The 72,089-nt window shown below is 31.3% G+C and overlaps 5 protein-coding genes across 12 annotated transcripts in view; 3 read left to right on the forward strand and 2 right to left on the reverse strand.

Annotated features, from left to right (window-relative positions):
• Positions 1 to 3,209, forward strand: part of LOC112720006 (putative serine/threonine-protein kinase-like protein CCR3) — a 4,947-nt gene extending 1,738 nt beyond the window's left edge. Inside the window, exon 2 of the mRNA XM_025770787.3 lies at positions 1,096 to 3,209. Within this exon, the coding sequence (XP_025626572.1) occupies positions 1,096 to 3,123 (2,028 nt within the window). The 3' untranslated portion in view covers positions 3,124 to 3,209. The remainder of the gene's footprint in view (positions 1 to 1,095) is intronic.
• Positions 3,210 to 25,271: 22,062 nt separating this feature from the next.
• Positions 25,272 to 26,916, forward strand: LOC112720861 (uncharacterized). Its single transcript, XM_025771954.1, has 3 exons — positions 25,272 to 25,888; positions 25,983 to 26,516; positions 26,601 to 26,916. Exons 1-3 carry the CDS (start codon positions 25,272 to 25,274, stop codon positions 26,914 to 26,916), a joined length of 1,467 nt encoding a protein of 488 aa, XP_025627739.1.
• Positions 26,917 to 42,258: 15,342 nt separating this feature from the next.
• Positions 42,259 to 46,785, reverse strand: LOC112720007 (uncharacterized). Its single transcript, XM_025770788.2, has 6 exons — positions 46,451 to 46,785; positions 45,557 to 46,140; positions 44,318 to 44,507; positions 44,136 to 44,200; positions 43,529 to 43,739; positions 42,259 to 42,885 (listed from the first exon to the last, which is right to left on the reverse strand). The coding sequence occupies exons 1-6, from the start codon at positions 46,559 to 46,561 to the stop codon at positions 42,634 to 42,636; spliced, it is 1,413 nt and encodes a 470-aa protein (XP_025626573.1). The 5' UTR covers positions 46,562 to 46,785; the 3' UTR covers positions 42,259 to 42,633.
• An 8,589-nt stretch (positions 46,786 to 55,374) lies between these two features.
• Positions 55,375 to 58,308, forward strand: LOC112720008 (peptidyl-prolyl cis-trans isomerase CYP19-4). Its single transcript, XM_025770790.3, has 7 exons — positions 55,375 to 55,562; positions 55,860 to 55,929; positions 56,525 to 56,572; positions 56,664 to 56,687; positions 56,823 to 57,005; positions 57,121 to 57,196; positions 57,869 to 58,308. Exons 1-7 carry the CDS (start codon positions 55,497 to 55,499, stop codon positions 58,005 to 58,007), a joined length of 606 nt encoding a protein of 201 aa, XP_025626575.1. The 5' UTR covers positions 55,375 to 55,496; the 3' UTR covers positions 58,008 to 58,308.
• A 4,301-nt stretch (positions 58,309 to 62,609) lies between these two features.
• LOC112720009 (SMR domain-containing protein At5g58720) lies at positions 62,610 to 69,889 on the reverse strand. 8 transcript variants are annotated; one of them, XR_003161988.3, is made up of 11 exons: positions 69,086 to 69,889; positions 68,618 to 68,643; positions 67,825 to 67,935; positions 67,610 to 67,695; positions 66,614 to 66,843; positions 66,283 to 66,359; positions 66,111 to 66,167; positions 64,009 to 64,076; positions 63,799 to 63,915; positions 63,620 to 63,690; positions 62,610 to 63,081 (listed from the first exon to the last, which is right to left on the reverse strand). XR_003161988.3 is itself a non-coding variant. In XM_025770793.3 (11 exons), exons 1-11 carry the CDS (start codon positions 69,651 to 69,653, stop codon positions 62,953 to 62,955), a joined length of 1,530 nt encoding a protein of 509 aa, XP_025626578.1. In that variant the 5' UTR covers positions 69,654 to 69,889; the 3' UTR covers positions 62,610 to 62,952. The 8 variants fall into 8 exon arrangements, 4 of the variants coding, with proteins under 4 accessions (XP_025626578.1, XP_025626576.1, XP_025626577.1 ...); XR_011867196.1 differs by having other exon boundaries at positions 63,578 to 63,690; XR_011867197.1 differs by having other exon boundaries at positions 63,520 to 63,690.
• Positions 69,890 to 72,089: the final 2,200 nt, after the last annotated feature.

Below are 72,089 nucleotides of genomic sequence, written 5' to 3' on the forward strand. Positions count from 1 at the left end.
GTGTAGATTTTTTTAGATAAAGTTTTGTCTAATAATAATAATAATATAAATATTTTGGTTTATTTAAAAATAATCCAATTTTTTATTTGATTAATTTAGAGATAATTTAATATATTTTTACTACTTATTAGTATATTGTTATTCATTTATTTTTAGACACTTTACATGTGTTAACTTTAGTGTAAGATAAGAAAATTGACAAGATGTCATATGAAGCGCGGACACTTTGCTGATTTATCGTGTCCGCGTGTCGGACACATTTCGGACACGACATTCATCGACACTCGTCCGACACCGTGTCTTAATAAAAAATAAAAAATTCTTTTTCGGACACGCTTAGACACACCTAAATACCATCACGTGTTCACGTGTCCAATCTTATTTTTAACATATATTCTTAAAATAAATTTAGATATAGTATATATTATTATTTATTAAAAAAAATATTTTAAATACTTGATATAATTAAAATAAGACATTAAAAATAATTAAAAATTTTAATTTATATTTTAATGTCAATAAAATATCAAAATATCATTATAATTTATTTAAAAAATACTTTATATTTTATATATATGCGTGTCCCGTGTCATTTAAGATTTTAAAATTCGCGTGTCGGCGTATCCGTGTCGTGTCGTGTCCCGTGTCCGTGTCAGTGTCATAGATGATAATCTAAAATACAATTACCTGATATAAAAAATGCACCAAAAACTAAGCTCTTAAAAATTATGTTGTATTATTATCCACTTAAAGGATTAAATAGAAAATAAGATATAATAATAATAATAATAATAATAATAATAATAATAATAATAATAATATTTTAATATTGTACTAATAATACATATATAATAATTCTTTCTTTCATCAATATTGAATCATTTAAATTAAAATATAATATGGGTAAAAATATTTTTAACTAAGTATTATATATATATATATATATATATATATATATATATATATGTTAAACAAACACTTAACAAGGTTACTAATAGAAAGGGACATTATCAATACTCTTTTTTTTTTTATCCAAATGTTCTGTTGTATGCTTATGATGAATTATTCCTAACTAACAAGAATTATTCTGGTCAGGTTTGTGCTAGAGAGTCTCAGTCTGGTGTGGTAAGGTGTTGGAGAGGAGGCCGCATTGAAAATGGATTCAAGTTTTATTCACCTGGTAAGGACCTTAGGTTCAAAAGCATCACTTCAGGGTCTGGTTTCTCTTGTGGGGTGTTAATGGATAATGGAAAGGTTCATTGTTGGGGTAACAATATTAGTAGTAAAATTCAAGCACAATTTGATAACATTTCTATGTCAAAGGTGGTTGCTGGAGTGTCACATGTTTGTGGCTTAACAATCTATGATGAGTACTTAATTTGCAAAGGGAACAATGATTCCGGCCAATTGGGTCTTAATTTAAATTCAAGTTCTTATTATTCAGAGTTTTCAGAACTTGCATTGGGAGAAGATTTCACTTGTGGTATTAGAAGAAAAAATGGATTTGTCCTATGTTGGGGTGGTGCTGAAGATACCAAAAAGTTTGATTTGTTTAATAATGTTTCTTTTGAGTCAATTGTAGCTGGTTTGGATTTTGTTTGTGGGGTAACAACTATAAATTTGTCTTTGATTTGTTGGGGTCCTGGTTGGTCTAATAATAATGGTACTAATTATGAGATTCCATTGGGAATTGTTCTTCCTAGTCCATGTGTTAGAGGTGGTTGTGATTCTTCTTGTGCTTCATATCCAAATTCTGACTATTTGTGTCATGGTTCTGGAACTATTTGCTATTCATGTCAGGATAGTCAAATTCCACTAGTCGTGCCATTGATTTTACCACCACCACTATCATCGTCAACACAAGTTTCTAATGTTCATCACAAAAACATGAGGGTGATTTTGGTCATTTTGATTGTTGGATCAATTGGTGCTTTCTCTGGTTTATGCACTATTCTTTATTTCCTTTGGATTGGAGCTAAAAGACTATTCTTGAAGAAGAGAGATGTTGGTAATTCAGAACAACCTCAAAGAAGTGATGATTCTGATGATGATGCCTATATTGAATTGGCTCCAATGTCAGCGAATCGCGCATCGAATGCAGCATTAGGATCACTGAGGAGACATAGGAGTGTTGGTAGTTCATCATCATCAAAGCATAATTTGGATAAGATTGAGAATTTTTCATTACATGAATTAGTCATAGCCACTAACAATTTTTCAAATGATAACAAGATAGGTTCTGGAAGCTTTGGCTCTGTATACAAAGGGAAGCTAGCCGATGATCGCAAAGTTGCCATCAAAAGAGGAGATATTGTTTCTAGCACAAAGAAGAAATTCCAAGAGAAGGAGATTGCATTTGATTCAGAGTTGTCATTGTTATCGCGGCTTCATCACAAGCATCTTGTGAGACTAATAGGTTTCTGCGAGGAGAATGAAGAGAGGCTCTTGGTTTATGAGTACATGAGCAATGGATCAATCCATGAACATTTACATAACAAGAATAATGTTGAGAAAAATAGTAGCATTTTGAATTCTTGGAAGATGAGGATCAAAATTGCATTGGATGCTGCCAGGGGAATTGAGTACATTCACAACTACGCTGTTCCACCAATTATCCATAGAGATATCAAATCGTCAAATATACTATTGGACTCAAATTGGAATGCTAAGGTTTCTGATTTCGGATTGTCCCTTATTTGGCCGGAGATAGAACAAGATTCGACTTCTATAAAGGCGGTTGGCACAGTTGGTTACATAGATCCGGAATACTATGAATTGAATGTGTTAACAACAAAAAGTGATGTGTATGGTTTAGGAGTGGTTATGTTGGAGCTTCTAACAGGAAAAAGAGTTGTTTTCAAATTAGGTGATGAGAGTAGTCTTGTGGGAATCGTAGAATATGCAAGGCCAAGAATAGCAAAAGGGGAATTATGGAGTATTTTGGATTATAGAATTGAAAAACCTAATGTTAATGAGGTTGAGGCTCTTAAGATTATGACTTTCATTACTATGCATTGTGTGAATTTGGAGGGAAAAGAAAGGCCAGAAATGGCTGAAGTTGTTGCCAACTTAGAAAGGGCATTGGCTTTTTTGGAGGGTAGTTCTAGTACCAGCCTATATTGATTGATGAATTTTTTTTTTATTTTTTTCCCATTTCTTTTGCTTTTTTTTTTTTTTCATTTGCAAATTTATCCTTTTTATTATGATTAGTGATTGAGAGTCCTAATTTATCTTTTAAATTATTTTTTTAATAGTCACCAAAAAAATATTATCTTTTTAATACTTAAATAAGTAAAAATTTAAATAAATATATTACTTTTAAAAAATTAATAAGATAAAAAATTCAAAATTTTTTATTTAAAAGCTAGGATGATAATTATGAGAATAAGTTAGGACTCCTAATAATTTAAATTGCCGAATACAAGTATTTAAATGATCGTTTTGCTACACATCCAAGTCTTTTTGACAGCCAGTCGAATTAAATTGGCACAAACCCAACAAAAACCAACTTCATTACCCAGTGCGTGCGAACAGGCTCTCACTCTTCAACGCACATGATGTTTCAATACACGCTCTTTGAGACGACAAACCGTTTCAAAATTCTCATTTCAACATTAAACTTCAAACGACTCTCTCTGCTAGGTTGAATCATCAACAACAACAACACTGAACGAAAAAATCTCTCTGCGAAGCTCTCTGTCCTAGGTTGAATCATCAACAACAACACCAAACAAAAAATCTCTCTGCGAAGTTTTTTGTGCTAGGTTTCACACATAACGAAAGACGAAAAAGAAAGCTCTCTATAGATTTCTAAAAGACGAAAACACGAAGCATTATTGAAGGTAACTTGATTCTAAATCGTGCATTTTTGCTTTTATGTAGTTGTAGTATTTCTTATGTGGTTTAAGCCATGTTGATGAGGGTTCTGGTATCATCATTTGCAAATTCGGTGTTATTTTGATTTATATTTAGTGTGATTCATGTCATAGGCTTAGATTTAGAGTCTCTACATAGTTGTATTGTTTCTTATGTGATTTAAGTCTTGTTGATAAGTTTTCTGGTGTGTGATCATTTGCAAATTTCAGATTTTTATTATGAGTTAGATTCAATGTCATTCATGTCATAGACTTGGATTTGAAGTCTCTGTGTAGTTGTATTGTTTCTTATATGATTTAACTCATGCTGATGAGTTTTTTGGTGTGATCATTTGCAAATTTCAGGTTTTATTATGACTTGGATTCAGTGTTATTCATGTCATAGGCTTGGCTTTAGAATCTCTATGTAGTTGTAGTGTTTCTTATGTGATTTAGATTCAGTATGATTCAACATATTTTATTGAGTTATTTAAACTTTGTTTATTAGCTACGACTGCGGCTTATATGTCATGAAATGACTGAAACTCATTGATCCTGCAAAAATCAAAGATGGGGAAATACACTTGGAAAAATTCGAAAAAAAAAGTATGTATATTTAAATATAGTTAATTCTCTAACTCTAAATTAAAACAGATTAATAATTTTCTTTCAATTGCAAGATAAAGTCGATCATTTCAGAAAAGAATATACTTCATGGGTTCTCTTTGACGAAACAAATAAATTGAAGTATAAAGTCATTGAAGAATTTGAAGGCATAAGACTATCCAAGCCATCTGCTGCAATTACAAGTCTTTGCTATAAATTTTCTTCAGGGGATATAGAATAGGATGAATATTATACTTCTATTTTTGAATTTTATGGATACTATTTGTTTGTAAATATATTGAAAAATACTTTTCTTTTTGAATTTTATGAGTATTATTTTTTTGTAAATATATTGGAAAATAGCAATTCATGGATATTAGGAATTTCTATACTAATTGGATGTGTTTTAATAAAATACGATGGATAATAAGTTGTTTAATATGATGTAACACCAAAATTATACAATCACAACACCAAAATTTATTCTAATAAAAACAAAAAATTGTTGATATTAAACCCAAAACTATTACCACAAAACAATTGTAGATAACTAAAATTCAATATTCAACAAATACAATAACAGCTAAAATTCAGTAGTCATTAACACAATATAACACAGAAAGCAAACATCAATTTCATTATACTAAACAAATAATACCGAATGTCATTCAAATTAAAATGGAAAATTCTATCTTATTGTATTGAATTTCCAAATTGATAATTCATAATTTGACAAATTGCTCATCAACATTAAACTGCAATAATACAAAAATCTGATCAATAGACCACTATTATTAACTCAAAACAAAAGCAACACCATTATTCATATTTGAAAACACCAAAATCTAATATACAAAACATCAAATTAGTAACACTGATCTTCACAAACCAATTCATAACAAAAACGAACTTATCATAACTCATATTTCAATCAAATTCAAATCCTTAATCATCAACACTGATTTTCATCAACATTGATTTTCTTAATCAAATCCATAACTACATTATTCTCTCAATCAAATTTCGTCGACTACATTCGATTGAAAAAAAAATCATCCAACTCACCCTGATCCAACGTAATCGAACTTGCATCATCAAACTTGCCATTGTTCAACGCACTCAAATTTGTATCATACATTGTTTTCTCTCAATGTTTGATTTTAGAAACAAAACAACGATAGAAAACGATAACGCAGACAAGAACAAAAAGTCCGAAAACGCAGAGAAGAAGAGCGAAAAAGACGCAATGAAATCACGAAGAAAATGTTAAAAAAGAAGTTAGTTAGGATTACTGGGGCGTGGATGTTAATTAGGTTAAAATAACTTGGTTGGATTTAGTTAGGTAAATCGTTTAGTTGTAGAGTTTTTTTTTTTTTTTTGTTAAATGATTTATAAGATAATCAACTTGGGTTTGATCGAATGATTAGTTCACTCGTCCAATTGTCTACTTAATCAAATGTTAAGGATTTGAATCTCACCTTATGTATATAGAAACTCGTTGAATAATGACAAATTTTTAAATAAAGTTTTAATTCATGACAGAGAAACACAAATATAAGATATCATTTGAATGTATAGTTGTGACTCCTATAACTCTCACCAATGCAAATATAATATATCAATATCTAACATTTTATTATATTGAAGTTTCTAAACTATATTTATTGCCCAAACAAGTGAAACAAAAGAAAGAAAAATATTTTTTAAAAAGAGTAAAGTATCGTTTTTATTCTCAATGTTTGGGATAAGTCTCAAAGTTGTCTCTAACTTTTGAATCGTCCTATTTAAGTCCCTAACGTTTCAAAATTGACTCAATATTGTCCTGCCGTTAGAAATATGTTAACAGAATTGACGGCGGGACAAAATTGAGACGATTTTGAAACGTTAGGGACTTAAATAGGATGAAAACGTTTGAGACAAAAACAATACATAGAAATAAATTTTAGTTTTATCCTTCACTAATATCAATCTTTTATATTACGGTACATAATTATTCAATTATTTTTTAATCACATTACTTTGATTCTAAATAAATTTATTATTTTTTATAATTTTATTCTTAAAGATTTTTACTCATCATGAAATATTTGTAAAATGACTAGAATCAACATTACTTTATTGTGTATATATCATTTTTTTCCCACAAGTTTATATACTAGTCATTCTACAAATATTTTATGATGAGTAAAAATTGTTAAGAGTAAAATTATAAAAAATAAATTTATTTAGAATAAAATTAATGTAATTAAGTATAATTTACTTAGATGTGATTAAAAAATAATTGAATAATTATGTACTGTAAAAAATTGATATTATTGAAGGATAAAATTAAAATTTATTTCAATGTATCATTTTTATCCTCAACATGTTTGTCCTATTTAAGTCCCTAACATTTCAAAATCGTCTCAATTTTATCCCGCCGTCAATTCCGTTAATAGATTCCTAATGGCAAGATAACATTGAGTCAATTTTGAAACGTTAGGAACTTAAATAAGACGATTCAGACGTTAGAGACAACTTTAAAACTTACCACAAACGTTAGAAATAAAAACCATACTTTACTCTTTAAAAAAAAATTAGTTCTAGATTTCAGCGTGATTTTTTTTTTCTTTAACACTCAAATTCTCATTTACTTAGTGTCAAATTAAATTGAATGGCAAGTGATAAACATTTACTTAGACATATCAATAGCACAAACAAGAAAAACGAAAGAAATATCATAGCTTTGCAAAAGAAAATTCCAAAGTACTATGGTCAAACATTGAAGATACTCCTCAATTAGGAGATTAAGCAATAAATGTTTTTGGTAGAAGACTACAATTTTTTATACGTCATTACACGGGGGATAGATGTTAAGACCTCAAATCACGAGACACAGTACAAGTTGACCAACTTGTTAAATTACCTAATTTTGTTCCAGTATCATGTAGATAGAAATAGAATATAGATTCACCATCTAGTTAAGAATAAACAAACAGAAATAATAAATAATACAATTTTCTACATGTATTTTGAAAAACGTATTATTGTCATCCAAGACAATTTAAAAATATTAAAATAAGAGTATTTTTGTGTACTATATTAAATAAGAATCTTATCAAAATTAATAATGATAATAATAATATCGGGCCTGCTACACATACAAGCTTACAAGCTTACAAGTTGGCCCAGCCCAAATACAAGTCACGCGCATCAAGAGAGATTACATGGAGCGTCACCTTCACGCGCTCAACACTCAAACGGTTACGTATGGTAAACTCTTCTACTTCTTCCACTTCTTCCACTTCTCAAAACGCTCCGAAAACAAGAAAACCCTTCCATTTTCGAGCGAAAATCAAAGTTCAAAATATACAAGTCATTGTTCGAAACCTCCGTCAAAACACGATCAAACTCTCCATCAAGAATCTGAAGAGAAAACAAAGCAACAATACTCAACGTAAGTTCATTAAGATTCCTGTATATTTTCCATATTACAAACTACGTTTTGCTTTCCTTCTACGTCGTTGTTCTAGGGTTTACTGTTACTCTTGCTTCTTTGTTACACTGTTCTTCTACGTTGTTGTTCTAAGTTATCCTGTTATTCTTGTTGTTCTAGATCTTCTAGTAACTGATTTTTGGGGGTTTATTCCGTAGATTGGGGGGTGTATACTGCTTGAACTTGTAATGTGGCTTGATATTGAAGCATGTTTGAGTGATATCTGACTGATATATATGGATACTATATCTGAATCATATCTATGGGAGTATCTCACTGTTATCAATGGGTGTATCTGATTCTTACATATCGGTGTATATTACTGTTATCAATGGGTGTATCTGATTCTTACATATGGGTGTATCTGATTCTTATATATGGGTGTATCTTACTGATATCTTTGGGTGTATTTTTTGTTTCAGAGAAAATGGCAGCAAGAAACTAAACAAAAGACCTTAAGTGTGCCATACATCTCCTAAGTGATAAGTTCAGAAACATGAGTGAGGAGAAGAAGGCGATTGTGAGGGATCTCGGATTCGGTGGGTTGATGCACATCCCACCACTGAGGGTGGATCACTAACTGTTAAGGGAGCTGGCAAACAACTTCAAACTTGGGGAGAACAGACTGAAAACAGAATATGGTTCTTTCCAAATAACACCAAAAACAATAGGTCATGCGCTTGGCATCAATGCAACAGGTAACTAGCTTAAAATTATAGGTGTATATTAAGTTGATGATTGGGTGTATTTAGGTTGATGCTTGGATGTATTTGAACCGACTTGGATACTTTGTTGTTTTCCTTTTTGTAGGAGATCTATTTCCTGAGAAAGTTGAGTATAAGAAACTTTCTGATGATGACAAAATAATTTTTAGAAGATTCCAGGGTAAGACCCTCAAAAGTCTTACCGATGAGATGATGGAAATCGGCGTTGGCAACGAAGAGGAACGCCTGATGTTCAAGAGGATATTCATCCTCTATATACAGATGGCGTTCCTTTTGCCAACGACGATAAACAAAATATCGCCTGTGCACTTGGCCCCAATTTTTAAGATGGACGGCATATCGGAGAGAAACTGGGGGGGGCATGTTTTGACCTTCATGGTCAAGGGCATCACAGACTACAAGGAGAAAAAGAAGAAGGCAATTGATGGCTGCCTCTTCGCCCTGATGATAATTTACTTTCATCTTTCAAAAAACAAAGGCAAGAAGAGGGCTGAAAGACCACCAAAGCCCTGGATTGCCAACTGGACTAAGGAGCAGTTGGTGGAAAGAATGACTGCAGAAAGAGAGGAAATTTTGGTAAGTAAACATAATATGTTGCTTGTATTTTATTTACCTGAATACTGCTAGCTAAAATATCTAATGTTTCAGGGGATTGTGAAGATGGCGGAGACAAGAGCAAGAGAAAAAATGAAAAAAAAAAAAAGAAAAAAAAAGAAAAAAAACAAGAAATAAAAAAAAAAAACAAAAAAAGGAAGGCGAGTTCAACATCGTCTTCGGAGAAAGAAACAACTACTGACAGTGACACTTCTACCTCTGAGTCTGAGACTCAAGAAGACTCAGAGGATTCAGGAAGAAAACACCGCAGCAAAAAGGGGAAAAAGTAAGTACCATACTTGGGTGTAATTTCTTTTTCGAGTTAGGTGTATTTTGTTGATCACGTTGGGTGTATGTAGTTTATTAAGATGGGTGTGTTTCGTTTGCTGCGTTGGGTGTATATTGTATATTCAGTTGGGTGTATCTTTTGCGTGTATTTTTTAGTATGTTCTAAATAATGATTGTTTGCCTTCCAGAATCGACTCCAGAAAAAGAAAGAAGAGTCAAGAGGAGTCAGATTCTGATTCAGAATCTGAATCTGAATCAAGTGATGAGTAATGTCCTGAAATTATTACTCCTTTCTTTTGGCTTCATTATAAAGATTTCGTGTATTAACTGAAGTGTCTCTTATTAACTTATAGGAGCGAAGAATCATCACCGGTGGAGAAGGAAAAGAAAAAGAAAAAGACAAAAACATCACCAAAAAAGTAAGCACTTCTTTGGATAATATTCTGTGATAAAATTAATTTTTTATTTCTGATTGGTACTCTTTTTTTTTCCACCCAGAACACAACCAAAAAAGAAAATAGTTGTTGTGGAGGATTCACCTCCTGAAGAAGATCAATACTTTGATGGGTACAGTACCTCGTAAGCTATATTACCGTCTATCATCGTAATTATTTTTGTTAACATCTTCTTTTATGAATGTAGTGAGAGATATGAAATATCAAGTGACGAACTGGATGAATGGCTAAGGCAAAACGTTGATAAATCTGCTGCAGAGGGGTATGTCTTGGTGGGGTGTCTACTTCAGATTTTGGTGTGTTTTGTATGCTAATAATTGTTTCTTGTTTCGCAGGGAGAACCAAGCTGACCTGCGATCGACAGAAGGTCGCTATGTGTCCTCTGAAATGTAAGAAGCTTTATTTAATAAAATCTTGTTATCATGATTTGGGTGTATTTTGTGGAACCATTTCGGTGTATTGTGTTCATCAAGTTGGGTGTATGTTGTTTATTAAGTTGGGATATTTCGTTTGTTGTGTTGGGTGTATATTGTCCATTCGGTTGGTTGTATCTTGTGCATTCATTTGAGTGTATTTTATACCTGTATCTTATTTTGTCTGAATAACATCAAATCTGTTTTAGAATACCGGCTGTGAACTTGGGAAGTGATGATCCTTCCTCTCAAGGACGCACAGAACAGAGTAGTGTAAACCAGCCATCACAGAGCATGTAATTTCTCTTTCAAATAACCGTTACTTTTGTTCTTCTATTACCCTTCTACTTCTAATTATGTATATATTTTTTTTAGAAAAAAAAAGCCCTTTATTATTTTATTCAAGAAAAAAAAGGCAGGAAAAAAAAGCAAAAACTGCAAGTATGTAAGTTCTCAAAAAACAAAGCCTGTCTTCTTTTTGAATTATTCGGGTGTATTTTTTGACTTTCTTTGGGTATATTTTAGGTTGAGTCCGGCTGATTCGAATGTGATGGTTGTGAGGGAACAGACACCGTCGGATGCGCTTGTAATGTGAGTTTTCCAAGAATATTTAAACCTTATAACCTTATTATTTTCAAAAGTGTTGTTAACCTTTCTTTTTTCTTCTTGTTTAGAGTCCCGATTCAGGTTTTTGTGCCAGCATCCCAAACAACCACTGAGACAGATTTTGAACCAACCCCTATGCTACAGATTGAAGGGACTACAGAAACGTAAGAAATAGTATTGGGTGTATATTTGTTTAGAGTTTGGGTGTATATTTGCTAACATTTTGGGTGTATATTGTTCCTGATTAATTTCTTTTGACGCCATGATTAATTTTGTGTAACTGTGCAGCACTCCTGAAACCCCCAAACAACTTCAAGAAACCACACCCACGCTTCCCCCAGCTCCAACTAAAATGTAAGTTCATCAGACTAAAATCAATCTTTGCTTATCATCCGTATATTCTTATTCTTATTCTTATACATGATGACGCAGTCATCCAGCCGCAGAAGACGCTGCTGTCCTGTTGATGATGGCACGAACAGCAACCTATGTTCCTAAAACAGATCTAGGGGTGCCTTCATTCAGCCTTGGATTGACTGATTCAAGCCAGGAGGGGGCGTCAACGCAGGAGACAGAAAGGGCAAAATCTCCAGAAGCTGCAAATTTGATAGAACAATTGGACGATTTGGCCCAAAAATAGCAAGCAGTGCGGCGAAGAGAAAAAACAAAAGTCCACAATTTCAGAGGGAGACTGGGGGAGAAAGTTCTCGTAAGTTTGAAACTCCTGGGGCAACAAATCAGATTACGGATGATATGAAACAAAAGTGCTACATCTGGGGGACGAGACTGAAGGAAGACGCAGATGGCAATACTAACGAGTATGAGGATGCACCTTGTATCCCTCCAGGCAAAAAGTGATGTAGAATCTCAGGTAATATTAGAATAACATTAATGTTTTTACACCAAAGTCAACTGCAATGTTTATTAATGTAAAATTGATTTCGGCATATATTTCTAGATTGTATCTGCCATCTGCCTCATCCTCAACCAGAAAAATGAAAAGAGGTTTCAAGAACAAATATACTGTCTCCCCCCCGATATTGTGGTAAGTGTTACTTCTTCGATGTTTGGGTGTATTTTCTGTATTGAATTGGGTGAATTTTTTACGTTCGATTGGGTGTAAGTTGTGTATTTTCAGTATTTCATTTCTTGTTTCGCAATTCTTGCAGAGCATGGCACTTTCGGATCACCCAGATGGGGAATTCATATCACTGAAAATGAATAAGGAATTCAGGGTGGAAGACTACCCGAGTTTTATTCCCTTCATAGATAGAAAAAAATTAACTTCGCATCCATATGTAAGTTTTCGTTTGCTAAATTTGTTAGTACGCTTATTTACTTATATGCCAAATAAAATAACGCACTGTTGAAATGTGGTAATCCTTCAGATTTTTGCACCTGTTTGCCACTCGGGGCATTGGTGGTTATGGCTGATAAATACAACGAAGCGGAAATGTCATATACTTGACCCGCTACACAAAAAGCTCCAAGCGATGAGAGAAAGCAGATTAATAAATTCACTGTAAGTTGCCTCTGTCTTCTTTACTTTAATAGATAGGTCTATTTCGTTAGTTGTGTTGGGTGTATGTTGTCCATTCAATCGGGTGTATTACTGATTTGTTTTGGTATTTAAGAGATATGTATTTTCAAGATTGAGAGCATATGCCGGCGGGGAACCTCTTCAGAAAGACGAGAAGGAGAAGGAAATTAAAGCATCATATGTTAAAATATCAGGCCAAAAAACAAGGTATAAATTTGTGACTCTGAACATTAAACTTTCGTAAATGAGATTTGTAATTTATTTTCTTCGTTTTCAGCTATGACTGCGCTATCTACGTTATGAAGTGGCTTGAGTTAATTGAGCCGGAAAACATTAAAAAGGGGAAGTATGAATGGGATAATTGGCCACAGGTAACTGTCTTTAGAACTATATAACTCTGTATTACTTTACTGAATTAATATTGCTGTTTAAACAGAATATACTTTTTAATTGTAGGAGGAGGTGGACCACTATAGAGTGGAGTATGCTTCACGGATACTATTCAGTGAGATGAATAAGGAGAGAGATCGGGCAATTAGAGAGAGTAATGCTATAAGGCTGTCAAAGCCATCCTTTGTATTATTGAGTCCGTTTTGTCAGATAAATTCTGCTGATATAGAAACTGCGTAATCCAACTGCTGGGTAGTTTGTAAATTGAACAAATGCTGTAAATATTTGTCATTTATCAACAACTTCTATTCCATGTATATTTTTTCCATAGTTAAACTATCTGTGCTGTTAAACTGTCTGTGCTATATTCAAAAGCTGTATCACAGGTGGTAAAATATAAAGGAAAAAATCAAGGCATATATAAACGCAAATTATAATCTGTTACACCCAACGCAGGTCTAATAATACACCCAAGATTGCATAAAATATACACCCAAACTATTTGTGCTGTATTCAAAATGTATGAATTACAAGTACTAAAATATGAAGAAAAACATCAAATCAAATATACAACCATAACCTGCGAATTTTTACAGCTTTTGTTCTATAAGTATCTATATATGTATCTATATGTAAATTGTCAATGAACAAAAATACACCCAAAAGAACAATACTTTTACACCCATATTCTCTAAAACTATACACCCAAAGAGTTATCCCCTGCTGCTGGTACCCTGAATTGATAATTCATAACGTGTCCTTGATATTGGCTGGAATTTGAATGCACCGCTGATGCAGCATCAAACAGGTTTATCTGAATATAACACTCACATATTAGCTAAACTATTAACGAGAAAAATAAACTCAATCGCCACAAATTTAAAGAACATTACTTTTACCTCGCTTAAAACTTTCGTCTTCTTCTTCTTTGTGGCATTTGCAATCTGTTTGTCCAGCTTTGAACTAGCCTATTTTTTGGACGTCCTCTTGTTCGAATCCTTGGCGGGCTTTGAAGCTCGTTAACGGATTCCAAGTTGGCGTCTTCGTGGGATAAAGAAGATGTCCCCTTCCTTTTGGCTTTTAATGATTCTATCTCGGCCATGACGTTATCGTACGCACGGTGCAGAATTGCAGTCAGCTCCTCCGATTCTGATGCAAATTCGCAAATATTTTGCGAACGAAAAACTAATTGGTCGAACCTCTTGCTTCTTGGCTCCATTAGTGGCTCGTCGTGGCTGATCTTGATGTGTGTGTGTCGCCTCTTTACCTTCTTGCTCCATCGTTCCAGTATATATCTAGGTGACACTTGGCTTACTTGTTCGAAGCTTAACACGCTTAGTGCGTGACGGCACAGTATCCCTCTCGACTCGAATAATAAGCATTGGCATTTTACCTCGGCTGCAACTGAGTCGTAAGTAACCACGAACTTGTTGAATATTGAGCTGGAAACTTGTTCTCCAACTTCGTATACTGAATAGCCTAGAGCGGAATTCTTTAATCTGGTGATGCAATTCTCCTTTCCTCTGAATTGCGCTTGGACTTCCCTAAACTTTGCATGAGTGTACGCATCTTGAAACTGAGCTTCAATGGAGGATTTGGTTGCACACGGTATGACCGTATGAAAATCTGCAGCATCTGATTCTCTCTCTGCTTGCTCCCTGCTTCCGAGGCAATTATCGTATTGTTTGACGAACTGAATAAGCGAGCTGTTCCGGGTGATATACTTGTTAAAAAATGAATGCATGCTCTCGCTCCTTTGTGTGCTTCTCATCCCTGCCCAGAAGTGGTGATCCAGATAGATAGAAACCCATATGTGACGGTCTTCGTACAGATCTGCATAATACACCCAAACACAGACTGTAAATACACCCGAGAGAACATGCAATATACACCTCTGTTGCAGATTTTAAAAAGACATTACCTGAAAGCCACTTGTTGTCCGCAAGACCAAAATTCAGCAGAAAATCATTCCAATTCCTATCGAATGAGTCTTTGCTATGAGAGTTCCAAACAACTTGGCTCATTTCTTGTTCAATATCGGCATGTCCCTTGTACCCGTTTAATTTTCTTGGAATCTTCTTCATGATGTGCCAAATACACCAACGGTAAATTGTCGTTGGCATACAGGCCTCTAAAGCCCTTTTCATTGATGCGCACTGATCGGTGAGAAACCCTTTCGGAGCGTTTCCTCCCATGCAACGAAGCCAGCATTGAAATAATTTCAATTTCTTCGTTCTTCATCAAAGAGCATCCGAGAAGTGTTGACTGACCGTGGTGATTCACCCCGACAAAAGAACCACAGACCAAATTATACCTGAAACAAATTACCATAGTCCAGAATGCAAAATCATTAGGTACACCCCAACAAATGCTTCGTATACACCCAATGGAACAGCCAATATACACCTCTGCTGCGGATTCGTAAAAATACATTAATTTAGCATCATAAACAGGGGCAGTTTGTTACCTGTTTGTATTGTAGGTGGTGTCGAATGAAATGACGTCTCCGAAATACTCAAAGGCGGCTCTGCTTCTTGCATCGGCCCAAAAAGCCAGCTTAATCGATTGATCCTCTTCGAGTTGGAGCTCAAAAAAGAAATTCTGATTCTTCTCTTTCATTCTTAACAAATATTTTCCGAATTCCTTTGCATCTTCTTGTTCGGAAACATTCCGCACTTCCCTGGTAATATAATTCCTCACATCCTTTTCGATAAAATTTAACTCACGGTGACCCTCGGCAGCCGCAACAAATGATTGGTATGTTTTGCTTGGTCTGATACCGGCCTCCTCGTTATTCTCTATTGTACGACGAATGTACATGCTTAGTTCCCTGTGCTGTTTGAGCATCTCTACTTTGCTTGGACAGCAGAGGTGTGAATGATCGAGCACAACCTTTGAAATGATCCAAGCACCGACATCCTTCAATGTGTGTATATAAATTCTTGCAGGACAGTTTAAACCGGCTGTCGGATTGGTCTTCTCGGTCGGAGATATTTTAGATTTTCATTTTCCCTCTCTGCTACATGTAATCAGTTGATTCTTAATCTCGTTTCCCTTCCTATTTGTGCACCGAACTCTTGTAGAGAAACCTGCAGCCTTGGCGTAGTTCCTGTAAAATTTTCCAGCATCTTCAAGGGTGGTAAAGGTCATTCCAACCTTCGGAACAAGCTCGTCATCAACAACCGAGAGAGGCTGCACAATACACCGTGTCAGAAACTGTGAATACACCCATAGATATGATTTAAATACACCCAATCATGCCTAATATGATACACCTGAACCGCAACAACTCAACTACACAATGACCTTTAAAGCCATAAACTGTAAATACACAGGCTGCAGAATACACCATGTCAAAAACTAAAAACACACCCAATCATGTCTGATATAATACACCTGAACAACAACAACTCAATTGAAATAACAAAACCAATAGTGTAGATACACCCACACTTCTAGCAAAAATACACCCAAAAAAAGACCTGATCTACACCCGAGCGTCTACTATAAATTCCAGGTAATTAATCACAACTAATACATTGAATCGACAGATTCATGTTAACGTGTTAGTTTCACAGTCAATGTTCAGCAATTTTTCAACTACACAATGCTATACAAATTACTGAAAGAAAATTCATTATGTAAATCAAACCTCAGGAACTTCGTTAGATTCAAATTCATAATCCACTTCGCCTGGATTCAGCTGACAATCTGAGGTTGAATGATCCATTATCTTCAAAACGAGTTCAAACTTTGATTTCAGAAAACAACAAATCAAAATAGAAAACGAAGCTCGAGTTGCAGAGAGAGAAAAAAGTAACGTAAACGAAAAACATACCAGTGAAAAAAGGAGAGGAAAAGAACGATGGAGAAGAACGAGGGAAGACGCGCGAGAAGAAGAACAACCAAATCTCAAAATAACGAAAACGAAGAAGGAAACAAATATTTTAAATTTGGTAGTTAGATATACGCGGGATCTTATATAGCGCGTGTAATCAACGTATGTGGAGCAGCGCGTATTTTAGTTTTATTGTTTAATGAACTTGTAAAGCATACAAGCAATAATATTTAAAAAAAAAAAACATTTCTATTTATTTTGTCATTTTCTTTTCAAACTGCATAAAACACGGGCATTTGGATTTTATGTTGCAATCTGAAGATTCTTTATGAAATTGTTAATTAATTAATTAGAGAATGCTTGGTTCACAATATTTTCTTAATTTATCTCCCAGCGTCATGTGCATGGAGTAATCATATGCTGCCAAAAACTTGATATATTAAAAAAATGAAAACCAGCTGCCTTCATGCTCAACACGCAACACTTGATGATCTGTCTCCTACATATATCTGTTTCATGAATCTCTCCCGTTGAAATTAATTTTTTGAGAATTTGTGTTTATTTAAATCCTGCTAGACAATTGGAACTCGAATCAAAATTTGTATGATGAAACTAGATTTTTCCCTTTTCCCCAAAATTAAAAGAAAGTCAGTTTTCAAAATTAAGATTAATTTGGTTCTTTTAAGATAGCGAAATCAAGTTAATCTTTAGAAATTAATAATATCAATCTGCAAGCGAAAAAGATCGATATTAATATATAGGAAAAAATATAGGATATCAATATATTATCTGTCAATTTATTATCAATAATAATTAATTATTATATTTTAAACATATATATAAAGAGACACGTTTAGCTATCTAGGAGATACATTTATAAAGATACTTCTATTAGATACAGTCATAAAAAAGATATTTTTATTAGAGACATCTACAAAAATACTTCCATTAAACATAATTATAAAAAAAATAGAGTTGGCAGAAATTAGTAAAACTCTTAGTGGTAACAGAAGTTAGTAAAACTCTTAGTGGTAACGTAGCGAAATTAATATACATATTTTGTCCTAACCAACTAAGATTGGCATAGTATATAGCTCACTAATGTGTTTAAGTATAGAGAATTCAAATTTTATTTTATAAATGTAATAATTTATTAATCAATAATAAATTTTTAAATAAAATTTGAACCTACGATGGATTATTTTTTTATCTGTCAAACTAAAAAATACTTTAACAAACTAAAAATGTCTATATTTGCCCAATGATAAGAAAATGACATTGCTTGAAACTCTTAACTCTAAATTATTGGCATTAGTTTAATAATTCGATAGTAAAAAACTTGTTAATCACTTAATCTTTCATTTTTATTATTAGAATGATCTCCACCCACTCCTTTCACATCTTATACACTTGATTTAACAACTTTGATCATATTTCTTTCTTTATCACCAATATCATTCATTGCACTACCCCTATCGCATTAAACCGCGACCACCTCGCTTACTTTATCACGCTAAACATTTTTTGTCCTGTTCAAACATTATGGATTTACATGTTACATATCCGATTAAAAGCATATAATAGTAATATTAATGAGTCAACGAAGGTTATCCTATTGTAAAACATTCACGTATTATTATAGCATATATACATACTTACCGTTATTTTATAATAAATTCTATCATTAGTACTATTAAATGAATGCACAATTATAATTAACATTTTTTACGTAATTATAATATTATTTATATTTTTATTATTCTTATTATATAACTATTTTTGTATAAATTAAATTTATATCTTTAATAGTAATTTATAAAGATTACTATAATTAGTGAATATTACACGTATAAAAAATTTTGAATGATTGTAGACTCAAATATATATATAAAGAAATAATCGTAATAAAAAATAAATATATTTTAAAAAAAGAAAATTATTAATTATAAAAAAATAATTACAATAAAAAGATAATTAATATATGTAACTTAAATATATTTATCTACAATTAATATGATATGTATAAATAAATATTAAATAATAAAATATTTAAAATTGTTTAAATAAAATAAACATATTCTGAGAATAAAAAACTATTAATTATACAATTAATATATGTATATATAAATAAGAAAATTAGTATAATTTATAAAGATTATTACACGTACAGTGATACTAATAAAACAAAAGAATCAATGATTGGAGGCTAAAAAAATCATAATTAAAAAATAATTAATCTATATAACTTAAATATATTTACATACAATCAATATTAAGTAAAGAAATATTTAAAATTATTTAAACAAAATAAATATATCCTACGAACAAGAAACTATTAATGAAATAATTAATATATACATATATATAAATAAATAAACTATTAATTAAAAAAATTATATATTTTTTATTTTAAAAATCAAATGCACATAATTATATTTATTTTGAAATAGATAATCAAATTAATTTAGTATTAATTGAATACTTTTAATCTTAATTTAGAATAGATTAATCTCTCTCTATATATATATATATTCCTTAATGTTTATGTGATTGTAAATTTTTATATCCAAAACATATATATTTTTTTTTTTATAATTGTCATGGCTACTAGATTATGCTCTAACCTTGAGTTTAATATAAACTCCATGAAAGATTTCGGTCAGTATAGTGCCTCTTGTATACATGCACTATGCGATACTTGATATGATTAGCCAAGTATCCAAATGCATAGAGTGAGACAACATGGCAGCAATGCCTCCTTGCCTCATCAGAAACAAAGATCCTTTGACGTGTTAGAGGATTCCAGATCAGAAGGCTAGAGTTCATGCCACCTTGTGAAAATCTGATGCACACATTACCGTGATCAGACCCGACCAGGCAATAAAAGCCAAAGTTGTTGATAGCTATTGGTATGTTGAAATCTAGCTATAGACCGCTCTCAACATCAGCTCTTATAAACCACCTTGAGTTATCATCCACAGGAGGATGACCGACGCCAATCAACGCACTCTTGTTCTTGTTTTTGTTGTACATGAAGTTTTGCCTGCACTACAACAAAAACGCCATTTAGCGGCAGTTCCTGTAGCCGTTTAGCGGCGATTTTGAACCGCTGCAAAACATTTCGCGGCGGTTCCTGGGAACGCCGGAAGATAAGGCGCGGCAAAACGGATTGCGGCGGTTTTAGTCAACCGCCGCAGTATGTGAAGGAAAATTGCTAAAAACGAATTTGCGGCGGTTACAAACCGCCGCTAAATGTCGCGCAGGAAAAAATTTTTATAGTTTTGCGGCGGTTTCAAAACTGTCGCCAAATTTAAATTTTCCATTAAAATTTTAAATTTTCTACTATTTTGCCTATTTTGACAAAGAATGCTTATTAAACTTTAATTTTTTTACTTTTTAACTAATTTAAACAAATTTAAACAAAATAAAACAGCTCAATTAACATAACAAACCAGATTAAAGTTATGCAAACATAACATATATATAATGAAATTGTCATAATATCATCCAAAATAAAGTAAGAATGCTCAAGTTGGATAAAATAAGCCTAACGTACTAAACCAACTTAAATGTAAAAGGTATCCAAAACCATTAATTGAAATTCAAGATTTTTGTTGTGGGTTGTGATTTCCAGATGAAAATGGCCCTGCGCATGACGAGTCCGGTGTACCGCCCACAAAAGTCAGCTCTTCAGCAATCTCAGCTGGCAAATTGCCTCCTAACTGTTGGACTACATATCCCAAGACTTTATTTATTGACTGTCTCTTCGCCCGCTCTTCTTCTAACTTAGCTGTCAATTCTGCAATCATCCTCTTATCCTCTGCATTGGACTCTGCAGAACCCGACGGTTGTCCAGCAGCATTACCAAAGACTTGGGTGGGACATGGTCCAGCACCTAGGACACGAACTCGTCCTGGGTGCTCCTTTCCAAGAACTTGTGCTAGCGAGTCATTCTGTGAAATGTGCTTAGAGGATCCATCCTGCCTCTCAACATTCGCAATTGCTTCCTACAAATATACAACATTGGAAAGGAAGAAGTTAACAGTAGCACCATATATATAGTAAGCTATATATTGCTTCAAATTTTCAAACATGACTTACACTAACAACACGCGCATCAGGGTGGATATACGAGCCATCTCTTTTCTTATGAGTCATGATAAACAACTCTCCTCTACCAACGGGCCTTCCTTGCTCTCTCTCCTACATCGTTGATATTGACACAATTTAGTAAACAACAACATTTTCCAAGAAGCTTAATCAAAATCTTAATGCAAATGATGACTTATTACCACTTCGTCTTTTTTTCTTGCCAAGGTTTTGGAGCCCCCAGTATGTGTGTAAAGTTGCTTGCTCCGATTTAAAGTGTTCTGTTTACACTTTTTCTATGAACAAATAACAAAACAAATGCAGATGAGAAAGATATGATGAATATCAACTGTAAGGGAATTACTATGTATACACATGTTTTTATGTGGAAATAATAAAATATACCAAGGCTTACCTGCGTTTCTTCATTCAGGCGATAGTCAACAAACTTTTTCCAATCATTTTTGTCTATTCCTTTCGGGTGATGCTGAAGATTTTTCTCATAAGTCCTTATTTGTTTGTAACACCTATGAAACAAGTGGTGCCTTGAATCCTTCCAGTTTTTTCTTATCCTCTTCAAAATATCACGCTTTATTTTTTCTCCGGCATCGTCTTCATAGTAAAAGACCCGCTACAATTATCAACAACAAATTAAGAGAACAAATCAAGCAAAACGTCAATATCAAAATTATCAAAAGAGGCATAATGCTGAATAGATGACCAGAGGTAGGGACAGTGATACATCAGTTAAACAATCATTCAACTCACAAGACGCATAAAAAAAATAAAATCTCACCACTACCCGAGTAACTAAATCAGTAATTTTACTTTTATTAAGAACAGATCAAAAAATCAAGAAAAACCAAACTCAGGAAGCAGTGTTTAAGCTAACCAGAGGTAGGGACAGCGAGACAGAGAGCGATATTGACGCCGACAAAATGCGAGCTCCACGGCTACGGCGAGTAGAACAGAGACCTCGACTGCGACGGTGATGATAATAGAGACTTCGGCGTTGACGGCGACGAGAAGAGTGAACTCGCGGCGACGGCGAGGAGAAGAAATAGCTCGACAATGGAATTGTCGATGAGGTTAAGGCGTTGCTGCAGAGCGGTGGGGGTTGATGTGATTGCACTGGGCGATGGCTGCGGAAGGGGTTAAGAGAGGACGGTGGCAGCTAGGTTATGTTTCTTTTGATTTCATTTTTCAGATTTGGGACTGGGAGGAGTGGGGCTTGCGGGTAGTCCATTAGGGGCATTGTTTTTTTTTTTTTTTCCTTTTTCCTTACTAAAAATCAAAACATTACCGTGTTGCCCGGGCAAACCATAATTAGCAATTGTTATATGATTTTGCCCTTAAATAAGTAATAAGTAATAATTATAATAAGAATGATATTTATTACACTATAAAAGGCTAATATTATACTTATAATACCTATAGATATATTAAAATCATAATTGCGTATAATAGCGATAATTTATAATATTTATAGATATTTATATATTAATATCCGTATAAATATTTATAAATAATATCTTTATTAATGAACATAAGATTATTCGTATCATAATTTATTGTATAATTTTTATTGTAAATATTATAATTATTAATATCCTTATTAAAATAATTAGAAATATTCTATTAATTATAATTTATTACAATAATTGCTTATAATTTATAACCATCAAAATTTCTGTATATTAATTTACAACCTATAACATTACTATATTATAAGGATATTTAAATATTAATAGTATTATATAGCTGATTAAAATTATGGGATTAATTATTATATGGTATAATAATTTTTGCAAGTTATAAAAATTTAATAAATATTGTCTTCGATCATTTTTTTTTGTTGAAACCAATTCTATCACAATATATAAAAGGATTTAGTATGTGTTTGGATTTCAGTTTGCAAATGTCAATTTGCATAAAATTGATTTTATAAAATTGATTTTGATGAAAAGTAAATTTGGGTTAACATGATTTATGTTTGACAATATTTACTTCAAAATTGATTATAGATTAATAAATGTTGTTTGGATTATACAAATCAAAATTAACGCTAGATGAAAAATTACTATTAGAGATATCAATTTTAATTATTTTTTTATATACATACAAAAATAGAACCTCACAAGTACAATATAAAAAATATTTATTATATAAATACATAAATACATTAAAAAATTATGAAAGAGTGGTCTCTAAATTTTATAATGTTAAACAAAAAATTATTTTAGTATTTTTTTAGTATTACCCGTACTCTTTAATTTAGACTTATTTTGGACTATAAATTTTCATTATTTATGGCTCTACTGTTACCTATAATAATTTTTGTTATTTATTTTTTGTTTTTTATAGGATCATAGTTTATGTTATACAAATTTTTTATAATAAACGTAGTATATAATAATTACAATAACAAAATTTACAAAGTCAAAATAAAAAATAAAAAATTGATATAAAACAAAGATAGAGTACATCAAAGAATAGAAAAAATAATCATACAGAGATCAAAATAGTAAAAAATTCATAAAACCAACAACATATATCATATAAACAAAAAGAATACAATAAAAACTAAATAAAATTCATATGAACAAAATAATAAAAAAAACTGACAATAGAAAAAGTAAAGTTTACTCGTTCATTATATTTATAGGAGTGTAGATGATGCACACAAGTGTAACAAGACCCCTTTTTTATACTTTATTTTTAAAGTAGTATTCATTTTTCATTGTAATAATTATGAATTAATACATGGTGATAACTAATTGCTATTGTAGAGAATGTTGAACGAGAAGAAGAGAGAACAAGTTAATATAAGAGTGGAGATGAGCCAATGATAAATATGTAGATAAATAATGGTAAAAAAAAAAGAATGATAAACTTAAAAATAAAAAATTTTAATAGAATAATAAAACTAGAGATAATTTAAAATATTGAATATAAAGTTATTAGACATAAAAGTTTTTTAGCCATTAACATTATACGAAAGATATTAGTTACACACTGTGCACTTTAAAGTACATAGACAAACTTTAAATAATAACAATGCCAAAACCATAAAAAATACTAATAAGACTATATGTGGTCCTATTTTAGGAGACTATTATTCGCCATAATTTTTCGTATGACAGTAAGCGAAGGAAACACATTTTCTATATTTTGCAAACCATTTTAAATCTCATATCAACTGAAATTCGCTAAAACTAAGTTGCTTGCTAAAACTATATCGTCATAATTCTGATGGATGCAAAATTTTACCTTTTTGTTTTCTCATCTTTTCTTACGTCACTATTAATTAGTTCGCTTTATTTTGATACTAAACTAGATATTGATAAAACCTGGATTTCAAAATCACGGAGTAGTGTGGAATATAGGCAATGACTGAACCATTTTTTAGACTTTGCGTTTGCGAATGCATCCTCTGATGGCATGATAAAGTGTCCATGTCCTAAATGCGGGTTTCAACTTATGCAAATAAGAGAGGATGCATACGACCATCTATTGTTACGACCATTTCCCCCTGGATATACTATTTGGGTGCGTCATGGTGAGAATCCGGTTGAAGAAAGTCCTAGATTGGGACGAGTAGATGACAATCTGATATCCCAAGTGAATCAAATGCACCAAATGGTCAATGAGGCCTTCAATTTCACGATACAACATGGGAGTGAGGATATTACAACAATCGAACATGCAGAAGATGATGAAGACGTGTTACCGAGCTTGTATGAAGGTCCAAGTCGCTCGGCGCGGGATTTTAACGATCTACTGTCAGATGGAGAATAGGAGTTATATCCCGGATGCTCAAAGTACTCCAAATTATCGTTTTTAGTGAAGCTTTATCATATCAAGTGTATGTGCGGTGTGAGTGACAAGGCAATGACAATGATTCTTGACTTACTGCGGGACGCATTCGAACAAGCAAAACTTCCGAATACAGTGTATGAAGCTAGGAAGACAATAAGAAAGTTGGGTATTGAATACGCCAAGATAGATGCTTGTCCAAATGATTGTATGTTGTACCGAGGTGATGATGCGAACCTGACTAGGTGCAAGAAATGTGGGTGTTCAAGATGGAAGCAGAAGACTAAAAAGGGCTCTATTCTTAGGCTCAACATACCAGTGAAGAGAAATGGAAAACCTATAGCAGCCAAAACCCTTCGTTACTTTCCCCTCATACCACGACTGCAGCGGTTATTCATGTGCAGCAAGACATCGAGTGATATGTTATGGCATTCACAGGCATCAAATAACGATGGTTTCCTTAGGCATCCAAGGGACGCTGAAGCATGAAAAAAGTTTGACGCAAAGTATACTAATTTTTCGGCGGATCCGCGCAATGTTCGCCTAGCCTTGGCGAGCGATGGATTTAATCCCTTTGGGAATATGAGCACAAAGTACTCCATCTGGCCTGTGATTCTTATTCCGTATAATCTACCACCCTGGCTTTACATGAAGCAGACATCTTTCATCCTATCCACGCTTATTCCTAGGCCGAAAATGCCAGGTAACGACATAGATATTTATTTGCAGCCTTTGATAGATGAGTTGAAGCAATTATGGGATGGCGTTGAAACCTATGATGCCAAAGAGGGAAACACTTTCAAGATGTGTGCGGCACTGATATGGACTATCAGCGACTTTCCAGGATTGGGAAACCTATCTGGCTGGAATACGCATAGTGGGTTAGCCTGTCCTACGTGTAACTTGGATGCTAAGCCACATCGGCTGAAAGACAGTCAAAAATGGTGTTTCATGGGCCATCAATGCTTTTTAAATCAGGGACACAAATACAGACTAGACCGAAATAGATTTGACGGGCAGGTCGAAGGTAGAGATCCGCCAAAGAAGTTATCCGGAACAGATGTATTGAGGCAACAGTCAAATGTGCACGTTTCATTTGGGAAGAGTTCAAGTGTGACATCCAAAAAAAGACGCAATGGCCAGGATGTGGATGAAGATGACTCGCATTGGAAGAAGAAGAGTGTTTTCTTTTACCTCTCGTACTGGGAGGATCAGATGTTGCGTCATAACCTCGATGTGATACATATAAAAAAATGTGTGCGACAATGTAGTCTTCACTATCTTAAACGATAGCGGCAAATCTAAAGACAATGTTAAAGCTCGCAGAGATTTACAATGCATGGGTATAAGGCCTGAATTATGGCCGGAAGAAGGTGGTAAATATCCTTCTGCAATATTTGCGATGTCGAATTCACAGAGAGATGTATTCCTAAAGACTTTGCAGAATGTGGTTTTTCCAGATGGTTACTCTAGCAATGTTGCTCGTTGTGTTGATTTGCGACAGTGCAAGTTATCTGGGTTGAAAAGTCATGACTGTCATATTCTGATGGAACAATTACTCCCAATTTTAGTGAAGAATGCACTTCCGATTCCTGTGTCCAATGTGATTGCAAATTTGTCGTCATTTTTCCGAGAACTTTGTAGGAAAGCCATAAACCCTATGCAGCTTGCTGAGCTTCAGAATCATGTTGTGCAAATCTTGTGTCAGATGGAAATGATTTTTCCTCCATCCTTCTTCACCGTCATGGTTCACCTCACCGTGCATCTCGTTGATGAAGTTACTCTTGGTGGACCAGTACATTATAGGTGGATGTATCCAATAGAAAGGTTAGCTATTTGATAAATCCCTTTAGTACATTTAGTTCGATTAATTATGTATATACTAAGCGTTTCATTGTATTTATATAAAAGGTATTTAGGACGTCTGAAGCAATATGTTCGTAATAGGGCACAACTGGAAGGCTCAATTGCAGAAGGCTATTTATCTGAGGAAATCCTGACTTTCTGTTCTAGGTATTTGGATAATATTGAGACTAGAATCAACCGACCATGGCGAGTTGATGATGAGCCCATTGACGTTCGTCATAATTCAGGGGAAAGTATGTTCCCAGCTATTGGAAAGGCATTAGGGGCTGTATCGCATTTCGAACTCAGTCCAATGGAAAAACATCAAGCTCATCGTCATGTGCTAGTCAACTGTGATGCCATGGTTCCGTTCCTTGAGTAAGTATACGCATGTATTTCTAAAACACCAATATAACTCTTTTCTCCCAATGACTAGTTAGACTAATTTTGTTCTCTCCAATAAAGTACATTTAGGGAAAACACAAAGCGAAGCTTGCGTCATCAGACAAGATCGCAAGCTAAGATAGATAGTGTCGTCCATGCAGAATTTCCTCACTGGTTTAAGCATAAGGTTGACAAAATATTAACCTGACCAATGTTTTTTTAGCCTGGAGTTAGTACTAAATGAAAACCGATTTTAATATAAAGCATGAATGTTATGTGGTTCCAGGTTCTTATGGAAAGTACGCTTCAATCGAAAGACCTGCAGTTGCTTGCGTGCGGTCCCATGATTTAGGCCAGACGTTTTGGGGCGTACAATGTTAACGGGTACAAGTTTAGAACTATCTCAAAGGAAAACGAGATGAAAACACAAAATAGTGGAGTATATGTATCATCTAATACAAGAAGTTATGCAAGCATGCGTGATAATAGAGTGGCTGTTGGTGGTGTTCCGTATTACGGAAAAATTGTAGACATAATTGAATTAAATTATAGCTGTTCCTTCACAGTGGTATTGTTCAAATGTGTTTGGGCTGATACCACTACCAGTAGAGGCATCAAACAAGACCATTTGGGGCTTACCAGCGTTAATTTCTCTCGTCCAATACACACTGGTAATCGTGAAGAAGATGAACCGTACATATTGGCATCAGAGGGTCAGCTTGTATACTATGTGGATGATGAAGTAGCTAAAGAATGGAGTGTTGTGGTTCATGTGAAACCAAGAGATTTGTATGATATGGGAGAAGAGAATGAAGAAGCTGAAGTTGGTTTTTCTCCACAGCCAGGGTTGAACATGTCAGCGGAAGGTGACATTGGAGATTTACTGTTGACAAGGGAGGAAAATATAGAAGACCTCATAGAAAATGCCTCAGAGAATTTCGATGATGTCGCGTAATGCATTGTATGATGCATTTTAATGTAATTTAAAAATGATATTTCTGTCATAAACTAAGTTAAATAATCTCAGCGTTGTACGTTGTTTTCTTTGGTTACTTTATACTTGTGTAGTTTTTTTTTTTTTTGCAGTTAAATATTTATGTTATTGTGAATTTAGATGAGTAAAAGCAGACTTTTTGATTCTTTCAACGATTTTAATACGAAAAAGTTAGTTTACGTTAAATCTATAAACCTTCTACAGTTGTTTTTCTTAGGGTTGCATTTTTCATAATCTTGCTATGTACTAAGCAATATAATTTCAGTAGTGTTATGTTTTGAAAACAATAGTGAACATAACATGACGGTGGAACAGGATCGATGAAAAATGAGGACTTTTCGTCATCCTCTACAAGCACAACAATTGCTATAGAGCTTCTGTTTAAGAAAATTTCCCAAACTACTAACAAGGGTGATGGTAATTATCGAATATATTGCGTTTAGTTTTAAAATTGTCTTAGCATCTTGTAGTTTGGTTTTTTTTCTAAGTCAGTATTTAATGACTCCAGAGTTCTCAATTTCTTCTATGTATACTCATTCTATTATGTGCATGTTGATATTTTTAGTCTTACCTGAATATTCCGGAGAAATAGTTTCTGACAGTCTAGATGGAAAAGAGTCTGATTCAGAAGACATTTTAGATGATGTATCCTCTGTCGCAATCGATAGATCCATGCAGTTTGATCTGAATAAGGTTCCGGATGAAGAGGAAGAAACTTTAGAAGACCAACAAGATAAACAAGATGATATACATGTTAAGAAAATGTGCTTTGATATAAATAAAATGCCATGGTATGGAGATGAAATATCAGATCCTCTGAAACGTGAAGCCCATAGATTCATAACAGAGTATTTTTCGCCGGGTCAATGCGATATTGGAGAGAAATTTTGATCTTTTAATATAACAGTTACGCTGATTTCCTTAGTTTAATGATTTGGGTCGCAGTTGTACGTGTTTATTCTTGATTTAGGTTTAGTAAGGCATAACTTCAAAGAGGAGTAACTTTGATTCATGCTCTCTAGAACTTTGTTTTAACTTCATAAATATTAGAGTTTGATTGTATTTTCTTCTTTTACATCCATGATTGAATGCAGTTTTTAAATGCTAATAACGTCATCAAAAAAATCTTATTGGTAAATTTGTTCACATGAGTTAACATATATAGTTTACAAGTAACTTGTGAATATTTTTAACGTAAAACAAATGTAGAAAAAGTGTTACGAGTTTAAGTAACAATGATTTAAACATAAGTATCTTCAGTTAGTAATCGTTACTTAAATAGATTATACCTAGATGGTTATTACTAAAGACAACAATGGAATATGTGGTAATATGCATTTTGCGGCGGTTTAAACGTAACCGCCGCAAAATGCCTAACAAGAAGTCACCGGCGGACATATCGCGGTGGTTTTCGAAAAGACGCCACGAAATGTTAATCTGACCGGCAATATAGCGACGGTTTAAAGAAAACCACCGCTAAATGTCGGCCTGATTGCCGCCTCAACCTTTAACCGCCGCTATATGTGCCGCAATTTGTCTTTTCGCGGCGCATTTACAAAACTGCCGCAAAAAAACCGTCGCTATCTTAAGGAATTGTTGTAGTGCTGACAAAAAATGGAGCTGATAGCTTGCCGTTCCATTTCTTGTTGCAGCATCGGGCTCTTCCCACCGTTTTGGGATCGGCCCTAACAAAGATCATCCACACTAAGTCGTCGTCGAAATAAGGAAGGGATAATCTCTTAGGTGAAATATCACTCATCTTAGGTTGAAAACAGGAAGGGATAACTGATTTGATAAAGTTAGTAATTGAGTGATTTTTAAGCATAAGAAACTTGTGTTGTCCTGATCTATACTACTTAAGTATATTTATATAGAAATGTTAGCATTTTAGCTTGTAGATAAAGATTAAAAAAGTACCAAATTATTTTTTACTGGTTAATTATATATTTAATATTTATTTTAATTTATTACTAACAACTAAATTACATGTATAATTATTTATAAGTTTAATTCAGTACAGTTACGAACATGTATTTTTAAGCTTCTCAATAAACTCTTATGTGAAAAAATACCTTATTGTTATTTACTTTTTAATATTATAATTCTAAATTTTGGCTTTTATTACCAATTCCTAAAGTACATGTTTAATTTATTTATAAGCTTAATCTATAATATTTATACGATGAATTATGTTTTTACATAAATATGTATTTATATAGAAATTTTATCTTTATAAGCTTATAAATAAACTTTTTAGAGTATTGTATAATTTTTTTTTACTGATTAATTATATAATTAATCTTTAGAGTATAAGCATAAATATGGTTTTTACTTGTCAAATATATAATTAATATTTTTTTAATCTATTACTAACTCTTAAAGTGCATGTTTAACTTATTTATAAGCTTAATCTCACGAACATGTATTCATATAGAAATTGTAAAAAATTGGTCAATTATGTAATTAATATTTTTTTTATCTTTTACTAACCCCTAAAGCACATGTTTAATTTATTTATAAGGTTAATTCATACTCAATTAATTAAGAACATATAATTATGTAGTAACTTTAGCTTTTTAAGCTTATAAATAAACTTTTTAGCAAAATCACGCGGAATCAGCTGTTTTATACTGGTCAATTATTTAATTAATATTTTTTAATCTCTTAGTAACTCCTAAAATACATGTTTACTTTATTTATAAGCTTAACATATTATAGTTACGAACATGTACTTATATAGAAAATTTAGCTTGTTAAGCTTATGAATAAACCATTTAAAAATTTATAAATAAATTAAACATATAAAAAAATGAAATTATTTTTTATTGGTCAATTTAATACTGAAAATTTCAATTTAGAAAGCGAGCAAATATTCACTAGAATAACAACTAAATTACATGTATAATTATAATTATTTATAAGTTTAATCCATTACAGTTACGAACATGTATTTATATAGAAATTGTAAAATATTGGTCAATTATATAATTAATATTTCCTTAATCTTTTACTAACCCTTAAAACACATGTTTAATTTATTTATAAGGTTAATTCATACTCAGTTAAGAACATATATTTATGTAGAAATTTTAGCTTTCTAAGCTTATAAATAAATCTTTTAGCAAAAAAACGCTGAATCAATTGTTTTGTTTTACTGGTCAATCATTTAATTAATATTTTTTTAATCTCTTACTAAGTCCTAAAATACATGTTTACTTTATTTATAAGCTTAATATATTATAGTTACGAACATGTACTTACATAGAAGATTTAGCCTTTTAAGCTTATGAATAAACCATTTAAAAAGCTATAAATAAATTAAACATGTAAAAAAAACATGAAATTAATTTTTATTGGTCAATTTAATACCGAAAATTTCCATTTAAAAAGCCAACAAATATTCATAACTGTGCCAGTATACATGTCCTGTTTTTTAACTTCATTAATATAGCGCATATATTTCGTACTAAATTTAATTTTTAAATATAAATAATACATGTAATTATTTGTGTTTATATGCTAAATAATCTAAAAAATATATAATTCTTCTTCACTTATGACTTATATAATATATATTTTTATACTCTGATTTTTGACGGATAAATCGAACCTATTATTTAATGTTATCTATATAATTATTTATTTGTGTACTCCAAAATATTTACATGAATTATTTATATAATAATATCCGTTGTACCCTTTAAAATATTTTCCTAAAGTTCTATTAGATACATAAGGTATTTATGCTGCCCAATAGTCTTTAAGTTTAATATTCGTCAAAAGAAATAAGCAAATTTCTGAAAATTTGTACAACTTCTTTTGGTTATCATCTAAATATTATTTGTATGTGGACTGTAAAGAATTTTAAGTATATAGAAACCTAAAAGCCTAATTGGTGAATTTTCATAGCGTTGCATTGCTCAGTTACTGTTTTTTCACAAATAAAGTTTGCTTTTAACCTTACTTAGACTTCAATGCCTGACCCATTTCTCTCCCAATGTCCCAAATATTATATTTATTTGCAGGCGCAATGAGGTTGATATTTTAGTTTTTCATTTTTTGTTCTGGTCCTGATTCACTGCAGCCTCATCGGTCAACAGCATAATCATAGAAAGTAAATATATACATGTCAACTTTTTACATATGATTTTTATAGTTAGTCAACTACTGCATTGTGTCTTTGATATTTGAAAACCTTTTTTTCTATTTGTTAATGTATGATCAATTTCCTTTTTGCCTTTCTTAGTCTTGTGACATTTTGATGACAACCTAAGCTTTCTTTATTATATACTTAAAATATGCTAATAGTCGGTGATTCATCTACGCATAAAGTATATCTAGGAGGTGTGTCAGTATGCATCTAGGGTTTTGTCAAGTAAATCAGACCATATCTCTCTTACATAGTAAAGATCAAAATGGTTTTTGTTCTAATTGACACTTCATTCCTTATACGGCTTATATGGTTTTTTGCGATGAAGACATAAGCATGGTATTGTCATGTCGATGAACCATGCATATTAATCACGGTTATCTATGTTTTGACCTAAACTAAGAACGTGTACCACCAACTTTGTAAGCACCCAAAATTTCAGATACTTTTAATATGTTAATCTTCATTGGTTCTCATATTTTAGATACAGGAAGAGTGTGATAGTGGATAAATATGTTAACCGACTCAGTCTTTATCTTTCTAACAGCTAAAAAGTCAATATAGTTTTTAATCAAATGGTCACTTCATTGGTTCATTGGTTTACTTATTTCTACTATATTTATATATAGGAAGAGTGTGATAGTGGATAAATATATTAACCGACTCGGTCTTTATATATCTTTTGAATGTTCAAAGCCCAATATAGTTTTTATTTAATTGGTCACTTCATTCCATTTTCAGCTTATATGATTTCTTGTGAGGAAAGCAGTTTGCAGATAATATTTTCAAAACAGAGATTAAAATAATCCTGATGTTACAGCTATCCTAACAAACTTTTTCTTGCTACTTCTCTTGGACATATAAAGTTAAAGCGCTTAGCGCTAATTTTCTCTGTGCAAATTTATTTATGATTTTCTCTATGCAAAGAACAAATCTCTAAAAGGTTCTTAGACCTTTCTAATGCCTAATACAAAAGAACTGTGCAAAATAGAAGCAAATAATTCAGAATTATCTGTATCTATATAAATAATAAACATAATAAGTTGTAATTTGATTGTGCAAAAAAATCTTTAGCTATATATGAATAAATCATAAACTATAGCAGCTTACATGTCCTAATAATTCTCAAAATTTTAGTGATAGAAAATAGATACCACAATTAAGCTTTGTAAACTTATAGAAAATAAATATTTTAGTTGATGATCGGTTATGTTACTGACCAATTTTTGTTTGGTAAAACAGATTGACCCGCGCCATCGCTATGGACACAATTTGCACTTCTATTATGATAAATGGCTTCAGTGCCAAGGCAGAAAACCCTTCTTTTACTGGTAATATTCTTTGTAAAATAGTTTCTTTTGTTACAATTTTTGGCTAATTTTAGACAATGAAGTTTGAAATTAAGCTTCTGATTTGAAATTGCAGGATTGACATTGGAGAAGGAAGAGAAGTAGACATTGGAGAAGGAAGAGAAGTAAATCTCGAGAAGTGCCCGTGTACTAAACTTCAAACTCAATGTATCAAATATCTTGGTCCGGTAAGATTTCCTTCACTTATATGGGAACATTAATCAATCTATTTTTCAATATTAAAATATCGGGGGTATAAGCTACAATTTAGACCGTAGTTTATTGGAGGCTTTAATTTGGGGTCATATTTGTTAAGTTAGGAAATATAATTCGAGCTACAATATTTAATTTGATGAATAAGTGATATAGTTTAAACTAAGGTATAAGCTACAATTTAGACTACTTTAGGCGTCCATGAGACAGGAAATACTAACCTAATTTTGTGGGCATATTCAAGTTACTTTTCACCAAAATTATTGAAAGCTTATGCAAAACTTTTGGTGCACTTTCATACATAAAATCCTCAAATTCTGGTGCACTTTCATACATAAAATCCTCAAATTCGCACATTATCACAATCCTGAAAATTATTTTAGTTTATAGAGTTTGACTGAGGACATTAGTTAATGTATCCTAATCAGGTTCGCAGTTAATACAAATGACTCGTGCAACATAATAGCCACCATCTATTGAGGTTAACAACATTAAGGTACTTAACATGATAATGATCTAGTCACATTTCTAATTATCAATCTCTTGTTGAATTTCCAAATGTTTTATGCATCTGAACATAACTTGTAGTAAAATCCCCATATTCAACATACTAATACTACTATCAATTATCTTCTTCAATGATTTGGATGTTAGACCTTTTTCCTGACTTCCTACTGAAACGGTTAGTTGATAGCTGCCCTTCATCTTCAATTTCATTCACAGATGGTGAGCCACCCTTTTCTCCATTGTTGGACCTTTTTGCTGGAGTCTTGCACTTTAGTGATGATATACACTCCTGAGGAACATCCTGAAATTATAAAATCATAATTGTCATCCTCTAAGTGGTAGTTAGCAAATGAAACATAACTAAAATTTCTCCTAATAAATCATTACAACGTACCAAAGAAGGTTGCATATCAGAATCAGTATTAAGGTTGACAACACTGCCTGACATATCAATAGAGTTGCTACAACCATTTTCCTATAAAACAAAATAGAAATGCCATTTTTCTATTCAGATTTTATAGTAAAGAAAACAGGTAAATACTCTACCAGATCATGATATATTTACTTTGAACAGGACTACATACAGTGTTATTAATGGTAGGAGTAGTGGACACTTCCTTAGGAGTGTTCTTTTCAATTATATCTTTATCATCGCATACCCTCATGACTGTATACACTGGATCATATTGACTAATATTACCGGACTTAACATTTAGCTTGAAGAGCACTCTCTTATCCATCATATTATCAAAAGTTGGTGGATAGTCATCTTCTGTAGAGACCTACATTTTGGTGGATAATGGGAACAATGTCCAGGTTAAGGTTTTACCAACTTTACTTTATACAACAACTACTTCTAATATCTCTTAATATTGAACTCACCTTCTCCTCCATAACCTGTTCAGCGCGCTTGCCACACAACATCATTGTTTTCTTGTTCCACAGAAGCAATCTGATGCTTCCAGTGCCATCAAAAACCATCACCTCCACCTTGAATCTTGAAATGAATGCACACAGAACACACATATTCAGGATACATACATAAATCCTTCATTAATTTAATATAAGAATGATACAACAAAACTATATAGGAATGCATGAGTTTTGTCAAATGGAAGTATACAATATACCTTAGTGCAGCACATCCGTGTATGTGACCGAACTTTCCACATTCATATCTATTGCCAACAGGAGTATCAACTTTTTTTGGACACTTCCTGCACGACTTATAAAACCAATCATTCTTGCTTACATTGATTGAAACAATAGTTCCAACCATCCAAGTGGGACCTTTCTGTATGATCATATATTCCCTCATAAATTTGAACTCTAGAGAGTCTTTTGGTAATTATTGAATTTATTTTTAAGTGGATAATTAAATTTCTAATTATCTCCTTTTGATTCAGGATGTCCTCTATTGTTTTCACTGAAGCATTACCTTGTGTCAACTCTTCAGCGCCTGACCATGGACCATGCGGTAAAACCTGACTTATCCTCATAGAGGATGAGGTTGCACCTCCGAGCAACCTTCCAGGTTAAAATGGTGTGATTAATTAAAAGTTAAAATAGAGATTATCAACTGCAATACATTCCATTTCTGTTGAAATTTCCAATTATTAAATGAAAAGACAATCTTATTATTTTTCCCAAATTTCCAATTATTATTCTATGCTTGGAGTGTATTACATCAAAATAACTAACATGTTTCTAAACCCAACTATCTCTTTCAATCCAGGGTCAACGTGCAATTGGGAAACATTGAAATGACTCTGCACTGATGATTTTCCGTTCCACCTTGTTGCTTTTATTAATTGTAACACGACTATAAGCGGTTCGACTCTATCCTCCTCAAGATGTGGTAGGATTTGATCAACCATATGGCAAACATTGTGCACCCGATTCGGTTGTTGCTGTGTTAGGAAACCATAAGAAACTTATTAATTGAAAAGAACACTGGAGTTTTTGTAAAACTACACACAATATGATAGAACACACACTCTAAATCCTCTAGGACAATAGCCAATCGTTTTGTCTCTTTTCCTTTGCTTGTAACCAAATCCCTAGGATCTTCTTTTTCAACAACTTCAGCAATTAGATCTGCATATTTACAAAATAGTGTTGAATGTTACCACTCTTTAGTTTTGGTTCAACTTTTTTATGTAAAAGCATAAAGGATATGGCTACCAGGTAAATGCAATAAACTTACCAAAAAGTTCGGTGCCGTCCAACCTCTCTGCGTTGATAATGTCCGATATGGTTCTAAAACGGAAAGCTTCTAGTGGAAAGGTAGGATTTTGAAATGGATTCACAGTTGTCCTTTGAGAAAATATCAAAGTCCATCTACCAGGTATTATCGGCGATGCATTTTTTTTTATCATGGACAATGAAGTTGCACATGTTGTACAACTGAAACTGAACAATTTTTCCCCTCCACTTTTGAGCCAAGGTTTGGGTATTGACGCACGCATCCTGGTACCTTTTGTATAACCCAACATGATAGTGTTAAAAGATAAATCTCATTGACAAAAACAACTTATCAGTAATCCGTAAGGAGATTCAAAATAAGTAAATATATTTACCTGACTATCTTGAATAATCAAGTCAATGCTAGCAAGCTCTTTCTCGTTAAACCTGCTAGGCTCTTCCCAAACCCTTATGGTGTATACTTTGAAGTTCCAGCCAAGCTTCCTTGGATTCACATCACGCAAGTTGTCGAAGCTCTCAGACATGTCTAGTGTGTGTGATTCTCTTTTTTCTTTTTTGATTTTGCAACTCAATTCTTTTTTTAGAATCTCAAATGAAAATAATTAGGTCCGGTATGTTATGCCTATATATACTAAAAATTAAGATAACCGGATCAGGTGCACTTTCATTTCTTTTCAAATTTTAAATTATCTTATTGTTTTGTAAAGGAATACGTGTCCATTAAAGAATATCACCACTTGTCAACTAATGAATCATAAACTGTCTTCCTATTATATAGAGGAAGATGTAATTTTTTAATTAGTTTTTTGCTTACATTTTTTATTTTTTATTTTATCTTAATTTCTTTGCAAGTCTGATCTTATTAAAATTCTCAAGATAACATCTAGACATAAAGTTTGAAAACTTAAGGTTAAAATAATCGATTATAAAGTGTCAAATAATTTAAAACACATACACAAAAAATTTCAATCGAAATAGTTTTACTTAATGAAGAGGTAATATAATATATCATTTTTAAATTAATTTTTTATTTTTTATTTTTTATTATTTTTAATTTTTTTATTGTGATATTATTTTAGAAGAATTTTCATATACAATGCACAATAAAAAGTTTAGAAGTATCTTTATTTGAAAAAAAAAGATATCTAAAGAAAGTGTTTATGTTATAACTAACTTTAGCGTAGGTCAAAATAATATTGGGTTCAAGCCAACTAGACATAAATATAAGGTTTACTTCATAAAAGATACTATTTTGCATTTGGTTAAAAACTCTTCGATCCTAATAAATTTGCTTTGCTTTGAAATGTACAAAGAAATACTCTAAGAAAAAAAAAGAAAAGACTCGCATTTGATAGTAAGAATTGTATAATTCAAATTAAAATTATTTGTATCAATTTATTTTGATGATTTTTTAAGGTAATAACACTTTGTATTTTTAAAATTCTAGATGTAATTGGTCTTCTGAAAAAAAAATTAAAGGTCTCTAATAAATTTTGAAGTTATTTTTTCGTTGTGCTAGAAATTGATGAGATATGGTAAGTTTTAAAAAAATATAGTTTTATTAATTTTGTTTTTTAAATTTTAGATATTATATTTTTAACTATTTTATCTTCATGTGATATAAGAGTAATTGAAATGCACATTGTTTAAAAATTTCGCAAGATAATTCATTGAGTATATACAAAATCACATGAATATACAAAATCACTTAAATGAACAGTATATCATTATATTACAATTTAAAAAATTTAAGAGTTTTAACTATAAATATTTTTTTATAATATTTTTAGGTATACATATATAACTATAATATTTTTATAATAATATTTTTATAATATTCATTTCAACGTATTGCATTTGAGGAATGTTTTGATTATGTATGTTTGTTTACTTGACTATTAGTTTATGTCTATTGGCTGATCTGTTTCTTGTGGTTGATTTGGTCCTTGATGGCAATGCCGAAGGGGATTAAATTTAATCACTTGACATTAGTACTCTGTACTCCCTAAAAAGGTCGAGTTATTTATTACTGATCTAAAAAAAATATAACTATAAATTCTAAATAATATATTATTTTATAATTTTTTCAGGAATAACGAAAACTTTAAATACCAATTACGATTCTACACTTTTTATTAATAGAAATTTTTGAGAAGTACATGAATTTAGAAAAATATATTTGTTTGATTATTTTAATTTCTTAAAATAATTCCACTTATAAAATATAAAGCATACCGGTAAAGCTTAATTGAAGCACATCGGATTTTTCGATTGCAAAATTAAAGAATAAGCATATTTATTATAGGGTAAAGTATATTTTTTATTTTTAAAATTTGATAAAAGTTTTAAAAATATCTTTAAGTTTTATTTTGTTTTAATTTTGTCTCAAAAGTTTTTAATTTGCATTAAATATATTCCTGATGATTAATTTTTTAAAAAATTTAAGATCAATTCAATAACAATTTCATAAGAATAACTTTCAACACAAGCAAATCAAGTATAATTTTAATGTATTATTGTTAAATTAGTTTTAAATTCTTTTAAAAATTTAGCCATCAAAAACATATTTGATACAAATAAAAAATTTCTGTGACAAAATTAAAATAAAATAAAACTTAAAAATATTTTTAAAACTTTTAAAAAATTTTAAAAATAAAAAATATACTTTACCCATTATTATATAGTCACAGTTTCTAAAAATTTCCGATTTAATTTGCACCGTCATTTTCACCCCGGCGCATCTTACATACTATCATTTGCACTGCTATTTTTTTTTTATGTATTTTTAAATACCTATGCAATAGTACACGATTAATTATACGTTAAAAGACTTAAATATTACTTGATTGAATGCGAAATATTAACAAAGACTAAAATAAAAAAAATTGCATTAATCCCACAAATAATATGATTCTAAATAATGATAGTATTTCACTTAAGTTTTAGAAAAAACAATTTTTATTAATAATATCATTTGGTATGACAATCAACAAGATTCAAAGATAGATGCTGAAAACAATAAATTTGTACTTACTAAGACCAATTTTTTCATACGGATAGTTATATGTGAAACTTTCAAAAGTTAAGAGCAAGTAAAGAATAAAGGTTTTAATTCAAAATCATGAAAGGGTATTTGAGAATTGTCCGATTAATATTATATACAGAGGTCTTTGACAAATTGAGATGATCAAGTACTATTTAATTAATTAATATCTCTTTGTTGCTAATTGTATTTAATTTTTTCATATATATATATATATATATATATATATATATTGTATTTGGATAAAAACTTTTATATAAATAATATTTAAATTTCATTTGATACCGAAACAGAGATACAGCTTATAGATATGTAACGATCAATGTTAAAGACAAAAAATTATATGTATACATATTTTCTCATAAAAATAAAATATCAATGTATATTATTTTTTTTTAATTAATTTAATTATTTTTTGAATTTTTTATTATGTATTATTGTTTAGTATTTGCATGAATAAAAAGAATAAATTAAACTTAATTTAAAATTAAATATATTAAAAAATATTTTTTGTTAAAAATATTTCAAATATAAATAAAATATCAAATATTTTCCGTACATGAATACATATACTAGTTTCGTTCTTTATCACCAATATCATTCCTTACACTACGTGTTTGCGGTGCGGTTTGGATCGGTTTTGAGTGAAAAATTCATCCGATTCGAATACTAATTTTATTTGCGGTGCGGTTTGAATTTGATATTTTTTTTAAAAAAATCTGATCCGATCCGATCCAAAGCTGTTTTATAAATTAAAAAAATTAAATACATTTAACAAGTCTCAACATCAAATTTTAAATAATTAACAATGACATAACAAGTTTTAACAATATCTTAAAAAGCCAACAATAACATAACAATAGAAATAAAATTATAGGTTAGTTAAAATAAATAAATAAATAAATAACATTTTGAATATAAAATATTTATTAAATAATAATAATATATGAATAATATAAAAATATATAAAAAAATTGAACATGTTATAATATAATTATAAATATAATAATAAAATAATAGTATTATAGCACATTGTGCAGTTTGAATTTGATTGGATCGGTTATGAAAATTAGATCCGAAATCCAATCCGATCTAATGGTTTGCAAAAAATATAATCCAATCAAATTCGAATTAGTGCGATTTTAATCGATTTTCAATTTGAATTGAATTAGATGAGCGGTTTAATTTAAATTGGTTTGAATTTGAAGACCCCTACCTTACACTACTACTATCGCATTAAACGGCGACCACCTCGCTTGCTTTATCACGCTAAACGTTTTTTTTTTTTTTCTGTTCAAACATTATGGATTTACATGTTACATATCCGATTAAAAGCATATAATAGTAATATTAATGAATCAACTAAGGTTATCCTATTGTAAAACATTCACGTATTATTATAGCATATACACATACTTACCATTATTTTATAATAAATTGACCTCAGTTAAATAAAATTTCTAGTAAAAGGATGAGGATTTTCTCTTGGCATAAACTGAAAACTTGATACGAAAAGAACCCTGAAAAGTGAAAACATGACTTGCATGTGTAGGATCCTCAACAAATCACTATTAACGAGAGCAAACCTACGAAATTAAAACAGGTACTAACTGCACATCATTATACCCAGGATGTCGGAAATCTGAAGAAACGCGTAACCCATCTCATCAAGGAATGCAAATTCACAAGGCTATTTTGGTTCTTTTATTTGAGATTACAGCACACACGTTTTTCTCAATGATTTAGGATAAAATTGTTGAGTTTAGAATTAAAATTAACAATAATTGATAAATGATAAACATTGGTTGGATTATGAACTAATAGCTTGAATTGTTAGTGTTATTTGGTGTATTTGGCATTTTGGCTTGATAACCTTGATTTGAGCTTGGTGGTGTATGGACTTGGTTTGAGTTTATAGGTTATTGATGAATTAGGTTTTTGATTCATTAGAATTGATGGTTGTAATTCGTTTGATTATAGTAAAAATTCTATCAATTGTTTATAACAAAAACTAAACTTAAGCCTCGTTTACATTTGAAAGTTGAACTAGAATATATGGTTGTAATAATCTTCCATTACTTCATTGCTCTGTTCTAAACTATATGAGATAAAAAGAAAATAATCTCCTACATAATTTGTTTCCTGCAAAGTGAAAAAGAGTAAAATTCTTCAAGAACCTTAATTCAACCCCTTTTCAAAGTCTAAGAAACCATAAAAATATTTAAGCCACTTAAAAACAACTATCACTTATATTAGATTTCCATGATTAAATTTGGACATTTTATGTCCTCCTATGAATAAAAGCTACCTATTTATATTGTGTAGAAAATAAAACAGGAACTCATGAAAACTGTCCACAGAATTTACACCCTCCCCGACCAAACATCATTTAGATAGTTCTTGCTTTTGCCTTAATAAATAGTAGTATTTTCCCACTCGTCTAGTAAAGGCAGTTCTGTCTTTTTTTTTTCTTTTTGGTCATAAGTAATGGTGACATTCTTCTCATCGAGAGCTGGGATTGTTGATTGCCACAATAAAAATACGAGAGGAGTAGATCCTCTGAATTTTTTCTTCAATTGATTGATAAAGTGTGACTTTTTACCATTCAATATCTTCTTTTATATATTTTCTCTTAGTTCCACTTAAAAGTATAAAACAAAATCACACTTTACCAAACACTATGCCCGTCGAAGAAAAAGTAAATACAATAAACTCATGTTATTGACGAACTTCCTATCCTTAAAACTTGGAAGACTATAATCGTATTCCGTTATGATGAAAAAGACACATTCACCAAACATTGACTATAAATTATTTCGATCTTATTGTCACTTCCATACATAATTTTTTTTTTCCCTATAAAATTTAAGATGAATATATTAACCAACCATATAAGAATATCATTAAAAAGAAGTCACATTATAAAATAAAGAATGACCATATCCACTCTCCATGGGAAAAAGTAAGATGACCGGAAAATAAAATGAAATAATAAGAATTCCCGTGATTTTTTTTTCTCTCAAATGAATCATATAATCCAAATATGCAATGACCTATTACAAAAGCTTAAGTCATGCAAATGATGAACTACTATAAGGCACTATAAATTTACATGATATACTTACTTTTCTTTTGATACCAGCAATATCACTAACCGTGGTATATAGCTAATTCAATGTAACTTCTTGTAACTGGATGTTCCATACTTTTGTGTGGTATTTTTTGGCAGAAAACAACGTGACTGAGATTACTCTCTAGGCAGGTTTGAGAGTGCATGGAAGGCTTTGTGAAGCAAACGTACTTGATCTATTAAGGAATCCCCTCTGCTTCTCATCTGCGAAGCAAAGCACAGAATCCACACAAACTTCCAAGGAAGAAGATGGGGGAGTAGGCTTGAACTGCAGAAGTTTCGAGTATTCCGAAAGAAGGTGAAACATGTAGTCATAAATTCGATCCATATTCAAGCTTTCCATGAAATCCTGCCCTCTTCTCCCGATAGCCTCAGCCTATAGCAACACAAAAAAGCAACTGTATCAATAATCAAATTCATTGGTGTGCTGTTACAGATCTTGGCAACAAATAAAGTTCCTTAATCAAAGTAGCAGACAAGTTATGGGACTGGCAGACACATAGCTGAAGTACAGTACCAGATGTGCAACTCATCATTCCCATGCTATGGCATCATACAGTAACTGCCTCTGCTAATATTATGTTATAGCGTTGGCTCACTAAAGTTTTGTGGACAAAAACCATTCCTAATCATGTTGCGCCTTGTATATTGAGAAAAAATTAACATTGATTTGAAGCAGTTAAATTGAAGATTCGGGTCAGCATGGTTCACAACCATATCGAGCAATGTCCAACTACAGAAACTTGATAAGTTCAAGCATTTTTTGTACAACAACAAAGCCTTATCCCAGTGGGAAACATTTTCTGTAGTTTTAAAAAAAAAATCACTAATGTCTTATTTAATGATTTGTTAGACTCAAGGGTAACTTAAGAGTTTTAACTATGCTATGCCCATTTTTATTTTTTTGTAATAAATAATATCAAGAATGTATAGCACAATATCAGTCCTCATGGAGCTATATATATATAAGCATGGATTAAACTAAAGGCCAGGAAATGCAAGAATGAGTAAAGATATACCTCATCTGGATGTTCATTTCCCCAATCTACTGCTTGCTTTATAGATGGACATAGATCTTGAGGATCAACAAGCCAGTAGTTATGTTTTGGAATAAGGCCACGACTGAAAAAATCTTCATACTGGGGTGATATAATTAGTGTAACACAACCACATGAGAGGATATATTTCAGACTTACTGACCATGCATACCCTTCAGCATATATCTTATACCTACAAGAAGAGGAAGAGAGAAAAGGGTGATCATCAGCACCAAGATAATATCCCAATATAAAAATAAATAAAATAAAATAAATCAGATATTTGAAATGGAACTTACTTTTCCAACTAGTGTCCTAAGAGCAACATTTTTAAGTATCCAATGCATTAAAAGAAACTGTCAGGTAAAACAAAAGTCTATATATTGATCCCCTTAACTCCTAAATACATGCATTCTTTAAAGAAGAAATCAAAAGGGCTTTTTTATGATTTGCACCAATAATGGCTCAAAATAATTCATTCATATTTTTTATATAATATGACCCATCTAATGAGATTGTGCAGCTCCTTGCGAAACTGGCATTCCAAGTTATGCTCAAACATGAAGAAATAACAAATAAGTGTACTCACCGGTGGTTACACTGCTTTGAAAGTTTTGACTCCTTAAAGCCACGTCTTGCAGCTTCTCCCCAATCCTACAATGCATATCAAAATACACATCAGACAACTAAAATTTAGTAATAACTAATAACAATAAATTGATATTGCAAAGTATGATTAAAGAGCAAATTATTCAATTAATGTAACCTAACCTGACGCATGATTGTTGCTCCCCACTTACTTGAATCATTACAGTTCAGTAACTCAGTACGAATAGGGGATGCAACATCTGGATTTCCTCTCCAGTATGCCTGCGGAATCTTGTTCCTCCAACTTACTTTTTTAGAACCTACCTTGATATCTGCAAACTGCTCCTGCCAAGGTAAAATGTCTATCTCTGACCTGAGCAACAAATGTTTAACATAAGTTCTCGTTGCATCAAACATATACACCAAAATTAACAAACACCATGCAATTCTTGGTAAATCATAAAACATCAACATAGGTCATTTACATTAGTTCCTAGAATCCTGTCCTTTCTTTTCCCCACTTATCCTGTTATCCACACCCTTTATGACAGATAGCAAGCTGAATTTGAAAGAAAGTACAGGAACAAACACATCTATCACAAGTTCACAACAGCAAAAGGCAGCACAAGAGCCATAAGTAGCATAAGATAACTTAATCTTGAAATCAATTCTACCTCAAGCCACTTTAACACTTCAACTTACATTCACCTTCCTTAAACCAAATCATATACCTCCAATATTATCTTTTATATCCACTATAAAAGTGATGTACATAAACACATAGAGTGCTGAATGGGTAAGAATTGTTTATTACGAAGGATTTGCATTTGCATTTTCTGATAGATCTACCTAGCAGTTTGTACTACACAGCAACCTTTCTACCAGTGAGCTTATCAATAAAATGAGAATGAACACTCCCAAGTCCCAAATCAGTTAAACGCATTGTGTAAGCTCAACTAAATGGTGTAAGGCTGAACATCTCTTCGCTTTCTCATATTACGAAGTCTTATTCTACTATCCAAATATTATACAATACAAGGAATGACATTCACAAAGTGTGTTTGATGTGCTTATGTCATTTCTGTTGCTCTTAAAATTATCATGCATGGAAAAGTAACATATCTCAAACAACAAACAGCTGAACAAAAAAAAGTTTAAAATTTATCAAACCACACAAAAAAGCACCAACTTGCATGCACACATACACAACAAAATCCAAAAGCAAAAAGTCAAAACGAAATAAATTCCAAAGTAGGCACAATATACACCACACATCATTCATTAGACATTACCTTAAAGATGTAATAAATATCTCACACACTTACCCATTCATAAAGTTTACATTTTTTTTTCTTTCTCATTAGTAAAATTCAAACAAATATGGAATTTTGGCACAAACCCAAGAGGGGGAAAAAAACTTACCATCCCCAAAAAGACCAATCAGGGAAAGGAATATCAAGGTGCTCCTTTGTTGTGCAATACCGAAATAGTGGCAAAGGAAAATTCTGGTGCTCAGCCTTGAGAATCGTAGGCTTATCCATGCAATCAAACATCAAATCCACATCAGGCACCAACCCGGGGTACCTTTTCAGAAGCTGCAATATTCCCCAAATCGTGAACATTGCCCTACTCTGAACACAAGCATAGTACCAATCCACGTATAATTTCCCACCCACAATCACAACCCGAAAAGCTGCGAGCTTCTGAGCTTCCGCCACGTGTCTTTCTGAGATCCCCGTCTTCTTCCACGGCTCAAGGTCCCGCCGGATCGCGCTGAAGAAGTCAGGGCACTTCGGGGAGGAGGAAGCACCGTTAGCCGCCTCGAAACGGCGTCGTTCGTGGGTGGAAGAGGAGTAGCGGCACGTGAGGTAGGAGCATTGAATGATTCTGTACGCGCGGCTCTGGCGCGTCTCTTCTGGAAACGACTTCATAGGGAACACGTGCCATGGAGTCGGTTCTAGGTTGTGACCCGCGACGGTTCCGGTTCTCGAAACGACGTCGTCAACCTGCTCGACGAAATTCCCCACATAAACAAAACCGGTCAATTAAACACTCCGAAACTTCAAAAGCAAAAAAATTACTGTTATATCCGAGATCTATTATATTTCAATGCAACCCCTGAAGAAGTTTAAACAGTGATTAGGGTTATATGACGAACAATTAGAACAACTTTGATGCATTTATGAATTGCACCTTTTCTTCAGAAAATGATTTAAGATTCAAAATGTAAAGTAATTAAAGAGAATGTGATGTGAAAATTAGAAAAAAGAAAGAATGAGATAATTGAGGTGAAATTGAGAGGGAAAGGTAAGGGACCTTATAGAGGAGGAGGAGTGCGGTGAGGGAGAAGAGAGCGAGACCAATTATTGAAGGGAAGACGTAAGAAGGTGAACGAGGTGTTTGTTTCTTGATTGAGAAAAGTACCATAGTGGATCAGGGAAGAAAATATGGAGAAAATGAAAAAGAATGGAAGAAGAAGGAGAAGAGACTGAAGAAGAAGAAGAAGAAGAAGAAGAAGAAGAAAAAGGTGGTGGTGAAAATGGAGTGTGTCTTTTATTCATAGTGATGTTTGTCTTTTGGGTGTTGGGGGTGAAAAGGGGGGGTTGGTTCCTATTTTTTGGAAAGGAAGAGAGAGAAGATTGTGTTGCGTTGTGTTGTGTGATGTGAATGTGAGTGTGTTTTATGTTTAGTGGGCAAGTGGCCCCACCAATTGCACGAGCAATAATACCAAGTCCCAATCCAAGACACGTGGTTAAAGGTTTCCATCACGTCCCAAGTAAAAAAAATAGAAATGTCACATGTTTAATTAAAGAGAAGATTTATTAAATTTATAAATTAAAAAAAATTTTATTAAAAATATAAAAAATTTAAATTTTTAATATATTTATTTTATATGTATTAAATAAAAATATTTAATTTTTTTATTTATGATAAATTTATTATGTGCTTTTAAAATGCATATTAATTAAATCTTTAAAGAACTAGTTGATACCTATTATCATCGTGAGAAAATTTTCGTATACAAACATTTTTTTATACAAGCCTTTATAAGTCATTTATATTAACGTGTTTCGAACCGTTATTGCACGTTTTTCATCTTCTTCCTCCTCATCTTCTGCACCTTCTTCTTCTTCTTGCAGCACCTTCTTCTTCCTCTTCCTCTTCCTCTTCTTCTTCTTCTTTTCTTTCGTTTCTTGCCTTCTTTTTCTCCTTCTTCATTTACGTGCTTTTCTCTCTATTTTCTTTCTTTGTTATTCTCGATTTCATTATTTTTTGACATTAAACTCTGAAATCATTTTTGAAGAAGAAGAAGAAGCAGATGAGGAGGAGAAAGAGAAAGAGTTCTGAATTATGCATAAGGTGTAATTCAACGAATTTTGGGTGTATTTCTTAAATCCTTTGGGTGTATTTTCGTAATCCTTTGGGTGTATTTCTGTAATCCTTTGGGTGTATTTCTATAATCGTTTGGGTGAATTCCTGTAACCATTTGGGTGTATTTCTGTAATCCTTTGGGTGTATTTTTGTAATCGTTTGGGTATATTTCTGTAATTGTTTGGGTGTATTTCTGAAGTTCCATTATCTTCAAATGATTTCAAAGCTTGATTTCGGAAATCATGAAAATCGAAAAAAAACGAAGTAAGAATACCAATGATAAACGCAGGTAAAACAACGAATGAAAAGGCAAAGAGAAAACGCACGAAGGAGGTCGAACAAATTTGGCAAATCGTTTTCATGAAGGAAGAAGAAGAAGAGTCGTTCATAATACATGGTGAGTGTAGCGCTTTGAAAACAAGAAGCAGTTGAATAACGCATTAAAAGGCCCATATATGTAGCAACTTGTAAGTCAAAAAGACTTGTATGTGGATAAAATTACTAATTTAAAAAATTCTTTTATTATTAACAATCTTAGTTTATGTCTCCACATACTCATTTAAGAGGTTGTGGGTTCGAATCTCCTATCTTTAGTAAAAAAAAAATCTTAATTTATGTCTTTTAATTAAACTATATAATAATTTATATTTTAGTTATTATTTTTATAATTTAATTTTAATATATTGATTATATAAAATATTTTATATAATTATTCAATCACATTTATTATTTTAAATTACTATTTATGTGATCAATAAAAAATATTTTTTATGAATATAATATTATATATAATTGAATATACATCAAATTATGTATTATATAAAAACTTTTTTACATGTCATTATCTATTAAATTATGCACGGGTTGAAAGTCAGCGGAGTTGAATCGAATTAGACCAAGTTTAAGCTCGACTCATGAAAATTGAATTTGCTTTACGGCTTAATTCATTAACAATCGAGCATATTTCTTAAACTCAAATTCAGCTTGCCGAAAGCTCACGAGTTGGCTCAAATAACAAGAACATAATCTATATAATTCTATATCAATAAATTATAACTTTTATATATATTAAAAAAATAAAAAATCAATTTTATGTATTATCTATCTATCAATTATAATTTTTTTTATTTATGTTCTACATCAAAATTATATATAAAAAATTATTATAAAATTTTAAATAATTAAAAACAGTAATATATAAATGCTCTCTCTTATTCTCTTCTATCCTAAACAATTTAACTATATTTGTCATGTTCTACTTCATCATCTATTCAACCTATAATAAAATAAATAAAAATATTATAACTTAAATATAACTTAATAAAAATATATATATATATATATATATATATTTGAACCAGCTTACGAGCTAACGAGAAGATTGTGTACAAACTCAAACTCGACTTATTTAATTTATGACCTCAATTCAATGTTTAAGCTCAGCTCACTAACTTACGACTTCAGCTTATTGAGCTATTAATGAGTTGAGCTAGAACTGACTATGAGCTAGCTTGACTCACTTCCAATCCTATATGCAAGGAAGACTTTTTATAGAGAAAAGTGATTTTTTTAAATTTTTAAAATAATATTATTAAACATTTCTCTATTATATAATATTTTTCTTTTTATTTTACTTAAAAATTATGTAATAAAATACCACACTTTATAACATTATTTTAAAAAATTATGAGCAACTATTTTTCTTTAAATGACAATTCACCTATTATTCGTTACCAAAAAAATTGGTATAAATTGTATAAGGTTATTTCTGATTAAAAAAATTAAAGTGTTTAAGATGATGAATATATCTTTAAAAAAAAATAACAAAAACATTTTATACTAATAACTTTGATAGAGTACTTGTTAACTTAATTTTATTTCTTATAAAATTTTACGGTTTAAAGTTTAAATATTTTGTTTTTCATTATAAATAATCGTCTTCTTATATTACATCTTTCTCTGTTTTTATATAAGATTATTCAAAAATAGATATTACCACTTCTAATTGATAATATATGTTATGTTTCACTTTTAATTGATAATTATTATTTTATGTTGTGTGTTATTCTAAAATTATTTTTGTACTAATAAAAATTTTACTATGAAAAATACAATGATCAACATGAAATATAATTTAGAAAAATTATATAAAGATAATGCATTATCAATTACAAAAATCACAATATCACTCTCTTCTGATTCATGAAAAACTTACTTCTATGATCCTTCCAAATATTTTTTATATATATAAATATAATTTGTATTTTCAAATATATTGGCTTTATCCTATCTCTATACTCTTCTATGAAGAAAGATATTGGCTTCTTATTTCAATTTGTATCTCAATTTTAAAAAAATTAAAAATATAATTTTTTTAAAATATAAAAATAAGATATGTCACTATGTGTATCCAAATACAAAAAATAGAATTTGGATCCTTTAAATTTTAAATTTGTATTTTAGAAGATAAAGTGTGATCTTCTACCTTTGAATAGTTTTTCTTTCATATTTATTCTTGATCCACCTATAAAATAAATGATGAAAAATCACACTTTATTCTCTAAAGTGAAATTCAAACTTTAGAGAATCTAAATTCTAAAAAATAACTCAATTCACCAAAATGGAAGCCATCAAAGAAAAAACAAAAAGGTAGATGAGATGAGATCCACCAAGAATGGAGGGGAAAAAGTTTTACAACACATGGTACGCAAGACACGGCGCAGTGAAACACGGGCCTAACTGAAATCGTTCATTCAATTTCAAAAACTTGATTCTTGTTATGTAAAGCCACTTTGAATGCCCCATTCCCTTGTTTCATGGCCCACGCATTTCCTAATAATACTTCCAAAAAGGCAAAAACAATATTATACTTTTTTAAGATAAAAATAATTTCGGGGGTATGTTACATTTATTATGTAAATTGCAATAGACTAATAGCTACAGCCTTATACGATGGAAATTTGTCCTACTCAAAATATTTGGAGTTTTGCTATCTTTTTTAATCAAGTCATCTCCTAATTAGTTTACTAACCCATTTAAATAAGAGTCAAATGTTTAAATTCTCTCTTAAATAAAGTTTTGATTTGCGATAAATTAATCTTTTGTTTACTAGACTAAAATATATTGTAAAAAAAAATAATATTACTACGATACTACTAACTAGTCTAATACTTTAACATTGACTTGTGCAATATATTCTTTTGACCTAAGAAAAACCATAGGAACCAATTTTAGTTAATTATTTATTCTTTAATTTTTTTTTTAATTTCTGTTTACTCATGATATTTTTATTTTTATTCCGAGACATACTTAAAATAGACTATTGTTGTTGTGAGTGCTTTCGAATCAGTTTTGAAACGGTGGTATGAGATAATTGCAAAAAACTCTGATATTTAAGTCAATAAAAAATTTATGCAGGCTTATGAAAATTGAGATTGAATGTTACTTAAATTTAATAGACTATTTATAGAAAAAAAATATGACTTAATTATCACTACTAAATCATCTTTATTGTAATAGTGGGTGGTTTCTTCCTCTGTTCCTCAATATGTAAAAAGTTATCTGTATTAAGCAGATATCTGCATGTGGATAATAACATAGATAGTGGTGGAGAGCAATAACTTTTCTTGTTGGATTTTTTCTCTCCTTTGTGAGGCCCAAGTCCAACATTTTGAGGGTATCTCTTTGCACCCATTGTGCCACAACCCTAATCAGATTTTTGGGTCAATTTGAGAGTGAGAGTGTAGCTAGTAGCCACAAAGAGAGAAAGAAGAAAACCAACTTAGGTTGTTCGAGTGGTCAACTCACTCGTCCGCTTAAACAAGTGTTAGGAGTTTGAATCCTGCCTTGTGCATGCAGCAACCCATTAGCCAGCGGCAGACCCTTAAATGGAGCTCAGATCCGCGACATATTAGTCCTTGACCTGTCGATTTGGGGGATACCGTGGGCAACTAAAAAGAAGAGGGAAAAATAGAATTTTCGTCAGCTCTATTTTTTGGGTATATTTCATCTTCTTGCTTCTCATTTATAAGCTTTGGTGTTTTGATGTTTTGGCTGGTTATATGCACATTTTTTGTGCTTTGTTTGAGACTCTCTTGTACCTCATTTGATTGTAGTGGAGTTATTTCATTGGTATAAACGACCCGTAGTTTTTACTTCTCACATTGAGGAGGTTTTCCACGTTAAAATCTTGGTGTGTTCTTATTATTGCCTTGCTATATTTACTTATTCATAGTTGCTGCCATATTGTGTTGTAAGTGCTTTCATATTATTCTTGTGTTGGATATTTGTGTTGTTTTCACTGCTAGGCTCTTTCATTTTCCAAATTGAGTCATGCACAGATCGTAGTGCTCGTACCCCAAATAGGACGGATAAAAAAAGTTTTAGACTAATTTTTTTCACTATGAGCTAATTTTATTGGGAAGTGAACAATGTATTTTGAGCCATGATTTTGTATATTTGGGTCATGATATAAACAATTTATTTTCTTTATCTCTTCTAATTATTCTTATTATTTCTTTTTCTACCACTTTCTCTTCACTCACGAATAACATGTGTCAACTTCAATGTCATTATCACTGTTGTTGCCACCATAGCAAATAACAATACTAAGTCGTTCTCTATTTCAAACCATAATCGGCTACAAGCATTCCATCTTTATAGTCAAATTAAAAAGTCGTACAAAGTTTCTTTGCACCACTGATAAATGATATAAGATTCAATTCAAAAATCCTACTTAATTCAAAAATCCTACTTAATTTTATTGGAGAGCATTTTCTTGGCCTTGTTTATGTTTTTAATACCGGGTTAAGTACCATTTTTGTTCCCAATGTCTTGGGTCAAAATCAAAATTGTCCTCCCAGTGTCTTGGGTCAAAATCAAAATTGTCCTCGACTTTTTTTTTATTAATATCATCTTTAACGTTAGAAATCGTTTTAAAATCATCTTTTTTACATTATATGACAATTTTGCCCCTCACCATTGCACTCACGCACATCGCCGGCTACTCCATCCTCTCCGGCCTCGCCCTCGGCATGGAGCCACTCTACTCTCAGGCCTTCGGGGCCATTTTCCCAAAACTACTTTCTCTCACACTCTACCGCTACATCATCCTCTTCCTCCTCTCTTTCCTACCAATATCCTTCCTTTGACTCAACAACTTCGCCATCCTCCTTTCCCTCCACCAGCACCCTGGCATCGCTACCATGGCACGCACCTACCTCCTCTTCTCCCTCCACCCAATTTGCATCTATCTTCGCGCGCAGGGCAGCACACACTCTCTCACGCAAGCCTTCCTCGCTAGCACCCTCCTCCATCTACCCTTTAACTACATCCTCGTCACGCACCTCCGCCTTGGTATTTCCGGTGTCATCACTACCGCAACCGCCTCCAACCCCTATAGGCCTATATTCTCCTCTCTCTCGTCAGACGCATCTGGATCACCGGCCTCCATTATCGCACGTGGTCTCCACAACGACTGCCTCATCGGCTGGAAGCTCTTCCTCTGCCTCACCGCTCTTAGCTACCTCCATTTGCCTTGAGTGGTAGTGGTACAAGATAATATTCCTCCTCTGTGATATCAGTGGCGTAGCCACATGGTAGAAAAGGGGGGCAATAGTCCCCCTAATTTTAATTTTTTACATATAAATTATATGTAAATTTTAGTTTAGTTCCCTTAAAATTTTATTTTAGTCTTATTTTATTGTGTAAATATTTTTGGCCCCTTTCTAATATTTTATCTAACTTCGCCCCTGTGTGAGATCCTCATAGACCATTTATCTACGTGTTCTCAGCATTTGGTTTGAGTTGTTGCAGTTAGTGAGTGAGTGAGAGAGGAAGAAGATTAGGGACTTGGACAGTGCCTTGTGCAGAGGCGGTCAAGTGACGGTTGAGGTTGAGACAGAGATAGAAAGAGGACAAAATCATCATATAATTAATATTTCATGTGAAAAGGATGATTTTAAACGTTGAGGATAATATTAATAAACAAAAAAGTCGAAAATAATTTTAGTTTTGACAAAAAATATTAGGGATAAAAAGAGTACTTAATCCCTTCTAATACCAATGGTTTATCTCTATTAGCATTATAGTCACAATTGAAAACATATAATTTAAGTTTATCAAGAGTCCCTAAGCAAGGATATAATGAGCAAGTAACATGCAAAAAGAATTTAACGGCTTAAAAATTTTAATCTTAAAAGAAAATTCTTATGCTTTTATGTTTATTGTTTGCCCATCAATTTTAATTAGTTCTAATCAATGTTGCGAAAAAATAAGTTAAAATTGCTTTGCTTTCTATCTTATTAACTATTTTGTGCTATATTATTAGAGTTTTGTGTAAATACAGAAATATAATTCGTAAAATTTATAGTATAAAATTATATTTAGATTAATTTTTGTGTTTTTTTTATGATTAATATTTTTGAAAATGTTATAAAAGATGAGAATAATTTAAAATAAATAGCCGAAATATATCATATATTAAATACCATTCAATCTTTTAAATTTATTTTTAACTTACCCTTAATGAAAATAATATTAGAAGTTACTAATAAATTATTTCAAGCACTAAAAAAAATTAATTAAAATATTGTAAATGTTATAGTATGTCTTCCGCAATCTTTAGTATGATACTATGATGTTTGTTGGCCTTGATACCTTCTGTCATGGGAATTTTTAAATAAAAGGATATCCATTAAAATTGATAATATTAGGTTATGAAATATCATATCTCTATTAAAATTGTTATTAAGTTTGAAGTAGACTAAATTTTTTTCAAAATTTACTATTTTTATCATTTTAGTTCTTTAAATTTAAAATATATTATACTAATTTTTAAAATTCTATCAAGTACGGATACTTTGTTGAATTGTCATATTTGCGTGTCGGACATATTTTAGACACGATATTTACCGACACTCATCCGATATATGTGTTCGCTGTGTACTGTGTCTTAATAAAAAATAAAAAAATTTTCTTCGGACACGCTCGGACACACCTAAATACTATCACGTGCCAGCGTATTCAGTCTTATTCTTAACATATATTCTTAAAATAAATTTAGATATAGTATATATTATTCTTTATTAAAACAAAAAATATTTTAAATACTTGATATAATTAAAATAAGATATTAAAAATAATTAAAAAAATTTATTTATATTTTAATATTAATAAAATATCAAAATATAATTACGATCTATCCAAAAAATATTTTATATTTTATATGTATGTGTGTCCCTGTGCATGTAAGATTTTAAAATTTGCGTGTCGGCGTGTCCCACGTTCTATCATGTCCCGTGTCAGTGTCCGTGCATCATAAGAAATTCAGCTTTAGATTCCATATTAGTCTTTGAAGTTTTTTAGCATTGAATTAGCAATCGAAATATTGAACTAATTCTGACTTACTACTTTAAATACATGGCTAAATGACGTCATTGGCGCTTAAATAAAGCCAAACAAAAAGACAAAAATGAGTTTATATGATGTATAAATTATTTTATCTCATCTTATTCTTTAAAATAATTTCGTTTTGTCTTATTTAAATGTCAAAATAAATAAATATTATTTAATTATATGTCTTAACATATCAAATCAAAACTAATTCAATATTTTATTCGTTGAGTGAATATTAAAAATGGTCTAAAGATTAATATGGGACATGAAACTAAATTTTATGAAGTATTATAATAAATTTTGAATTTTACAGACTAAAGTAATAAAAGGTGAAAATTTCAGAAACTTAGAAAAATTTAGGCGATTGAAGTTAATATTTTATTTTTTTCAATTTAGACCGCAAAGAAGTCCGTTCTGATTCGCAACGTGTCGCACACCCATTGGTGCAGATGACGAACACAGGGTGCTACCACATAAAACGACAGCTCCCGCTGCGTATTATTCCCAACACCCAAACAGAGAACAGTCACTCTCGAAAGACGAAACATAGCAGCTGCGAAGCTGAGATCGTAGAAGAAACAGAAAGAAGACTCAGATGGCGAAAACGACGTCGTTACTCCTCTGCTCTCTTCTCCTCTTTGGAACCCTAGCTCTAATCCAGGTTTCATCTCCCTCGATTTTCTATTACTTTTCCTTTTTTCTTCGGATTTCTATTACTTTATTGGATCGTGGAATTGCTGAGTAATTGAGCTTTATATTCTAGATCGAACTTCATTTCAATTTACTATGTGAACAAAGAAGTCACTATTATAAAACTATGTTAATTGGAAAATCAATCCAAAAATAAACGAAATGATAGAAATTAGAATTAGAAATAGTTTACATTGCAATTATTTAGCTCAGGATTCGATTTTTCAAATCAGTAAATTTAATTTTATGATCAATGTCTGGGTTACAGGCGAAGAAGGATTTGAAAGAAGTCACACACAAGGTTTACTTTGATGTTGAGATTGACGGAGAGCCTGCAGGTTTTTTATTTTTTATTTTTGTTTTTGTTTTTGTTATATATGAAATTCTAAGGTACCTTAAGAAACGACTCTCTTATTTATTATGATTTGAATAAAAATGTATGATCATAAATCTTGTATTGTAATCTTCTCTATTCTTTTCCTTTGATGCTACGATTCAAAGTCAAATAGTCAAATTAGGTGCAAGATGAAATTATCTTTTTGTCTGTGAATAGTATGTTTTGGATTTCTGCCTACCATAGTTTTTACAACTCAAATTGAGTAATGCTCTTCTGGCTTTCACAATCATCACTTCACATGTTCATATTAATCAAATATCAAACTAAGTGGTTAAAATAACAGGGAAATTGTTGGATGAATAAGTTTGGCATTTTGTTGATGGTAGTGAATGTGTGTCGAAGTGCATCTTGACTTATTTGACTAATTAATGTATACAACTATAGCAATAATCAGAATCCTCAATCTATATTTCAAGGGACTTTTAATATGTAGATTGCAGTCATATAAGAAGTGTAACTGATAGATGCGGTTTGTGTTTCCCTGATTTTGGGTATCAACGTTTGACATATTGATGCTTTGATCATTGACTTCCCAGGTCGAATTGTAATGGGCCTTTTTGGAAAGACAGTTCCTAAGACAGCAGGTTTGGTCATTGAATTCTTCATTTTTTAATTTCGGTGCTTATCATCTTTAAAGTTAGCTGAAACTATGTTTTGAAATTTTTTTATTTGCAGAAAACTTTCGAGCTCTTTGCACAGGTGCGCTCTTTTTGCTGCTGTTCTGCATAGTTATTTAATCTCAGAATCAGAGAACCCGCTCTTTGTAATTCATCTTGCATTGATTTGAAGAAATGATTGAGTAAAAAGTTTAATATTTATGTTTAAATATATTAGGTGAGAAGGGAACTGGAAAAAGTGGAAAGCCTCTTCATTTCAAAGGTAGCTCATTCCATAGGATCATACCTAGCTTTATGATCCAGGGAGGTGATTTTACACATGGAAATGGAATGGGTGGAGAATCAATTTATGGAGAGAAGTTTGCTGACGAGAACTTTAAGCTAAAGCACACTGGACCAGGTTAAATCCTTTATCCTTTTCTTCCCTTTTATTGTTTTCATGCTTTTTGATGACCAAAATTCATATGTGAATGTATAATGCAGTTAACATGTTTTGTTACTTTCCTTGTGAACAGGACTTCTATCAATGGCAAATGCTGGTCCTGATACCAATGGTTCACAGTTCTTCATTACTACTGTTACAACTAGCTGGTAATTAATATCTAGCATCTATATTAAGAACTTGTTATAGATGAAAACAGATAACTACTGCTTGCGGTCTGTTTTCCCTTAATTTTTTTAGTACATGTTCGAAGGGCATGAAATCACAATTTTTTTGTGCCATAAACTAATGCGAATGGATGCTTTCCACCAATGATTAGTACACTTGTTTGAGCTATGCTTGGGCCCACCTTGTCAATCAATGATGGAAATCTACACTTAATCCATTCAAGTGGATTTTTCAATGATCGATTCCCTTCTAATGTTATTCTATGATACAATCCTGCGTCAAAAAATATAGGTCACTTTTCACCAAAAAAAAAAAAAATAGAACACACACACACACATTAAGAAATCACCAACTTCAAGCATATTTGAAGTGTTAAGACTAAATTACCTTGTATTTTCTCACCTTAAATTAAAAGCTTAGTGCGCACTTATTAGGAGCAGTTTAACTATGAATATAGGTATAAGGGGAAGAAAGTTATTAACATCCTTGAACCATTCAAATGACTTATATTGCTGGACAAAAATTTGGATTAAGAAATGACTTATATCATTTGACAAAGGGAGTATGAATGAGTTTCTTGTTTGTTTCATTAGTACTGCATGCTTCATTGCCGTAAGACTGTAAGAAACAATACTAATTAACACATTTGATAGGTTGGATGGAAAGCATGTTGTTTTCGGAAAGGTGCTTTCTGGAATGGATGTTGTATACAAGATTGAAGCTGAAGGAAAACAAAGTGGCACTCCCAAGAGCAAGGTCACAATTGCTGACAGTGGTGAACTACCTCTATAAACAGCACTTCCAACACTTCTCAGTTCCCAAACCAGTGTTTTTTTATGGTAGTGTTCCTGTTTTCGTTTGCATTGTATACTGGACTTGTTATCTTTCCTAAGCATGTACTTAGTTGTTAACTGTATCTTTTGTTATATTCAGTAGGACCAATCCTTTAATGCGAAGTATGTTGAGGTAAAAAATGAAATTAGGACCGCATCAATTTATGCTTTTGTACTATCACTGTATGGCTTTTTCTTATTTTGGCATATCAATCAAGGACAAAAGATGGGAATGAATACTATCACTCTTATTTTAATAATGTTAAGTATTTTTTTTATATAAATTCATATAAATATACAATGCAAAAAAATTATGTATGGTTATATGTGGAGTGACATTATAAAAAAGAAGTGTGATAATATCATTTTTCTGGAATGATAATAGATAAATATAATGAGAAAATCGGTGTTTGTTTCTGGTTGATAAGTTTTAGATCCTGCAGTTGCTCTAACAGATACGAATTCGGCTCAAAAATTTTTCCTTCTTTCCATGTAGTATTCGGTATATTCATATTCAATGCTTGGTTTGATAATTTCCCTTGAATTTGCACTTCACCTGCCACAGGACTGTCAAAATTCCTGTGTTGTTGAGTGACTCTTAACTGGTCGTGACCATTTTCTCCATTGATCTTTCTACTGTTATTTTTTATCCTAAACATCATAACGGGTCAAAAAGCAAAAATCAAGTTAGAGATATTAGTGAAGGTTTGAGCTCTGTTATCAATATTTTCCCAAATGGCGGGTGTTAAACCCATTGAATTCGAAAGATGCTTGTCAAATGAAATGAAGAATCTCTGCTGATGTTAATTAGAGGGTTGTAATCCATAACTTTGCTCTAATACTTCATCTAGAAGTTGTCAACTTTATTTTAAAGCACTCCTAGTCATAGAGGGGGCTTCTTTTTCTAAGAAAATCAAATAATGATTTATTTAAATCTAATAAAATCGAAGAGGGAGCTTCATTTGTAGTTAGTGTAGAAACACAAAAAACATGTTAGGACAAAACGTTTGTTTGCAAATGCGCATATATAAAATTTTAGGTGAAAACTCACATGCAGTTGTCCTTATATGAAGTTAATAGCCAAAAACCATTAGATGATAATTTAGTCAAATCTATTAAATCATCTAACGGTTCTCAATTATCAACTTCACATGAAAATAACTGTAGTTAAGTCTTCACCTTAATTTTCTATCTCTGAATTCACTGTGTGAGGACATGATTTATTTGTTTTGCCCCAGTTAAATTTTGAGGCTGCCATTTTCGCCCTTGTCACAATTAAGGACAATTCTATGATGCTGAAGGAAGAAATATTCCTCATCTGCTGAAATAGCGTGGCAAGTATTTAGAATAGACGCGTGTCCGTCCCATTTCAATAACTGTGAGAAAGTAAGGGTTGTTGTTCGTGGCAGTGCAACCAAGTGTGGGTCCTACCAATGCCAGTGGAGCTTTGACGACGTTTTAAGTTTTTAATTAATCCCCTTCTAATGGATTATTATTTGCAGCAATTTATGTTTATTGATTTATATTTTATACTTTTTTTTTTGTCGAGATATTTTATACTATTTTAATGGATGAATTATATTATGGACTAGGCTATGTTTTTTTTTTTGGTTCGTGGACTAGGCTCTAAGTTGAACTGGTTCTCAATGTGGAATTGTGGATTCGAAGTTAGAGTTTGTACACAATAAATATTTTTTATAATTTACTGTGAGCCGTGTGGATACTGGATAGTATTGTAATGACACGTTGTAGTTTAACGAGTGAATACCCTACTTGACTCCTAACAATTATCTCGAAAGGACAACGAGTCCCAAAAAAAAAAACACCAAATCCGGCTCTTGATCTTTTTTTTTAGGACTGATTAGCTCCTGTGCAAAAAAAATAACATTGACTTTTTTTAGCACAAGGACTAATCAGTCCCATAAAAATAAAGTTTAGAGGCCGGATTGGATATTTTTTTGTCAATGGTCTCGTTGTCTTTTGAGGTAATTGTCAGGAACTATTTTAGATTTTTCTTTAGTTTAATTTGTGAGAAATTCATTTAAAAAATGAAGTATAAGTCATGGAAAAACAGTGGCCAATAAACTTTTTGTGGTTGTTAAACAATAGAAAAAATTTGGTAACAGTTATAATTAGTCAAAATTTTTTATAATTTACTTTATTTATATAATTTAATAACAATTTTATTTTTTATCTCACTCTCCTATCAATTTACTTATCATATTCTTATTAGTTACATTTATTAATGATATTAATTATAATATCATATTTTAGACATTCTTGTAATCAATATTTAATATTTTTTATAATTTAATTTTTATATTTAAAAATACAATAAAGACTAATAATAATTATAAAGAACGGTAATGATAATTTATATTAAATGAGTTCATTGTAATTAATTTTTTATTTTTAGGAAAAATTATTGTAAAGGACCATTAGGAACATTTAATTATTAAAAAGAACCTTTAATATTAAAATTATTAAGAAGGACCAAATCTTTTTATAATATTTAAGAAGAAGAACCAAATCTTTCTATAAAGAGACAAATATATCTTTAATTATTTTTTATTTATTTTTTATAATTTTTCCTTAAATAATAAAAATTACTAAAATAATAATAAAAAATAAAATTTTAATAACAGTTTTACTAAATATTATTTTTAAAAATTGGTCATCTAAAATTTTAAATTAATAATTATTCTTCAGATACTTATACAATAATACTTATTTCGTGTTATGTATTATAGTAAATTGAGTTTATGAACTGATTCAATTTATCATGTATTTTCTATAATAATAAATTGAATTGGATTGATTAGATTTATTAAAGAATTTAGTGCAGATATAATTTTTCACTTGTTTTAATAAATTGAAATGGCCTAATTCGATTTATTTAGATCTTTTATCTTATTAATAAATTAAATTTATCTAATTTAATTTATATAGATATATTTAAAACAGATGTGTAATCAAATAATTTTATGTAGGACATCTGTATAATTTTAATCTCTATTTATTAACGTAAATTACCTTTAAATTTATATCATGTTTTATTATTATAATTCAATGGCTAAATTAACATAAATGCTATACCCCAAAGAAAATATAAAATGCAGGGTCTCTAAAAATTATAATCTTTATGTTGATAAATTTTATTTCTCTTAAAATTTTAATAATTTTTATTAATTATTTTTTTTTGTGATCTTTACCCAAAGAGAAAAATAAAGCTAAAAGATCAGAAAAGTAAAAAAAAAAAAAAATATTTAGAAAAATTTAGTTGTTCTTCTTTAATATTATAAAAAGATTTGATCCTTCTTAATAATTTTAATATTAAAGGTCCTTTTTAATAATTAAATCTTCCTAACGGTCTTTTACAATAATTTTCCCTTATTTTTATTAAATCATTTATCATCATTTAATGGAAATACAAAACTTAAAAACTACCCTAATATATTCAATTATTTTCATTCAAAAATCACAACTCTAAATAACATAATTCATCCATTAAAATAGTATAAAATATAAATCAATAAACATAAATTGCTGCAAATAATAATCCATTAGAAGGGGATTAATTAAAAACTTAAAACGTCGTCAAAGCTCTACTAGCATTGGTAAGACCCACACTTGGTTGCACTGCCACGAACAGCAACCCTTACTTTCTCACATTCATTGAAATGGGATGGACACGCGTCTATTCTAAATGCTTGCCACGCTATTTCAGCAGATAAGGAAGATTTCTTCCTTCAGCATCATAGAATTGTCCCACAAGGACAACAAACTCAACCCATTCTCCTCTGTTCTCATGCCCCTAAATCCTCATTGCCATACACCTTTGCCGTCGCCTCCATGCCCCTCTCCTTGCCACCACCACCACCTCCCCATTTCCCAAGACAACTAGTCCCCAGTTCTAGCACCCATGTCATTTCACTCTCTTTTCTTCCTACATTTTGCTTTGTTGGTCATTCCTCAATCCTAGGGTTTTAATTTCTATCGCTCCTTTTCTTTAATGTGTTTTATGCTGGATCTGTACTGGCAAATGTATGGATTTAATCTATGCATTTCTATGGTGGTGGATGGTTTTGTTTATCTCAATGATAGTTGGTGGTGGGTGGCCTTGGTGGTAGAAATTGTTGGTTTGAGTTGATGGCAGTAATTGCCTCGATGGAGGTTTTTTTTATTTTCAAAATTTAGATCTTCAATAAAAAAAAAAATTGTAACGTAATAACGAGAAAAATTAATTACTATTGAATATATAACTCCAATCATAACTCCACTATCTTAATTTAAAAGTGAATAATCCCTCACCTTACATTTTATTGACTCTCACTTTAGAGAAGTCTAATACTTTTTTTTTTAATACTAAAATCTTACAAATTGTTCTTCAAAGCCGAATAAACAAATCAATCTAAACAGCAATAATTTAAATCAGATTATATCCTTCAAATCAAATTGACTTTTCTTTCAAAACCTAAGTGCAATGAACTTTTGTGACCAAATAAAAAAAATGAAAAACCATGACATTGCATTTGATCTTAATGCAACAACCATAGCACAATTGTTCTAGAAACATGAACATTAAACATTATCTTTGCATATTAATATGTACAGCAGTGATAGCATCTGAGGTCATTAGCCTACTCTGGAAATGTAATTCTGGCTCAACTTAGAATTTTCGAGCTACATGTCCTGCGTCATTATATAACACTAAACATGCCAAGAATCTCTATGCCCTCGCAAACTATGGGACACCTAATAACAATAATGTACATGTCAATGCACATCTATAGTTTACTTAATTTTTGTTTGCCACTGTACTTACCTAATATTGGTACAAAGTAAAAGTTGACGATAAGCCTCTGCGGTTAAAAGCTTTAAAGCTTATGCAACCATGCTGAAAATTAATTGCTATCGCTATCACTGTCAGTGTCCAGAAAGCTAAACTCTCTCCAACCGTTAAGTTTAATCAACAAAGTTCCACGGTTCTCTTCACACCATTCCATTCTCTCCTTGTGTAAAAGGTTTACAACCTGCATTAAGCAAAATTGATGAGGAAAAACTACATAGAAAGAGTTCCTGTCCCCCCAAAGAGACAATTTCTTTTCTTTATTGATGAACATAACTTTAGGTGGGTTTGGCATCAATCAAGCTACTAGGGGTAGAACATGCCTCCAGGCACAGTGGTTTTTGTTCCTCCAAATGGACAAAATGATCATTTGTTTCAAGGTTAAACTGAAAATCATAACTTGGGTATACAAGTTTAAGGACACATTTGTTTAAGGTTACTTTGATGAAAGAAGTGAGATTTTTATCTTTAAAAAAATTACATAAGCTAATCATTTCATCTTTTATTTAAAAAAATACAAAAGGCTTTTAGATTCTTAGTATAAGATGAGATGAATTGCTCCCATGAAAAATGATTTTGTTAAAAATTACTCCTCCGTCCAAATAAGCTCAAACAAACGCACCCAAAATCATGTTTCTCACAAGCTGCAACTGAGATGGTAAATTTAATCCGACATGTACCACTTTGTTTAAGATTGGATAGAAACAGATGGACAAACATACTGATTGTTTCAGCTTCGACTTTCCAACACCATGCGATCCACACCCCGTGATAACCCTTAGTGTTTGTACAGCTTAACAAATAATAATTGAAAAAAGCATCAGGTAAAGAAAACAAATGCAATGCAAATGCAAATATAATTCAATAGAACATGCCATTTTAGTCCTTGGAAAATGCTTACAAGGAACGTATGATCCAAACAGAAGGTGAAGTTTCAGCATTCTCATTGCCGGTTTCACGTGCTGCCCATGCAAATCAATAGTTATAACATTCTCTATACCCTTGTTTCTGCACATCACTAACAATAGCTTAATACAAGCAAGAACACATATAGAGATAATGTGAAAAAAGAGGTGCTTTATGAATTTGCTATTTACAGAACTCCACCCACCTAGCTATAAATATGTCATGGCTTGCCTTAGTATCTGCTTTCTGAGCTATTTTAGTTTGTTCTTTACCCTGATGAGATGAAGAAACAGTTAGCATTGTATCATAAGGTGATTCATACTATAAGGTTCCATTTGATAATTGTTTTAGGGCAGAAATACAGAGAACTGGTGATATAAACCTATTTGTAAAAGGAGACAAATACAAAAACAAGCAAAATATCTCTATTTTTTAAGAAAAACTGCCCAACTTACTATCCACACAAAAATTGCGGACAGTAGGGATAAAGATAGATATATCTCTTCTAGCTTGTCCCTATCTCCTGTTTATTTATTTCTGTCATAAGACACTTAAACACAGCTGAAAATCCCTGAAAGATAGAGCTAGTCTATACATAAACCATAACACAATACAGCAATCCATGGTCTAAGCAAACCATAACACATTGAAGAAAAGATGCTTAAATAAGTTTTTGGTTCCTATAAAATTTAAAGGTCTCTAATTAGTTTGTTCTGATAAGAGTTGACGTGATAGGTTAAATGCTGACCTGACGAGCTAAAATGTTGACGGACATGACATGTCACATCAACATTTAACCAGTCACCTCAATACTTGATGGAACAAACTAATGATAGAGACTAAAATGGAGCTTTTAAGTTTTATTGGACCAAAACCAAAAGAAAATATTTTAGGACCCAAAGAAATAGAGTGGTTTCTTCAGTAGCCCTTCAATTTAAGCGATTTAAAGCCCCTCTTATGTCACCCAATTAGATTTAAATATAGTCATTGTTAAAATCTTTTTGTAACAATTCTTTTCCAAAATCTCAAAAAGAAACAAGAAAAGGGTCCTAAATGCCGAACATCAAGCCTATTTGATTATTCTTATTCCCAAACAGTGAACATTTCTTTTGCCACTAATTCTTCGTAACAAGAGCCTAAAATTTTTAAAGTCATAACAATTTCAACTAAATTCACAAACCCAAATTTGCCAATCTCAGCAAGAACACTCACCAGCCATAACACCATCACCATCACAGCCTAAACCGACAAACCCTAATTTCCCCATTCATTGCACCTTCAATAAAGGCCTCACAACCAGAACACCACCTAAACAAATTAGGTGCTTGATATATTATACAATTTTAATTAACAGATTGGATAACATCCAAATTTCATTCATCATTGAATGTCAAGATATGATTAAACCCTTCAAAGTAATTAGAATGTCACAAAGTTTAGTTTTTCCCTTCTGCTGATTCAATATATTGAGACTGTTACCTTGTGTAGAAGACCCCAAAAAAGCAAAAAAAATCTAGATCAGTGTCCTAGCTGCAATGGTAATTCAGTGGAGATTGAGAATTTAATGGTTAAGGCTCTTGAGTTTTTAGTTTTTTTAAAGAGATCGAAGAGAAACATTGTAAAAAAATTGTGTAGTATTGATATATAATTGTTCAAATGCACAATTAGTTACCACATTTTCAGATGTAGTTGGGTAACATAAGAAGAGTTTCAAACCTCCTTAATTGAAAGGATCAAAGGGTACCCAGGAAAGAACCAAAAATACAAGTAAATCATTATCGTTCGCATATCGAGCAAGCATGTTACAACTTTAAGGGCATAAAACAGTGGAAAAAGAAATATACAAAGGAGGCAAGGAAGCATCAGCGCAAAACATTTGAATAAAACCATCCAAGCAAGGCGGGTCAATATTTAGGAGAGGGAGAAGGGTGTTGGGAAAGAATATAACAACCTAGGTGATTTCAATTTTTATTTCCCACTATCGTTTTCAGAATTTTGAAAAGAAAAAAAATTGATAACAGTAAAAACAATAATCTTGTTTTTTACATGTGTTTTCAGTTTTTTCCTTAACAAAATACTGGAAACAGAATGACTAAAAATGATAAACAAAATCAAACAAGTTCTAAACTTATTGAATATATATCAATTATTGACCAGAATTAGCAGCCAAGCTTTGAGCTATATCAACAAAGATATAGCCTAAGAGAAGATGAAAAGATAATTAATTATAAACAACCATCACATAAATTGCATGCAAAACTAGTGTCATTGTCACAACAAAAATCATCGTCTACCCAAGGAACAAACCTGGTCAGAAAGATATGCAGCATATGATCGATCTCCTTTGGCATATGCTGTTGAAGCCTGCAAAAAATGTCACACCACCTTTCATGTTCTCATCCTCAAATCTCAATAGTAACAGGCTTTTGGAGATCAGAAATTTAAATACATCGAAGTAAGAGGCAGTCTGAAAACTTACTTTCTGAAAATAAGATTTCACAGAATCCCAATGCTGCTTTGCACCTTCTCTAAACACATGATATTCAGCCCCTTTAGCTATATAGCAGGAAAATTAAAGTAAATGATTTATTATGATTTGACAGCATAACTAAAATGATCAAATTTAGACATTCGTTTGAGAAAGTTAATACACAAGACTAAACAAACAGGAAGATATAACTAAAAGCAAACTAAATGTTAGTGAGATCAATAGAACCACAAGATATAATAAAATGGAACCACAAGGCACAAACCACTGGATAGTATTTAAGAGGCAATAGATGTAAGCATAAGTATTTCAAATTAAGTACCAAAAGTAGGTTGCTGAGATTCTGAAACATGTGGAGAAACATCAAACTCAGGTCCCAAAGACTGCATTTTCTTTACTACATTTCTCCAATTCATGGTGCCTTTGTCATGTTCAGAGCTTTTGGGAATGTTAAATAACGACTCCAACACCTTTTGAGGAAGTTCTGACTTTGTAATTCCTGGGCTAATATGAGAATTAGCTTTAGAACTAGTGAGGGCGTCCGCATAATTCCTAAAACCAAGAAACAACTATGCTAGTGGAGTTAGGTTCCAAATACTATGATCCTTTTATTAAAGACAGTTGATATTCAAACAAACAGGCCATGCAAAATTAAAAACTTTTATATTAATGTCATTTCTATGAAATCAAAAGCACGTACATGTTTAAATTTATTATGGCGTGTATATCTGGTCAGAACTCATTTTACTACGGAGCCAAGCTAGAGCCTAGAGCTAATAGTATAGCACAGTTTCAAGATTGAATGTGACAGTTTAATTTAATTATACAAGGGGTTGAGCTTAATACCATTTGGCTCATGTAGCTTGAATAGAACAATGACTAAGATGATTCTAATTGATTCCCACATTACTGAGGATTTCAACATGACAATATCCATTGATTTCTATGGAGTCACTTCTTTGAAACTTAAAGGATGCAAATGTTTATGTAAAATGCAATCTAAATATTTTTGCACCAAAACATTCATATTTCATAGACAAAATTCAATTTGTAACTTCTAATTCCACCATCCATAACTCTGATTTTTCCCGCAGAGATTGGTAGGGATAACACAACTATGACCAAAACAGTTAGATTTATTACATCCATGGCTATTAGAACCTTTATCAAGCAGTTTCCTTTTGGGGGATCCCCGGGTTTTTTTTTTTTGGGGAGAGGGGGGGGGGGGGAGATGAGAATGCAAATAGACAAATCCATAAGTTGTAGATAATGGTGGACTATGACTTGGTAGAAAAACAAATGCATCAATATAATTTACCTGTTAAAAGATCCCAGAGACCAAAATTGATCAGAAACTTCACTTTCTGATGAAAGAGATGTGCACTCTGATCTCCTATCTATCAACTGTGACAAAATTTGTCAATGAATGAATGAATACAATGTACCATAAGGTAGGATACACAGTGAACAAGTTAGAAAACGATATTCTTAAAGGTATAATTCCAGTAAATAAAGTCGTATATTGTCACTCACATTGTCCTTGTGGCCAACAAGGAACCTCATGTCATAAATATTGTCATTGTCATTGTCATTCCTCGGTTGCTCATTCATGGATGCAGTTAAATCAAGCAATACATCCAATGCCTAGAAAATCATTTAAACAGTAAGTAATATAAAAACAAACATAAAATTTTATTGATTATTATAGCACTCCAAAAATTAATATATAGATGCAAAAGAAGTTACCGCAACTTCAGTGCTATCCATTTGAATTAAATGTGTTGATGAAAATAGAAGTATAATATGAACAGATACACCAAATAACCAATTGAAACTGAATATTTCTCGCTCAATCCAGCATCCAATGCAAGAATAAACAATAAAAAGGAGAGAATTAAAACAGAAATATCGCATCTATATGTTCATACAGATTCTCCTTTAATCTGAGATAATAAGCAAAGTCAAGATTTTAATATGAATAAGAAAAAAAGTAATTTAAAATTTGGGTTCCTCTACAGCCCCCAATTTGGTGGAATATAACACAGGATGAAGAGTGGTTTCAGGGTTGATCAAACCCTTCTATACCTCTGATCCGTTGCTGCTTTAAGAACCAAAAAAAAAACAGAAAAACAAAACAAGAGCACCTCTAAACCCTGCCCATCCCCCTCAAAATGGAACTTGCAAGCATGATACAGATAAATAGGAGACATAATCCCTCAAAGAATCAGGGACAACCATCGTGGTCTAAATATGTGCACACTTACCATGAAAAAACAGCAAACGAGAATGATTTTAAATGAAGTCCAATTTCAGATTGTCATCGTACCTTTTCAATATCATATCCACATTGACCTGCAAGTGGGCAAAATGCTACAAGGTCAAGAGTTAAATTTACAACAGCATAAACAATAAGCATCTATATTTTATTTTATGCGAAACTTTCAAAAACTATTTGAGGTAACCCCAACAAAAACACCAACAACAAACAATGATAAAATAGATGAAAATTTAGAAACAACCGTTAAAGTTACAATATTGAGCAGACACAACCATGGAACTACAATGATAGCTATTAAATCGTCAGCAAGCTGTTAATACTAAAAACAAAATCTTTTGGATCCAGGAACATTCAATGTCAACTACATATAGAGGAATGCATAACATTTGATAACAGCAAAATAGGAAATAGAATGAGTTACCCAAAATAAAAAAAAAGAAATAAATAAAACATCAAAAAAAGAAAATAAATACGCTGAAAATAAAAAATCACAAATAAATAAAACAATTTACTCACAGAAAACATCCCTAACAACACCTAAGTTAAGGTCAGAATCATTCCCAAGCATTGAACAAAGGAACTGTTCTGCCTTGTCCTTATCAACAACACCGTTATTCTCAAACCCTTTGTTCTTATTTTTGTTCCTCCTCACATATTCCTTCCCTATAACCGTCGAAACCGTTCCAGTAGCCGCAATCACCTTCTTCTTCTGTCTACTATTTCCCTTGAAGCACCCCACATCTTCACCATAACCTACATCCACAAAACCTTCGGAGGAACCGTAAGTTGAACCCAAATCGGAAACACCACCACCGCCACCGGAGGACGAAGACGAAGTTGATGAAGAGCACACCGAAGAAGGATCATACACCAAACCCTTCTTCCTTAAGATCTCCGAAGCCCTTTCGGGATCTTCCTCCATGGATGATAAATTGAAAGAGTTAACGAGATCGTCCAAAACGGTGATCTGGTTGCCCTCTGGTTCTTGTGGCTGTTCCTCTTCTTCGGATTGAAGAGGTTCCTTCTTCTTCTCGTCGAGCTTCTTCGGCGAAGATTTCTTCTTCCTCCTCCTCGTGTTCTTCATGGTAGAAAAACAGATCTGGTGAGAAGCGAAAGGAGGAAGAAGGTTTTAGAAGAAGCTGAAAGGATTCAAGGAGGGAGCTGAGATTTTGATGAACAAACGGTTGATTCTTTTCAATGGAGACTTTTGTTCTTTCGGCTTTGAAGAGAGAGAATCTGAACTTTGAAACCAAATACCAATAATTATTGGAGGAAAAATAAATAAATAAATTAATAAATAATTGACATGCATTAATCACTACTATAGGGCTAATTGTTTTTAATATTAGAGTTTGTGTTTGTTTGAGCATCATTATTTTGAAAAAAGATCTTTTTTTTTATTTTTTAGTGTGTTTAATAACTTTTTAATAATAAAAGTAAAAGTATTAGAAAAATAAAAAAATATCTTTTTTTAGAATTAACTGACATTTTTTTTAAAAGATCTTTTTTTTAAATATTTTTCATGTAATAAATAAATAAAAAAGTACTTTTATATTATAATACTCAAACATAATTGATAAATAAAAAGATCTTTTTGTATAAGATATCCAAATATAAAATTACTTTTACTTTTCCATAAGATCTTTTAAAAAAAGATAAATCGAAAAAAAATCTTTTCTTAGAAGCTCACTCAAACAAGTCCTTGTTTTGTTCATCTTCGAAAAATATTTTTTTTAAATTATATTTTTTTAAAAATTTTTTATAAAAATAAAAATAATTTTATATTTGGATATTTTATATAAAAAATTTTATTTATTAATTATATTTAAATAAAATAAGATAAAAATATTTTTTTATTTATTTATTATATAAAAATATATTTTTAAAAAAATTAAATAAAACATAAATTATAATTTGTTTAAAAAATATTTTTTTATTTTTTTAATATTTTTATTATTATTAAAAATTTATTAAATACACTAAATAAAATTTTTTTATCAATTTAATGTCATTTAAACAAGTCCTCAATGTAATCTATAGTTGTGATATAACTGTATTTTCCTGATATATATATTGAAGACATGGAAAAAATAAACGTTGTGGACGATTTATAAAAAATTAAAAAAACAAAAACAACAAATAGAGGGAACGATTACTGCAAAAAGCAAAAATAAAATTTTTTTTCGACAAACAAAAAAATTCTTTGGGATGCTATTATTATAAAAGAGGAAAAACAAAAAAGGCTCAGGGATAGTAAATACAAATACTAGTAATTTTTATTTATTGATTTATAGACACTTTATGCAAAGCACAAGATCAAATATTTAATTAAAATAGCCTGTTAAAATTTAATTATTAGTCAAATTAATTTTCTAAGTTTTCACTCAATTAAACTAGGTTTTTAATTATTTATATTCCATTATTTTTCATTTAATTGTATTTATACTGGTTAAAAATTTTCATGAAACTATAAACTTGTTTGGATGAATTTTTTTAAAAATATTTTTTTAGGTTTTTTTAATTGAGAAAAATTAAAGTAATTTGATGATTAAATATCTTATGAAGAAGTATTTTTTATCAATTAATTATGTTTGAGTATAATAATATAAAAATATTTATTTATTTATTATATTAAAATATTTTTTTAAAACATAAAATTTGTTTTTTTAAATCTTTTTAATTTTTCTAATTTTTTGTTTTATTTAAAAAATTTATCAAACACATTAAAATTTTTAGAAAAATATATTAAAAATGATTTTTTTCTTCTCTCTTAAAATTTGTTTGGGTGAGCTTTAAAAAATATATATTTTTTTGAATGATTTTTTTTATTTTTTAAGAAAATAAAATAATTTTATGTTTAAAAATCTCATATAAAAAATTTTTTTATTTGTGAATTATATTTGGTATAATAATATAAAAGTATTTTTATTTATTTATTATGTGAATAAAAAATATTTTTCTAAAAAAATATAAATTATAGTCTCTAAAAAAAGATGCATTTTTATTTTTCTAATATTTTTATTTTTACTATTAAAAATTTGCTAAACATACTAAAAATAAAAAATTATTAAAAAAATCTTTTTTCAAAAACTTAACAACATTGAAACAAACTCTTAATGATAAACAACAAAGCACCAAGTATATTTTAAATATATCATAAGATTTTAAAAGGATAATTTACACAACTAAATAATTTAGAGTTTAATATTACTCAAATACAATAAATAAAAAATGATTATACTCAGGTCCTGTTTTTAATTTATAAAAACCGCTACAACTTACTATTATGCATCGTGCCTTACCTAAAAAATGAAGAAAAGCATAAATAGAAAGGGATTTATGTACAAAACTCGTGCATGCATAAACCGCTGTAGTAGGTAGCTATTTACGCACAAAACCCAAACCTCTATTATTATGTATGGCGGTTTTATAAACATCAATTGCTCTATAAATAAATTAAATACCAATAAACCAAGAATATGAAAAGTGATTCGTTTGTAAAAATTTAATTATGTTCTAT

This window comes from Arachis hypogaea, chromosome 11 (assembly GCF_003086295.3).
Source record: "Arachis hypogaea cultivar Tifrunner chromosome 11, arahy.Tifrunner.gnm2.J5K5, whole genome shotgun sequence".
In the NCBI taxonomy this organism is placed as follows: domain Eukaryota; kingdom Viridiplantae; phylum Streptophyta; class Magnoliopsida; order Fabales; family Fabaceae; genus Arachis; species Arachis hypogaea.

What these genes read in the sequence shown, in the direction of transcription:
- LOC112720009 (XM_025770791.3), bottom strand. Translation starts at nt 69,653, where the DNA reads ATGAAGAACACGAGGAGGAGGAAGAAGAAATCTTCGCCGAAGAAGCTC. An exon ending in TGAAATCTTATTTTCAGAAA is followed by an intron (nt 66,168 to 66,282) that starts GTAAGTTTTCAG and finishes CATTTTTTGCAG; the next exon opens with GCTTCAACAGCATATGCCAA. An exon ending in ATCCAATCTTAAACAAAGTG is followed by an intron (nt 63,082 to 63,577) that starts GTACATGTCGGA and finishes TGCTTAATGCAG; the next exon opens with GTTGTAAACCTTTTACACAA.
- LOC112720007 (XM_025770788.2), bottom strand. Translation starts at nt 46,561, where the DNA reads ATGGTACTTTTCTCAATCAAGAAACAAACACCTCGTTCACCTTCTTAC. An exon ending in CACTCCTCCTCCTCTATAAG is followed by an intron (nt 46,141 to 46,450) that starts GTCCCTTACCTT and finishes TTCGTCGAGCAG; the next exon opens with GTTGACGACGTCGTTTCGAG. An exon ending in TCAAAGCAGTGTAACCACCG is followed by an intron (nt 43,740 to 44,135) that starts GTGAGTACACTT and finishes CTCTTCTTGTAG; the next exon opens with GTATAAGATATATGCTGAAG.
- LOC112720861 (XM_025771954.1), top strand. Translation starts at nt 25,272, where the DNA reads ATGAGCACAAAGTACTCCATCTGGCCTGTGATTCTTATTCCGTATAAT. An exon ending in AGTGTTTTCTTTTACCTCTC is followed by an intron (nt 25,889 to 25,982) that starts GTACTGGGAGGA and finishes CTTAAACGATAG; the next exon opens with CGGCAAATCTAAAGACAATG. An exon ending in TGGATGTATCCAATAGAAAG is followed by an intron (nt 26,517 to 26,600) that starts GTTAGCTATTTG and finishes TTTATATAAAAG; the next exon opens with GTATTTAGGACGTCTGAAGC.
- LOC112720008 (XM_025770790.3), top strand. Translation starts at nt 55,497, where the DNA reads ATGGCGAAAACGACGTCGTTACTCCTCTGCTCTCTTCTCCTCTTTGGA. An exon ending in GAACCCTAGCTCTAATCCAG is followed by an intron (nt 55,563 to 55,859) that starts GTTTCATCTCCC and finishes TCTGGGTTACAG; the next exon opens with GCGAAGAAGGATTTGAAAGA. An exon ending in GCTAAAGCACACTGGACCAG is followed by an intron (nt 57,006 to 57,120) that starts GTTAAATCCTTT and finishes CCTTGTGAACAG; the next exon opens with GACTTCTATCAATGGCAAAT.